Below are 71,527 nucleotides of genomic sequence, written 5' to 3'. Positions count from 1 at the left end.
GTTAAATAGACAATTTTAATGCCCTTTGGAAGAGACGTGGCGGTCACAGTAGCTTAACAAGACGGTTTTAATGCCCTTTGGAAGAGACGTGGAGGTCAGAGTGGTTTAACAAGACTGTTTTAATGCCACTTGGAAGAGACGTGGAGGTCACAGTAGCTTAACAAGATGGTTTTAATGCCCCTTGGAAGAGACGTGGAGGTCAGAGTGGCTTAACTCGACGGTTATAATGCCCCTTGGAAGAGACGTGGAGGCCATAGTAGCTTAACAATATGATTTTAATGCCCCTTGGAAGAGACGTGGAGTTCAGAGTGGTTTAAGAAGATGGTTTTAATGCCCCTTGGAAGAGACGTGGAGGTCAGAGTGGTTTAACAAGACGGTTTTAATGCCCCTTGGAAGAAACGTGGAGGTCACAGTAGCTTAACAAGAAGGTTTTAATGCCCCTTAGAAGAGACGTGGAGTTCAATGTGGTTTAACAAGACAGTTTCAATGCCCCATGGAAGAGACCTGGAGGTCACAGAAGTTTAACAAGACGGTTTTAATGCCCTTTGGAAGAGACGTGGAGGTCAGAGTGGTTTAACAAGACGGTTTTAACGCCCCTTGGAGGAGACGTGGAGGTCAGAGTGGTTTAACAAGACGGTTTTAATGCCCCTTGGAGGAGACGTGGAGGTCACAGTAGCTTAACAAGATGGTTTTTATACCCCTTGGAAGAGACGTGGAGATCACAGTAGCTTAACAAGACGGTTTTAATGCCCCTTGGAAGAGACGTGGAGGTCACAGTAGCTTAACAAGATGGTTGTAATGCCCCTTGGAAGAGACGTGGAGTTCAGAGTGGGTTAAATAGACAATTTTCATGCCCCTTGGAAGAGATGTGGCGGTCACATAAGCTTAACGAGACTGTTTTAATGTCCTTTGGAAGAGACGTGGAGGTCAGAGTGGTTTAACAAGACTGTTTTAATGCCACTTGGAAGAGACGTGGAGGTCACAGTAGCTTAACAAGATGGTTTTAATGCCCCTTGGAAGAGACGTGGAGGTCAGAGTGGTTTAACTTGACGGTTATAATGCCCCTTGGAAGAGATATGGAGGTCACAGTAGATAGAGAGACGGTTTTAATGCCCCTTGAAAGAGACGTGGAGGTCACAGTAGCTTAACAAGCCGGTTTTAGTGCCCCTTGGAAGACACGTGGAGTTCAGAGTGGTTTAACAAGACTGTTTTAATGCCCGTTGGAAGAGACGTGGAGATCACAGTAGCTTAACAAAACGGTTTTAATGCCCCATGGAAGAGATGGGGAGTTCAGAGTGGGTTAAATAGATAATTTTAATGCCACTTGGAAGAGACGTGGCGGTCACAGTAGCTTAACAAGACGATTTTAATGCCCTTTGGAAGAGACGTGCAGGTCAGAGTGGTTTAACAAGACTGTTTTAATGCCACTTGGAAGAGACGTGGAGGTCACAGTAGCTTAACAAGATGGTTTTAATGCCTCTTGGAAGAGACGTAGAGGTCAGAGTGGTTTAACTCGACGGTTATAATGCCCCTTGGAAGAGACGTGGAGGTCATAGTAGCTTAACAATATGATTTTAATGCCTCTTGGAAGAGACGTGGAGTTCAGAGTGGTTTAAGAAGATGGTTTTAATGCCCCTTGGAAGAAACGTGGAGGTCACAGTAGCTTAACAAGCCGGTTTTAATGCCCCTTGGAAGAGACGTGGAGTTCAGAGTGGTTTAACAAGACTGTTTTAATGCCCGTTGGAAGAGACGTGGAGGTCACAGTAGTTTAACAAAACGGTTTTAATGCCCCATGGAAGAGATGGGGAGTTCAGAGTGGGTTAAATAGATAATTTTAATGCCCCTTGGAAGAGACGTGGCGGTCACAGTAGCTTAACAAGACGATTTTAATGCCCTTTGGAAGAGACGTGCAGGTCAGAGTGGTTTAACAAGACTGTTTTAATGCCACTTGGAAGAGACGTGGAGGTCACAGTAGGTTAACAAGATGGTTTTAATGCCTCTTGTAAGAGACGTGGAGGTCAGAGTGGTTTAACTCGACGGTTATAATGCCCCTTGGAAGAGACGTGGAGGTCATAGTAGCTTAACAATATGATTTTAATGCCTCTTGGAAGAGACGTGGAGTTCAGAGTGGTTTAAGAAGATGGTTTTAATGCCCCTTGGAAGAGACGTGGAGGTCAGAGTGGTTTAACAAGACGGTTTTAATACCCCTTGGAAGAAACGTGGAGGTCATAGTAGCTTAACAAGAAGGTTTTAATGCCCCTTAGAAGAGACGTGGAGTTCAAAGTGGTTTAACAAGACAGTTTCAATGCCCCTTCGAAGAGACCTGGAGGTCACAGTAGCTTAACAAGATGGTTTTAATGCCCCTTGGAAGAGACGTGGAGGTCACAGTAGCTTAACAAGACAGTTTTAATGCCCCTTGGAAGAGACGTGGAGGTCACAGTAGCTTAAAAATATGGTTTTAATGCCCCTTGGCAGAGAAGTGGAGGTCAGAGTGGTTTAACAAGACTGTTTTAACGCCCCTTGGAGGAGACTTGGAGGTCAGAGTAGCTTAACAAAATGGTTTTAATGCCCCTTGGAAGAGATGTGGATTTCAGACTGGTTTAACAAGACGGTTTTAATGCCCCTTGGAAGAGACGTGGAGGTCACAGTAGCTTAACGAGATGGTTGTAATGCCCCTTGTAAGAGACATGGAGTTCAGAGTGGGTTAAATAGACAATTTTAATGCCCCTTGGAAGAGACGTGGCGGTCACAGTAGCTTAACAAGACAGTTTTAATGCCCTTTGGAAGAGACGTGGAGTTCAGAGTTGTTAAACCCCTTCCCGACCCGTGTCACACCGTTTGTGACATGGAAAACAGTTAGTTCCCGACCCATGTCACAGCGTCTGTGACATGGAGGGAAAGAGCCCCTGCAGCGCCTGCGAGCGGGGTCGCTCAGGTGTCACAGTTGCTACTGCAACTGGACATCCTGAAGTCGACCCCCCGGGGGGTGGATTAACCCCCCCGTGCCTGGGACCTCTCCGATTGGCTGTTTCATTTTCACTTTTAATGAAACTGCCAATCGGTATGAATTAAATATTTCACCTATGAAAATTGGTGTAATATTTAAATCTGGGCATGGCCTGATGCTTACAGCATCAGCCATTGGCTGGGGGGAGTGTCACCTCTGCCCCCCCCCTCCCCCCAGATCTGATTGGGGGGCTAGCGTCACATGGATACTAGCCCCAATCAGATGTGGAGGGAGTTTTTAATGATGGCCGCAACTGCCCGTCCATGGATCGGGTGCCGGCCGTTGTGGACCCTCTGCTACTGCCCCCTGTGGACCCTCTGCTGCTGCCCCCCCGTGGACCCTCTGCAGCTGCCCCCCCGTGGATCGCCTGCTGCCGCCGCTGATCGCCTGCTGCCGCCGCTGATCTGCATCAGGTAGTATTGCCCCCGCTCCCCCCGACCCCCCCTCCACTCCACCCTGCCCCCCCCCTCCACCCCCGACCCCCCCTCCACTTTCATACCTGCACCCCGACCTCCGCTCCCTCTGCTCCCTCTCCCACGTCTTCATCCACCGGCTGCTGCTCTCCTTCTGACAGCCGGTGGACTGTGATCACAGCAGCAGCAGGCTCAGTGTAAATGCCCTGCTCCTGTGATCAAACCCACCATCCCCCAGTCCCAGTGATATCACCCCCCACCTCCCAATAATCACCCCTCCCCCCAGTGTTCACCCCCCCTGTCCCCAGTGTTCACCCCCCTTGTCCCCAGTGTTCACCCCCCCCAGTGTTCACCCCCCCTGTCCCCAGTGTTCACCCCCCCTGTCCCCAATGTTCACCCCCACCTGTCTCCAGTGTTCACTCCCCATCCCCAGTGTGCACCCCCCCATCCCAGTGATCATCCCCCCCCCGCAAACCCAGTGATCACCCCCCTGCTGCTGGCTCCTGCTCCCCTTTCTGCCCCAGTAATCACCCCCCTTGCTGCTGCCGGCTCCTGCCCCAGTGATCACCCCCCTTGCTGCTGCCGGCTCCTGCCCCAGTGATCACCCCCTTGCTGCTGCCGGCTCCTGCCCTAGTGATCACCCCCCTTGCTGCAGCTGCTGGCTCCTCCATCTCTTCAGCCCCCCCCTACGCCTGACAGCCCCATACGCCTGACAGCCCCGTACGCCTGACAGCCCCCTACGCCTGACAGCCCCCTACGCCTGACAGCCCCCACACGTGACTGCAGAAGGTTACACCAAGCACACACACACGTACACTCACACTATAATAAAGTTTTGATTTTTTTTTTTTTTTTTTACACACGCACACAGCACACAAAATGTCCCGCCCGTCCCACTCATCCCAGTCTAGGGCGTACTCAGCTTAGGAGGCTATGTCAGGTTGGTGTGTGTGTTGTAGTGTGTGTGTGTGTGTGTGGTGTATACACTACAATATACCACACCGCACACCAACCTGACATACACTACACAATAGTGTCCACTAACAAATTGGAACCATGTTGCGTTTGGAGAGTCCCTGTGTGCCCAAACATTGGAGCTCCCCTACAAGTGACCCCATTTTGGAAACTAGACCCCCCAAGGCACCTATCTAGATGCATAGTGAGCACTTGAAACCCCCAGGTGCTTCACAAATTGATTCATAAAAATGAAAAAGTGGAAAAAAAAACACTTTTTTATATTTACGGATTAATTTGTGAAGGACCTGGGGGTTCCAAGTGCTCACTATGCATCTAGATAGGTGCCTTGGGGGGTCTAGTTTCCAAAATGGGGTCACTTGTGGGGGAGCTCCAATGTTTGGCCACACAGCGGCTCTCCAAACGCAACATGGTGTCTTCTAACAATTTGAGCCGACAATTTGTTAGCGGACACCATGTTGCTTTTGGAGAGCCGCTGTGTGCCCAAACATTGGAGCTCCCCCACAAGTGACCCCATTTTGGAAACTAGACCCCCCAAGGCACCTATCTAGATGCATAGTGAGCACTTGGAACCCCCAGGTGCTTCACAAATTGATTCATAAAAATGAAAAAGTGGAAAAAAAACACTTTTTTATTTTTACGGATTAATTTGTGAAGGACCTGGGGGTTCCAAGTGCTCACTATGCATCTAGATAGGTGCCTTGGGGGGTCTAGTTTCCAAAATGGGGTCACTTGTGGGGGAGCTCTAATGTTTGGCCACACAGCGGCTCTCCAAATGCAACATGGTGTCTTCTAACAATTTGAGCCGACAATTTGTTAGCGGACACCATGTTGCGTTTGGAGAGCCGCTGTGTGCCCAAACATTGGAGCTCCCCCACAAGTGACCCCATTTTGGAAACTAGACCCCCCCAAGGCACCTATCTAGATGCATAGTGAGCACTTGGAACCCCCAGGTGCTTCACAAATTGATTCATAAAAATGAAAAAGTGGAAAAAAAAACACTTTTTTATTTTTATGGATTAATTTGTGAAGGACCTGGGGGTTCCAAGTGCTCACTATGCATCTAGATAGGTGCCTTGGGGGGGTCTAGTTTCCAAAATAGGGTCACTTGTGGGGGAGCTCCAATGTTTGGCCACACAGCGGCTCTCCAAACGCGACATGGTGTCCGCTAACAAATTGAATGGAAAATCGGCTCAAATTGTTAGCGGACACCATGTTGCGTTTGGAGAGCCCCTAATGTGTCTAAACAGTGGAGCTCCCCCACAAGTGACCCCATTTTGGAAACTAGACCCCCCAAGGCACCTATCTAGATGCATAGTGAGCACTTGGAACCCCCAGGTGCTTCACAAAATGATCTGTGAAAACAAAAAAGTACTTTTTTTTTCACAAAAATTTTCTTTTAGCCTAAATTTTTTAATTTTCACATAGGTAACAGGATAAAATGCATCCTAAAATGTATTGGTCAATTTCTCCTGAGTACACTGATACCTCATATGTGGTAATAAACCACTGTTTGGGCACATGGCAGGGATCAGAAGAGAAGGAGCGCAATTTGACTTTTGGAGCTAATTTTCCATTCAAAAAGTAAAATGGCGCTCCTTCCCTTCTGAGCCCTGCCGTGTGCCCAAACAGTGGTTTATGACCACATATGAGGTATCAGTGTACTAAGAAGAAATTGACCAACAAATTTTAGGATGCATTTTATCCTGTTACCCATGTGAAAATTAAAAAATTTAGGCTAAAAGAAAATTTTTGTTGGAAGAAAAAAATGAACATTTTTATTTTTCTATGTGGCTTTAGTTCCTGTGATGCACCTGAAGGGTTAATAATCTTCTTGAATGTAGTTTTGAGTAGCTTGAGGGGTGCAGTTTTTGGAATGGTGTCACTTTTGGGTGTTTTCTGTCATAAAGACCCCTCAAAGGGACTTCAAATGTGATGTGGTCACTAAAAAAATGGTTTTGTAAATTTTGCTGGAAAAAAGATAAATTGCTGATGAACTTTGAACCCTTCAAACTTCCTACCAACATTTTTTTTTTTTCCAAAATTGTGCTGATGTAAAGTAGACATGTGGGAAATGTTATTTATTAACTATTTTATGTCACATCACTCTCTGGTTTAGTAGAAAAAAAATTCAAAATTTGAAAATTGCAAAATTTTCAAATTTTTTACCATATTTTTGATTTTTTCACAAATAAACGCAAATATTATCGACCTAAATTTAATACTAACATGAAGCCCAATATGTCACGAAAAAACAATCTCAGAATCGCTAGGATCCGTTGAAGTGTTCCAGAGTTTTTACTTCGTAAAGGGACACTGGTCAGAATTTACAAAAATGCCAAGGTCTTTAGGGTCAAAATAGGCTGGGTCCTGAACTGGTTAAATAGACTGTTTTAATGCTCCTTCGAAGAGATGTGGAGGTCAGAGTAGCTTAACAAAACGGTTTTAATGCCCCTTGGAAGAGATGTAGAGTTCAGAGTGGTTTAACAAGATGGTTTTAATGCCCCTTGGAAGAGACGTGGAGGTCACAGTAGATAAAAAAGACAGTTTTAATGCCCCTTGGAAGAGACGTGGAGGTCACAGTAGCTTAACAAGACGGTTTTAATGCCCCTTGGAAGAGACGTGGAGGTCAGAGTAGATTAGAAAGATGGTTTTAATGCCCCTTGGAAGAGACGTGGAGGTCACAGTAGCTTAACAAGACGGTTTTCATGCCCATTGGAAAAGACGTGGAGGTCACAGTAGCTTAACAAGACGGTTTTAATGCGCCTTGGAAGAGACGTGGAGGTCAGAGTGGTTTAACAAGATGGTTTTAATGCCCCTTGGAAGAGACGTGGAGGTCACAGTAGCTTAACAAGATAGTTTAAAGCCCCTTGGAAGAGAAGTGGAGGTCAGAGTGGTTTAACAAGACGGTTTTAACGCCCCTTGGAGGAAACTTGGAGGTCAAAGTGGTTTAACAAGACGGTTTTAATGCCCCTTGGAGGAGACGTGGAGGTCACAGTAGCTTAACAAGACGGCTTTAATGCCCCTTGGAAGAGACGTGGAGGTCACAGTAGCTTAACAAGAAGGTTTCAATGCCCCTTGGAAGAGACGTGGAGTTCAGATTGGTTTAAAAAGACGGTTTTAATGTCCCTTGGCAGAGACGTGGAGGTCAGATTGGTTTAACAAGACTGATTTAATACCCCTTGGAAGAGACGTGGAGGTCAGAGTAGGTTAACAAACAGTTTTAATGCCCCTTGGAAGACATGTGGAGTTCAGAGTGGTTTAACAAGATGGTTTTAATGCCGCTTGGAAGAGACGTGGAGGTCACAGTAGCTTAAAAAGACGATTTTAATGCCCCTTGGAAGAGACGTGGAGGTCACAGTAGCTTAACAAGACTGTTTCAATGCCCCTTGGAAAAGACATGGAGGTCACAGTAGCTTAACAAGACGGTTTTAATGCCCCTTGGAAGAGACATAGAGTTCAGAGTGGTTTAACAAGACGGTTTTAATGCCCCTTGGAAGAGACGTGGAGGTCACAGTAGCTTAACAAAACGGTTTTAAATCCCCATGGAAGAGATGTTTAGTTCAGAGTGGGTTAAATAGACGGTTTTAGTGCCCCTTGGAAGAGATGTGGAGGACACAGTAGCTTTACAAGACGGTTTTAATGCCCCTTGGAAGAGACGTGGAGGTCAGAGTGGTTTAACAAGACAGTTTTAATGCCCCTTGGAAGAGACGTGGAGGTCACAGTAGCTTAACAAGACGGTTTAAATGCCCCTTGGAAGAGACGTGTATGTCACAGTAGCTTAACAAGATGATTTTAATGCCCCTTGGAAGAGACGTGGGGGTCAGAGTAGCTTAGAAACACGGTTTTAATGCCACTTGGAAGAGACGTGGAGGTAACAGTAACTTAACAAGTCTGTTTTAATGACCCTTGGAAGAGACGTGAAGGTCAAAGTAGCTTAACAAGACTGTTTTAATGCCCCTTGGAAGAGACGTGGAGGTCACAGTAGCTTAACAAAACGGTTTTAATGCCCCATGGAAGAGATGTGGAGTTCAGAGTGGGTTAAATAGACAATTTTAATGCCCCTTGGAAGAGACATGGAGATCACAGTAGCTTAACAAGACGGTTTTAATGCCCCTTGGAAGAGACGTGTATGTCACAGTAGCTTAACAAGATGATTTTAATGCCCCTTGGAAGAGACGTGGAGGTCACAGTAGCTTAACAAGACTGTTTTAATGTCCCTTGGAAGAGACGTGTAGATCAGAGTGGTTTTACAAGACGGATTTAATGCCCCTTGGAAGAGATGTGGATTTCAGAGTGCTTAACAAGATGGTTTTAATGCCCCTTGGAAGAGGCCTGGGGATCAAAATAGCTTAACAAGACTCTTTTACTTCCCCTTGGAAGAGACGTGGAGGTCACAAAAGCTTAATCAGATGGTTTAATGCCCCGTGGAAGAGACGTGGAGGTCACAGTAGCTTAATAAGACGGTTTTAATGCCCCTTGGAAGAGACGTAGAGGTCAGAGTAGCTTAACAAAACGGTTTTAATGACCCTTGGAAGAGATGTGGAGTTCAGTGTGGTTTAACAAGACGGTTTTAATGCCCCTTGGAAGAGACCTGGAGGACACAGTAGCTTAGAGAGACGGTTTTAATGCCCCTTGGAAGAGACGTGGAGGTCACAGTAGCTTAACAAGCCGGTTTTAATGCCCCTTGGAAGAGACGTTGAGTTCAGAGTGGTTTAACAAGACTGTTTTAATGCCCCTTGGAAGAGACGTGGAGGTCACAGTAGCTTAACAAGACGGTTTTCATGCCCCTTGGAAAAGACGTGGAAGTCACAGTAGCTTAACAAGACGGTTTTAATGCCCCTTGGAAGAGACGTGGAGGTCAGAGTAGATTAGAAAGACGGTTTTAATGCCCCTTGGAAGAGACGTGGAGGTCACAGTAGCTTAACAAGACGGTTTTCATGCCCATTGGAAAAGACGTGGAGGTCACAGTAGCTTAACAAGACGGTTTTAATGCGCCTTGGAAGAGACGTGGAGGTCAGAGTGGTTTAACAAGATGGTTTTAATGCCCCTTGGAAGAGACGTGGAGGTCACAGTAGCTTAACAAGATAGTTTAAAGCCCCTTGGAAGAGAAGTGGAGGTCAGAGTGGTTTAACAAGACGGTTTTAACGCCCCTTGGAGGAGACTTGGAGGTCAAAGTGGTTTAACAAGACGGTTTTAATGCCCCTTGAAGGAGACGTGGAGGTCACAGTAGCTTAACAAGACGGCTTTAATGCCCCTTGGAAGAGACGTGGAGGTCACAGTAGCTTAACAAGAAGGTTTCAATGCCCCTTGGAAGAGACGTGGAGTTCAGATTGGTTTAAAAAGACGGTTTTAATGTCCCTTGGAAGAGACGTGGAGGTCAGATTGGTTTAACAAGACTGATTTAATACCCCTTGGAAGAGACGTGGAGGTCAGAGTAGCTTAACAAACAGTTTTAATGCCCCTTGGAAGAGATGTGGAATTCAGAGTGGTTTAACAAGATGGTTTTAATGCCGCTTGGAAGAGACGTGGAGGTCACAGTAGCTTAAAAAGACGATTTTAATGCCCCTTGGAAGAGACGTGGAGGTCACAGTAGCTTAACAAGACTGTTTCAATGCCCCTTGGAAAAGACATGGAGGTCACAGTACCTTAACAAGACGGTTTTAATGCCCCTTGGAAGAGACGTGGAGTTCAGAGTGGTTTAACAAGACGGTTTTAATGCCCCTTGGAATAGACGTGGAGGTCACAGTAGCTTAACAAAACGGTTTTAAATCCGCATGGAAGAGATGTTTAGTTCAGAATGGGTTAAATAGACGGTTTTAGTGCCCCTTGGAAGAGATGTGGAGGACACAGTAGCTTTACAAGACGGTTTTAATGCCCCTTGGAAGAGACGTGGAGGTCAGAGTGGTTTAACAAGACAGTTTTAATGCCCCTTGGAAGAGACGTGGAGGTCACAGTAGCTTAACAAGACGGTTTTAATGCCCCTTGGAAGAGACGTGGTGGTCAGAGTAGCTTAGAAAGACGGTTTTAATGCCACTTGGAAGAGACGTGGAGGTAACAGTAACTTAACAAGTCTGTTTTAATGACCCTTGGAAGAGACGAGAAGGTCAAAGTAGCTTAACAAGACTGTTTTAATGCCCCTTGGAAGAGACGTGGAGGTCACAGTAGCTTAACAAAACGGTTTTAATGCCCCATGGAAGAGATGTGGAGTTCAGAGTGGGTTAAATAGACAATTTTAATGCCCCTTCGAAGAGACATGGAGATCACAGTAGCTTAACAAGACGGTTTTAATGCCCCTTGGAAGAGACGTGTATGTCACAGTAGCTTAACAAGATGATTTTAATGCCCCTTGGAAGAGACGTGGAGGTCACAGTAGCTTAACAAGACTGTTTTAATGTCCCTTGGAAGAGACGTGTAGATCTGAGTGGTTTTACAAGACGGATTTAATGCCCCTTGGAAGAGATGTGGATTTCAGAGTGCTTAACAAGATGGTTTTAATGCCCCTTGGAAGAGGCCTGGGGATCAAAGTAGCTTAACAAGACTCTTTTACTTCCCCTTGGAAGAGACGTGGAGGTCACAAAAGCTTAATCAGATGGTTTAATGCCCCGTGGAAGAGACGTGGAGGTCACAGTAGCTTAATAAGACGGTTTTAATGCCCCTTGGAAGAGACGTAGAGGTCAGAGTAGCTTAACAAAACGGTTTTAATGACCCTTGGAAGAGATGTGGAGTTCAGTGTGGTTTAACAAGACGGTTTTAATGCCCCTTGGAAGAGACCTGGAGGACACAGTAGCTTAGAGAGACGGTTTTAATGCCCCTTGGAAGAGACGTGGAGGTCACAGTAGCTTAACAAGCCGGTTTTAATGCCCCTTGGAAGAGACGTGGAGTTCAGAGTGGTTTAACAAGACTGTTTTAATGCCCCTTGGAAGAGACGTGGAGGTCACAGTAGCTTAACAAGACGGTTTTCATGCCCCTTGGAAAAGACGTGGAAGTCACAGTAGCTTAACAAGACGGTTTTAATGCCCCTTGGAAGAGACGTGGAGGTCAGAAAGGTTTAACAAGATGGTTTTAATGCCCCTTGGAAGAGACGTGGAGGTCACAGTAGCTTAACAAGATGGTTTTACTGCCCCTTGGAAGAGACGTGGAGGTCAGAGTGGTTTAACTCGACGGTTATTATGCCCCTTGTAAGAGACATGGAGGTCACAGTAGCTTAGAGAGACGGTTTTAATGCCCCTTGTAAGAGACGTGGAGATCAAAGTAGCTTAACAAGCCGGTTTTAATGCCCCTTGGAAGAGACGTGGAGGTCACAGTAGCTTAACAAAACGGTTTTAATGCCCCATGGAAGAGATGTGGAGTTCAGAGTGGGTTAAATAGACAATTTTAATGCCCCTTGGAAGAGACGTGGCGGTCACAGTAGCTTAACAAGACGGTTTTAATGCCCTTTGGAAGAGACGTGGAGGTCAGAGTGGATTAACAAGACTGTTTTAATGCCACTTGGAAGAGACGTCGAGGTCACAGTAGCTTAACAAGATGGTTTTAATGCCCCTTGGAAGAGACGTGGAGGTCAGAGTGGTTTAACTCAACGGTTATAATGCCCCTTGGAAGAGACGTGGAGGTCATAGTAGCTTAACAATATGATTTTAATGCCCCTTGGAAGTGACGTGGAGTTCAGAGTGGTTTAAGAAGATGGTTTTAATGCCCCTTGGAAGAAACGTGGAGGTCACAGTAGCTTAACAAGAAGGTTTTAATGCCCCTTAGAAGAGACGTGGAGTTCAAAGTGGTTTAACAAGAAAGTTTCAATGCCGCTTGGAAGAGACGTGGAGGTCAGAGTGGTTTAACAAGACGGTTTTAACGCCCCTTGGAGGAGACGTGGAGGTCAGAGTGGTTTAACAAGACTGCTTTAACGCCCCTTGGAGGAGACGTGGAGGACACAGTAGCTTAACAAGATGGTTTTTATACCACTTGGAAGAGACGTGGAGATCACAGTAGCTTAACAAGACGGTTTTAATGCCCCTTGGAAGAGACGTGGAGGTCACAGTAGCTTAACAAGATGGTAGTAATGCCCCTTGGAAGAGACGTGGAGTTCAGAGTGGGTTAAATAGACAATTTTCATGCCCCTTGGAAGAGATGTGGCGGTCACATAAGCTTAACGAGACGGTTTTAATGCCCTTTGGAAGAGACGTGGAGGTCAGAGTGGTTTAACAAGACTGTTTTAATGCCACTTGGAAGAGACGTGGAGGTCACAGTAGCTTAACAAGATGGTTTTAATGCCCCTTGGAAGAGACGTGGAGGTCACAGTAGCTTAACAAGATGGTAGTAATGCCCCTTGGAAGAGACGTGGAGTTCAGAGTGGGTTAAATAGACAATTTTCATGCCCCTTGGAAGAGATGTGGCGGTCACATAAGCTTAACGAGACGGTTTTAATGCCCTTTGGAAGAGACGTGGAGGTCAGAGTGGTTTACCAAGACTGTTTTAATGCCACTTGGAAGAGACGTGGAGGTCACAGTAGCTTAACAAGATGGTTTTAATGCCCCTTGGAAGAGACCTGGAGGTCAGAGTGGTTTAACTCGACGGTTATAATGCCCCTTGGAAGAGACATGGAGGTCACAGTAGCTTAGAGAGACGGTTTTAATGCCCCTTGGAAGAGACGTGGAGGTCACAGTAGCTTAACAAGCCAGTTTTAATGTCCCTTGGAAGAGACGTGGAGTTCAGAGTGGTTTAACAAGACTGTTTAATGCCCATTGGAAGACACGTGGATGTCACAGTAGCTTAACAAAACGGTTTTAATGCCCCATGGAAGAGATGGGGAGTTCAGAGTGGGTTAAATAGATAATTTTAATGCCCCTTGGAAGAGACCTGGCGGTCACAGTAGCTTAACAAGACGATTTTAATTCCCTTTGGAAGAGACGTGCAGGTCAGAGTGGTTTAACAAGACTGTTTTAATGCCACTTGGAAGAGACGTGGAGGTCACAGTAGCTTAACAAGATGGTTTTAATGCCCCTTGGAAGAGACGGGGAGGTCAGACTGGTTTAACTCGACGGTTATAATGCCCCTTGGAAGAGACGTGGAGGTCATAGTAGCTTAACAATATGATTTTAATGCCCCTTGGAAGAGACATGGAGGACAGAGTGGTTTAACAAGACGGTTTTAATGCCCCTTGGAAGAAACGTGGAGGTCACAGTAGCTTAACAAGAAGGTTTTAATGCCCCTTAGAAGAGACGTGGAGTTCAAAGTGGTTTAACAAGACAGTTTCAATGCCCCTTGGAAGAGACCTGGAGGTCACAGTAGCTTAACAAGACGGTTTTAATGCCCCTTGGAAGAGACATGGAGGTCACAGAAGCTTAACAAGACGGTTTTAATGCCCCTTGGAAGAGACGTGGAGGTCACAGTAGCTTAAAAAGATGGTTTTAACGCCCCTTGGCAGAGAAGTGGAGGTCAGAGTGGTTTAACAAGACTGTTTTAACGCCCCTTGGAGGAGACGTGGAGGTCAGAGTAGCATAACAAAATGGTTTTAATGCCCCTTGGAAGAGATGTGGATTTCAGACTGGTTTAACAAGGCAGTTTTAATGCCCCTTGGAAGAGACGTGGAGGTCACAGTAGCTTAACAAGATGGTTGTAATGCACCTTGTAAGAGACGTGGAGTTCAGAGTGGGTTAAATAGACAATTTTAATGCCCCTTGGAAGAGACGTGGCGGTCACAGTAGCTTAACAAGACGGTTTTAATGCCCTTTGGAAGAGACGTGGAGTTCAGAGTGGTTTAACTAGACTGTTTTATTGCTCCTTCGAGGAGATGTGGAGGTCAGAGTAGCTTAACAAAATGGTTTTAATGCCCCTTGGAAGAGATGTAAAGTTCAGAGTGGTTTAACAAGACGGTTTTAATGCCCCTTGGAAGAGACGTGGAGGTCACAGTAGCTTAATAAGACAGTTTTAATGCCCCTTGGAAGAGACATGGAGGTCACAGTAGCTTAACAAGACGGTTTTAATGCCCCTTGGAAGAGACGTGGGGGTCATAGTAGATTAGAAAGACGGTTTTAATGCCCCTTGGAAGAGAAGTGGAGGTCACAGTAGCTTAACAAGACGGTTTTCATGCCCCTTGGAAAAGACGTGGAGGTCACAGTAGCTTAACAAGACGGTTTTAATGCCCCTTGGAAGAGACGTGGAGGTCAGAGTGGTTTAACAAGATGGTTTTAATGCCCCTTGGAAGAGACTTGGAGGTCACAGTAGCTTAACAAGATGGTTTTACTGCCCCTTGGAAGAGACGTGGAGGTCAGAGTGGTTTAACTCGACGGTTATAATGCCCCTTGTAAGAGACATGGAGGTCACAGTAGCTTAGAGAGACGGTTTTAATGCCCCTTGTAAGAGACGTGGAGATCAAAGTAGCTTAACAAGCCGGTTTTAATGCCCCTTGGAAGAGACCTGGAGGTCACAGTAGCTTAACAAAACGGTTTTAATGCCCCATGGAAGAGATGTGGAGTTCAGAGTGGGTTAAATAGACAATTTTAATGCCCCTTGGAAGAGACGTGGCGGTCACAGTAGCTTAACAAGACGGTTTTAATGCCCTTTGGAAGAGACGTGGAGGTCAGAGTGGATTAACAAGACAGTTTTAATGCCACTTGGAAGAGACGTCGAGGTCACAGTAGCTTAACAAGATGGTTTTAATGCCCCTTGGAAGAGACGTGGAGGTCAGAGTGGTTTAACTCGACGGTTATAATGCCCTTTGGAAGAGACGTGGAGGTCATAGTAGCTTAACAATATGATTTTAATGCCCCTTGGAAGAGACGTGGAGTTCAGAGTGGTTTAAGAAGATGGTTTTAATGCCCCTTGGAAGAAACGTGGAGGTCACAGTAGCTTAACAAGAAGGTTTTAATGCCCCTTAGAAGAGACGTGGAGTTCAAAGTGGTTTAACAAGACAGTTTCAATGCCCCTTGGAAGAGACGTGGAGGTCAGAGTGGTTTAACAAGACGGTTTTAACGCCCCTTGGAGGAGACGTGGAGGTCAGAGTGGTTTAACAAGACTGTTTTAATGCCCCTTGGAGGAGACGTGGAGGTCACAGTAGCTTAACAAGATGGTTTTTATACCCCTTGGAAGAGACGTTGAGATCACAGTAGCTTAACAAGACGGTTTTAATGCCCCTTGGAAGAGACGTGGATGTCACAGTAGCTTAACAAGATGGTTGTAATGCCCCTTGGAAGAGACGTGGAGTTCAGAGTGGGTTAAATAGACAATTTTCATGCCCCTTGGAAGAGATGTGGCGGTCACATAAGCTTAACGAGACGGTTTTAATGCCCTTTGGAAGAGACGTGGAGGTCAGAGTCGTTTAACAAGACTGTTTTAATGCCACTTGGAAGAGACGTGGAGGTCACAGTAGCTTAACAAGATGGTTTTAATGCCCCTTGGAAGAGACCTGGAGGTCAGAGTGGTTTAACTCGACGGTTATAATGCCCCTTGGAAGAGACATGGAGGTCACAGTAGCTTAGAGAGATGGTTTTAATGCCCCTTGGAAGAGACGTGGAGGTCACAGTAGCTTAACAAGCCAGTTTTAATGCCCCTTGGAAGAGACGTGGAGTTCAGAGTGGTTTAACAAGACTGTTTTAATGCCCGTTGGAAGAGACGTGGATGTCACAGTAGCTTAACAAAACGGTTTTAATGCCCCATGGAAGAGATAGGGAGTTCAGAGTGGGTTAAATTGATAATTTTAATGCCCCTTGGAAGAGACGTGGTGGTCACAGTAGCTTAACAAGACGATTTTAATGCCCTTTGGAAGAGACGTGCAGGTCAGAGTGGTTTAACAAGACTGTTTTAATGCCACTTGGAAGAGAGGTGGAGGTCACAGTAGCTTAACAAGATGGTTTTAATGCCCCTTGGAAGAGACGGGGAGTTCAGAGTGGTTTAACTCGACGGTTATAATGCCCCTTGGAAGAGACGTGGAGGTCATAGTAGCTTAACAATATGATTTTAATGCCCCTTGGAAGAGACATGGAGGTCAGAGTGGTTTAACAAGACGGTTTTAATGCCCCTTGGAATAAACGTGGAGGTCACAGTAGCTTAACAAGAAGGTTTTAATGCCCCTTAGAAGAGACGTGAAGTTCAAAGTGGTTTAACAAGACAGTTTCAATGCCCCTTGGAAGAGACCTGGAGGTCACAGTAGCTTAACAAGACGGTTTTAATGCCCCTTGGAAGAGACGTGGAGGTCACAGTAGCTTAACAAGACGGTTTTAATGCCCCTTGGAAGAGACGTGGAGGTCACAGTAGCTTAAAAAGATGGTTTTAACGCCCCTTGGCAGAGAAGTGGAGGTCAGAGTGGTTTAACAAGACTGTTTTAACGCCCCTTGGAGGAGACGAGGAGGTCAGAGTAGCTTAACAAAATGGTTTTAATGCCCCTTGGAAGAGATGTGGATTTCAGACTGGTTTAACAAGACGGTTTTAATGCCCCTTGGAAGAGACGTGGAGGTCACAGTAGCTTAACAAGATGGTTGTAATGCCCCTTGTAAGAGACGTGGAGTTCAGAGTGGGTTAAATAGACAATTATAATGCCCCTTGGAAGAGACGTGGCGGTCACAGTAGCTTAACAAGACGGTTTTAATGCCCTTTGGAAGAGACATGGAGTTCAGAGCGGTTTAACTAGACTGTTTTAATGCCCCATGGACGAGACGTGGAGGTCACAGTAGCTTAACAAGACGGTTTTAATGCCCCTTGGAAGAGAAGTGGGGGTCATAGTAGATTAGAAAGACGGTTTTAATGCCCCTTGGAAGAGACGTGGAGGTCACAGTAGCTTAACAAGACGGTTTTCATGCCCCTTGGAAAAGACGTGGAGGTCACAGTAGCTTAACAAGACGGTTTTAATGCCCCTTGGAAAAGACGTGGAGGTCAGAGTGGTTTAACAAGATGGTTTTAATGCCCCTTGGAAGAGACGTGGAGTTCAGAGTGGTTTAACAAGATGTTTTTAATGCCGCTTGGAAGAGACGTGGAGGTCACAGTAGCTTAAAAAGACGATTTTAATGCCCCTTGGAAGAGACGTGGAGTTCAGAGTGGTTTGACAAGACGGTTTTAGTGCCCCTTGGAAGAGACGTGGAGGTCACAGTAGCTTAACAAAACGGTTTTAAATCCCCATGGAAGAGATGTTTAGTTCAGAGTGGGTTAAATAGACGGTTTTAATGCCCCTTGGAAGAGATGTGGAGGACACAGTAGCTTTACAAGACGGTTTTAATGCCCCTTGGAAGAGACGTGGAGTTCAGAGTGGTTTAAAAAGATGGTTTTAATGCAGTTTGGAAGAGACGTGGAGGTCAGAGTGGTTTAACTCGACGGTTATAATGCCCCTTGAAAGAGACGTGGAGGTCATAGTAGCTTAACAATATGATTTTAATGCCTCTTGGAAGAGACATGGAGGACAGAGTGGTTTAACAAGACGGTTTTAATGCCCCTTGGAAGAAACGTGGAGGTCACAGTAGCTTAACAAGAAGGTTTTAATGCCCCTTAGAAGAGACGTGGAGTTCAAAGTGGTTTAACAAGACAGTTTCAATGCCCCTTGGAAGAGACCTGGAGGTCACAGTAGCTTAACAAGACGGTTTTAATGCCCCTTGGAAGAGACATGGAGGTCACAGAAGCTTAACAAGACGGTTTTAATGCCCCTTGGAAGAGACGTGGAGGTCACAGTAGCTTAAAAAGATGGTTTTAACGCCCCTTGGCAGAGAAGTGGAGGTCAGAGTGGTTTAACAAGACTGTTTTAACGCCCCTTGGAGGAGACGTGGAGGTCAGAGTAGCATAACAAAATGGTTTTAATGCCCCTTGGAAGAGATGTGGATTTCAGACTGGTTTAACAAGGCAGTTTTAATGCCCCTTGGAAGAGACGTGGAGGTCACAGTAGCTTAACAAGATGGTTGTAATGCACCTTGTAAGAGACGTGGAGTTCAGAGTGGGTTAAATAGACAATTTTAATGCCCCTTGGAAGAGACGTGGCGGTCACAGTAGCTTAACAAGACGGTTTTAATGCCCTTTGGAAGAGACGTGGAGTTCAGAGTGGTTTAACTAGACTGTTTTATTGCTCCTTCGAGGAGATGTGGAGGTCAGAGTAGCTTAACAAAATGGTTTTAATGCCCCTTGGAAGAGATGTAAAGTTCAGAGTGGTTTAACAAGACGGTTTTAATGCCCCTTGGAAGAGACGTGGAGGTCACAGTAGCTTAATAAGACAGTTTTAATGCCCCTTGGAAGAGACATGGAGGTCACAGTAGCTTAACAAGACGGTTTTAATGCCCCTTGGAAGAGACGTGGGGGTCATAGTAGATTAGAAAGACGGTTTTAATGCCCCTTGGAAGAGAAGTGGAGGTCACAGTAGCTTAACAAGACGGTTTTCATGCCCCTTGGAAAAGACGTGGAGGTCACAGTAGCTTAACAAGACGGTTTTAATGCCCCTTGGAAGAGACGTGGAGGTCAGAGTGGTTTAACAAGATGGTTTTAATGCCCCTTGGAAGAGACTTGGAGGTCACAGTAGCTTAACAAGATGGTTTTACTGCCCCTTGGAAGAGACGTGGAGGTCAGAGTGGTTTAACTCGACGGTTATAATGCCCCTTGTAAGAGACATGGAGGTCACAGTAGCTTAGAGAGACGGTTTTAATGCCCCTTGTAAGAGACGTGGAGATCAAAGTAGCTTAACAAGCCGGTTTTAATGCCCCTTGGAAGAGACCTGGAGGTCACAGTAGCTTAACAAAACGGTTTTAATGCCCCATGGAAGAGATGTGGAGTTCAGAGTGGGTTAAATAGACAATTTTAATGCCCCTTGGAAGAGACGTGGCGGTCACAGTAGCTTAACAAGACGGTTTTAATGCCCTTTGGAAGAGACGTGGAGGTCAGAGTGGATTAACAAGACAGTTTTAATGCCACTTGGAAGAGACGTCGAGGTCACAGTAGCTTAACAAGATGGTTTTAATGCCCCTTGGAAGAGACGTGGAGGTCAGAGTGGTTTAACTCGACGGTTATAATGCCCTTTGGAAGAGACGTGGAGGTCATAGTAGCTTAACAATATGATTTTAATGCCCCTTGGAAGAGACGTGGAGTTCAGAGTGGTTTAAGAAGATGGTTTTAATGCCCCTTGGAAGAAACGTGGAGGTCACAGTAGCTTAACAAGAAGGTTTTAATGCCCCTTAGAAGAGACGTGGAGTTCAAAGTGGTTTAACAAGACAGTTTCAATGCCCCTTGGAAGAGACGTGGAGGTCAGAGTGGTTTAACAAGACGGTTTTAACGCCCCTTGGAGGAGACGTGGAGGTCAGAGTGGTTTAACAAGACTGTTTTAATGCCCCTTGGAGGAGACGTGGAGGTCACACTAGCTTAACAAGATGGTTTTTATACCCCTTGGAAGAGACGTTGAGATCACAGTAGCTTAACAAGACGGTTTTAATGCCCCTTGGAAGAGACGTGGATGTCACAGTAGCTTAACAAGATGGTTGTAATGCCCCTTGGAAGAGACGTGGAGTTCAGAGTGGGTTAAATAGACAATTTTCATGCCCCTTGGAAGAGATGTGGCGGTCACATAAGCTTAACGAGACGGTTTTAATGCCCTTTGGAAGAGACGTGGAGGTCAGAGTCGTTTAACAAGACTGTTTTAATGCCACTTGGAAGAGACGTGGAGGTCACAGTAGCTTAACAAGATGGTTTTAATGCCCCTTGGAAGAGACCTGGAGGTCAGAGTGGTTTAACTCGACGGTTATAATGCCCCTTGGAAGAGACATGGAGGTCACAGTAGCTTAGAGAGATGGTTTTAATGCCCCTTGGAAGAGACGTGGAGGTCACAGTAGCTTAACAAGCCAGTTTTAATGCCCCTTGGAAGAGACGTGGAGTTCAGAGTGGTTTAACAAGACTGTTTTAATGCCCGTTGGAAGAGACGTGGATGTCACAGTAGCTTAACAAAACGGTTTTAATGCCCCATGGAAGAGATAGGGAGTTCAGAGTGGGTTAAATTGATAATTTTAATGCCCCTTGGAAGAGACGTGGCGGTCACAGTAGCTTAACAAGACGATTTTAATGCCCTTTGGAAGAGACGTGCAGGTCAGAGTGGTTTAACAAGACTGTTTTAATGCCACTTGGAAGAGAGGTGGAGGTCACAGTAGCTTAACAAGATGGTTTTAATGCCCCTTGGAAGAGACGGGGAGTTCAGAGTGGTTTAACTCGACGGTTATAATGCCCCTTGGAAGAGACGTGGAGGTCATAGTAGCTTAACAATATGATTTTAATGCCCCTTGGAAGAGACATGGAGGTCAGAGTGGTTTAACAAGACGGTTTTAATGCCCCTTGGAATAAACGTGGAGGTCACAGTAGCTTAACAAGAAGGTTTTAATGCCCCTTAGAAGAGACGTGAAGTTCAAAGTGGTTTAACAAGACAGTTTCAATGCCCCTTGGAAGAGACCTGGAGGTCACAGTAGCTTAACAAGACGGTTTTAATGCCCCTTAGAAGAGACGTGGAGGTCACAGTAGCTTAACAAGACGGTTTTAATGCCCCTTGGAAGAGACGTGGAGGTCACAGTAGCTTAAAAAGATGGTTTTAACGCCCCTTGGCAGAGAAGTGGAGGTCAGAGTGGTTTAACAAGACTGTTTTAACGCCCCTTGGAGGAGACGAGGAGGTCAGAGTAGCTTAACAAAATGGTTTTAATGCCCCTTGGAAGAGATGTGGATTTCAGACTGGTTTAACAAGACGGTTTTAATGCCCCTTGGAAGAGACGTGGAGGTCACAGTAGCTTAACAAGATGGTTGTAATGCCCCTTGTAAGAGACGTGGAGTTCAGAGTGGGTTAAATAGACAATTATAATGCCCCTTGGAAGAGACGTGGCGGTCACAGTAGCTTAACAAGACGGTTTTAATGCCCTTTGGAAGAGACATGGAGTTCAGAGCGGTTTAACTAGACTGTTTTAATGCCCCATGGACGAGACGTGGAGGTCACAGTAGCTTAACAAGACGGTTTTAATGCCCCTTGGAAGAGAAGTGGGGGTCATAGTAGATTAGAAAGACGGTTTTAATGCCCCTTGGAAGAGACGTGGAGGTCACAGTAGCTTAACAAGACGGTTTTCATGCCCCTTGGAAAAGACGTGGAGGTCACAGTAGCTTAACAAGACGGTTTTAATGCCCCTTGGAAAAGACGTGGAGGTCAGAGTGGTTTAACAAGATGGTTTTAATGCCCCTTGGAAGAGACGTGGAGTTCAGAGTGGTTTAACAAGATGTTTTTAATGCCGCTTGGAAGAGACGTGGAGGTCACAGTAGCTTAAAAAGACGATTTTAATGCCCCTTGGAAGAGACGTGGAGTTCAGAGTGGTTTGACAAGACGGTTTTAGTGCCCCTTGGAAGAGACGTGGAGGTCACAGTAGCTTAACAAAACGGTTTTAAATCCCCATGGAAGAGATGTTTAGTTCAGAGTGGGTTAAATAGACGGTTTTAATGCCCCTTGGAAGAGATGTGGAGGACACAGTAGCTTTACAAGACGGTTTTAATGCCCCTTGGAAGAGACGTGGAGTTCAGAGTGGTTTAAAAAGATGGTTTTAATGCAGTTTGGAAGAGACGTGGAGGTCAGAGTGGTTTAACTCGACGGTTATAATGCCCCTTGGAAGAGACGTGGAGGTCATAGTAGCTTAACAATATGATTTTAATGCCTCTTGGAAGAGACGTGGAGTTCAGAGTGGTTTAACAAGAAGGTTTTAATGCCCCTTGGAAGAGGCCTGGAGATCAAACTAGCTTAACAAGACTGTTTTACTGCCCCTTGGAAGAGACGTGGAGGTCGCAAAAGCTTAACAAGATGCTTTAAATGCCCCTTGGAAGAGACGTGGAGGTCACAGTAGCTTAATAAGACGGTTTTAATGCCCCTTGGAAGAGACGTAGAGGTCAGAGTAGCTTAACAAAATGGTTTTAATGCCCCTTGGAAGAGATGTGGCGTTCAGAGTGGTTTAACAAGACGGTTTTAATGCCCCTTGGAAGAGACATGGAGGTCACATTAGCTTAGAGAGACGGTTTTAATGCCCCTTGAAAGAGACGTGGAGGTCACAGTAGCTTAAAAAGCCGGTTTTAATGCCCCTTGGAAGAGACGTGGAGTTCAGAGTTGTTTAACAAGACTGTTTTAATGCCCCTTGGAAGAGACGTGGAGGTCACAGTAGCTTAACAAAACGGTTTTAATGACCCATGGAAGAGATGTGGAGTTCAGAGTGGGTTAAATAGATAATTTTAATGCCCCTTGGAAGAGACGTGGCGGTCACAGTAGCTTAACAAGACGGTTTTAATGCCCATTGGAAGAGACGTGGAGGTCAGAGTGGTTTAACAAGACTGTTTTAATGCCACTTGGAAGAGACGTAGAGGTCACAGTAGCTTAACAAGATTGTTTCAATGCCCTTTGGAAGAGACGTGGAGGTCACAGTAGCTTAACAAGACGGTTTTAATGCCCCTTGGAAGAGACGTGGAGTTCAGAGTGGTTTAACAATATGATTTTAATGCCCCTTGGAAGAGACGTGGAGGTCACAGTAGCTTAACAAAACGGTTTTAAAGCCCCATGGAAGAGATGTTTAGTTCAGAGTGGGTTAAATAGATGGTTTTAATGCCCCTTGGAAGAGATGTGGGGCTCAGAGCAGCTTAGAAAGACTGTTTTAATGCCCCTTGGAAGAGACGTGGAGGTCACAGTAGCTTAACAAGTATGTTTTAATGACCCTTGGAAGAGACGTGAAGGTCACAGTAGCTTAACAAGACGGTTTAAATGCCCCTTGGAAGAGACTTGGAGTTCAGAGTGGATTAACAAGACTGTTTTAATGCCCTTTGGAAGAGATGTGAAGGTCACAGTAGCTTAACAAAACGGTTTTAATGCACCATGGAAGAGATGTGGAGTTCAGAGTGGGTTAAATAGACAATTTTAATGCCCCTTGGAAGAGACATGGAGATCACAGTAGCTTAACAAGACGGTTTTAATGCCCCTTGGAAGAGACGTAGAGGTCAGAGTAGCTTAACAAAATGGTTTTAATGCCACTTGGAAGAGACGTGGTGTTCAGAGTGGTTTAACAAGACTGTTTTAATGCCCCTTGGAAGAGACGTGGAGGTCACAGTAGCTTAACAAAACGGTTTTAATGCCCCATGGAAGAAATGTGGAGTTCAGAGTGGGTTAAATAGACAATTTTAATGCCCCTTGGAAGAGACGTGGCGGTCACAGTAGCTTAACAAGACGGTGTTAATGCCCTTTGAAAGAGACGTGGAGGTCAGAATGGTTTAACAAGACTGTTTTAATGCCACTTGGAAGAGACGTGGAGGTCACAGTAGCTTAACAAGATGGTTTTAATGCCCCTTGGAACAGACGTGGAGGTCAGAGTGGTTTAACTCGACGGTTATAATGCCCCTTGGAAGAAACGTGGAGGTCATAGTAGCTTAACAATATGATTTTAATGCCCCTTGGAAGAAACGTGGAGTTCAGAGTGGTTTAAGAAGATGGTTTTAATGCCCCTTGGAAGAAACGTGGAGGTCATAGTAGCTTAACAAGACGGTTTTAATGCCCCTTGGAAGAGACGTGGAGGTCACAGTAGCTTAACAAGACGGTTTTAATGCCCTTTGGAAGAGATGTGGAGGTCACAGTAGCTTAACAAGATGGTTTTAATGCCCTTTGGAAGAGATGTGGAGGTCACAGTAGCTTAACAAGATGGTTTTAACGCCCCTTGGAAGAGAAGTGGAGGTCAGAGTGGTTTAACAAGACAGTTTTAACGCCCCTTGGAGGAGATGTGGAGGTCAGAGTGGTTAAACAAGACGGTTTTATTGCCCCTTGGAGGAGGCGTGGAGGTCACAGTAGCTTAACAAGATGGTTTTTATACCTCTTGGAAGAGACGTGGAGATCACAGTAGCTTAACAAGACGGTTTTAATGCCCCTTGGAAGAGACGTGGAGGTCACAGTAGTTTAACAAGACAGTTTTAATGCCCCTTGGAAGAGTCGTGGAGGTCACAGTATCTTAACAAGACAGTTTTAATGCCCCTTGGAAGAGACGTGGAGGTCACAGTAGCTTAACAAGATGGTTTTAATGCCCCTTGGAAGAGACGTGGAGGTCACAGGAGCTTAACAAGATGGTTTTAATGCCCCGTGGAAGAGACGTGGAGCTCAGAGTGGTTTAAGAACATGATTTAATGCCCCTTGGAAGAGACGTGGAGGTCAGAGTGGTTTAACAAGACGCTTTTACTGCCCCTTGAAAGAAACGTGGAGGTCACAGTAGCTTAACAAGAAGGTTTTAATGCCTCTTAGAAGAGACGTGGAGTTCAAAGTGGTTTAACAAGACACTTTCAATGCCCCTTGGAAGAGACCTGGAGGTCACAGTAGCTTAACAAGACGGTTTTAATGCCCCTTGGAAGAGACGTGGAGGTCACAGTAGCTTAACAAGACGGTTTTAATGCCCCTTGGAAGAGACGTGGAGGTCACAGTAGCTTAACAAGATGGTTTTAACGCCCCTTGGAAGAGAAGTGGAGGTCAGAGTGGTTTAACAAGACGGTTTTAACGCCCCTTGGAGGAGACGTGGAGGTCAAAGTGGTTTAACAAGACGGTTTTAACGCCCCTTGGAGGAGACGTGGAGGTCACTGTAGCTTAACAAAATGGTTTTTATACCTCTTGGAAGAAACGTGGAGATCACAGTAGCTTAACAAGACGGTTTTAATGCCCCTTGGAAGAGTCGTGGAGGTCACAGTAGCTTAACAAGACGGTTTTAATGCCCCATGGAAGAGACGTGGAGGTCATAGTAGCTAAACAAGATGGTTTAAATGCCCCTTGTAAAAGACGTGGAGGTCACAGGAGCTTAACAAGATGTTTTTAATGCCGCGTGGAAGAGATGTGTAGTTCAGAGTGGTTTGACAAGACTGTTTTAATGCTCCTTGGAAGAGACGTGGAGGTCAGAGTAGCTTATCAAAATGGTTTTAATGCCCTTTGGAAGAGATGTGGATTTCAGACTGGTTTAACAAGACGGTTTTAATGACCCTTGGAAGAGACGTGGAGGTCACAGTAGCTTAACAAGATGGTTGTAATGCCCCTTGTAAGAGACGTGGAGTTCACAGTGGGTTAAATAGTCAATTTTAATGCCCCTTGGAAGAACCGTGGTGGTCACAGTAGCTTAACAAGATGGTTTTAATGCCCTTTGGAAGAGACGTGGAGTTCAGAGTGGTTTAAGTAGACTGTTTTAATGCTCCTTCGAAGAGATGTGGAGGTCAGAGTAGCTTAACAAAACGGTTTTAATGCCCCTTGGAAGAGATGTAGAGTTCACTGTGGTTTAACAAGATGGTTTTAATGCCCCTTGGAAGAGACGTGGAGGTCAGAGTAGCTTAACAAGACGGTTTTAATGCCCCTTGGAAGAGACGTGGGGGTCAGAGTAGATTAGAAAGACGGTTTTAATGCCCCTTGGAAGAGACGTGGAGGTCACAGTAGCTTAACAAGACGGTTTTTATGCCCCTTGGAAAAGACGTGGAGGTCACAGTAGCTTAACAAGACGGTTTTAATGCCCCTTGGAAGAGACGTGGAGGTCAGAGTGATTTAACAAGATGGTTTTAATGCCCCTTGGAAGAGACGTGGAGGTCACAGTAGCTTAACAAGATGGTTTAAAGCCCCTTGGAAGAGACGTGGAGGTCAGAGTGGTTTAACAAGACGGTTTTAACGCCCCTTGGAGGAGACTTGGAGGTCAAAGTGGTTTAACAAGACGGTTTTAACGCCCCTTGGAGGAGACGTGGAGGTCACAGTAGCTTAACAAGACGGTTATAATGCCCATTGGAAGAAAAGTGGAGGTCACAGTAGCTTAATAAGACGGTTTTAATGCCCCTTGGAAGAGACGTGGAGGTCACAGTAGCTTAACAAGATGGTTTTAACGCCCCTTGGAAGAGAAGTGGAGGTCAGAGTGGTTTAACAAGACAGTTTTAATGCCCCTTGGAGTAGACGTGGAGGTCCCAGTAGCTTAACAAGATGGTTTTTATACCTCTTGGAAGAGACGTGGAGATCACAGTAGCTTAACAAGACGGTTTTAATGCCCCTTGGAAGAGACGTGGAGGTCACAGGAGCTTAACAAAATGGTTTTAATGCCCCGTGGAAGAGACGTGGAGCTCAGAGTGGTTTAAGAACATGGTTTTAATGCCCCTTGGAAGAGACGAGGAGGTCAGAGTGGTTTAACAAGACGGTTTTACTGCCCCTTGGAAGAAACGTGGAGGTCACAGTAGCTTAACAAGAAGGGTTTAATGCCCCTTAGAAGAGACGTGGAGTTCAAAGTGTTTTAACAAGACAGTTTCAATGCCCCTTGGAAGAGACCTGGAGGTCACAGTAGCTTAACAAGACGGTTTTAATGCTCCTTGGAAGAGACGTGGAGGTCACATTAGCTTAACAAGACGGTTTTAATGCCCCTTGGAAGAGACATGGAGGTAACAGTAGCTTAACAAGACGGTTTTAATGCCCCTTGGAAAAGACGTGGAGGTCACAGTAGTTTAACAAGACAGTTTTAACGCCCCTTGGAAGAGTCGTGGAGGTCACAGTAGCTTAACAAGATGGTTTTAATGCCCCTTGAAAGAGACGTGGAGGTCACAGTAGCTAAACAAGATGGTTTTAATGCCCCTTGCAAGAGATGTGGAGGTCACAGGAGCTTAAAAAGATGGTTTTAATGCCCCGTGTGTTATGTTCTGCTGCCAAAGCTAAGGAAAGAGAGGAGATCTTTCCCTACTATGAGACTCAGCTGAATCCCTACGATGTAACAGGGAACCTGATCCTGCGATCAGACCTGCTAAAGTCCTAATCTAGTCTGTACGAAGACCTATAGATGTGGGGAGGGAATCCCTACAAGTACTAAGGACTGGGAGGAATATGGGACACCTCCTAACAGAAATAGTAGCAGACAGACGAACAAACAAAATAGATAGAACATAGAGGTCCGTAGACCAAGCAAACTAACAGAGTTAGATACAGAGCACAAGCTAGCTAGAAAGTAGATATACAATGAAGTCCAGCAAAGCCAGAAGGGCGGAGCAGGACTAAATAGGCCAACAAGGTCATGTGACCAGCAAAGGAAAAAAAACCTAACAGCAAGGTTCTAACAGTACCCCCCCTTCTAAGAGGATCCTCCGGATCCCCTAGGACCAGGCTTATCAGGAAATCTCCTGTGAAACGCTCTGATAAGTCTGGACGCGGAAACATCATCTGACCTCACCCAAGAGTTATCCTCGGGTCCGAAACCTTTCCAGGCCACAAGATACTGCAAACTACCTCTATACCGTCTAGAGTCAAGGATGCGAGAAATTTCATATTCCCCGTCCTCCACCACCGGAGGAACAGAGGCAGAGGCGTCACCATCCGACACAACAGCTTTTTTTAACAGAGAGACATGAAAGACCGGATTAATTCTCCAGGAGGTAGGAACCTCCAACCTAACAGCAGATTGGTTGACAACCTGAAGCACCTTAAAGGGCCCTACAAACTTGGGACCCAATTTCTTAGAAGGAATCCTCAACCGCAGATTCCTAGAGGACAACCAAACCATGTCACCAACAGCGAACAAAACCTCCTGTCGTTTCCTATCAAAGTAGTCTTTAGATTTTCTGTTGGCCTCCTGAAGATTACCACGCACATCCGTCCAAACTCTTTCCAAATCACCGGAAAAATTCTCCTCCTCAGGCACGGCAGATCCCAACTTGGAGAACGACCCAAACGACGGATGTCTCCCAGAACAACAAAAAAAAGGCGAACAACCAGCAGAAGAAGATGTATGATTGTTCAGAGCAAATTCGGCAAGTGGCAGAAACTCAGACCACCCCTCTTGATTGTCTGCCACAAAACAATGCAAGAACTGCTCAACATCCTGGTTTTTCCTTTCTGTCTGGCCATTAGATTCAGGATGATATCAGGACGAAAACGACAAATGAATTCCCAACCTGTCACAAAAGGCACGCCAAAAACGAGCCACGAACTGAGGACCCCTATCAGAAACAATGTCAGTAGGAACGCCATGAAGTCTGACAATTTCCTTGACAAAGGCCTTAGCGAGAGTTTTAGCGCAGGGCAGTTTGACGAAGGGAACCAAGTGACACATCTTGCTAAAACGGTCCACGACCACCCAGATGACAGTAAAACCCTCAGAGGGGGGAAGGTCAGTTATAAAGTCCATAGCCAAATGTGTCCAAGGAGCACTGGGGACCTCCAAAGGACAAAGCAACCCCGCAGCAGGAGTATGTGAGGACTTAGATCTAGCACATATAGTACATTGGCGCACCCACTTAATGACTTCCTTCTGCCATCCAGGCCACCAAATACTGCGACCCACCAGTCTCTTGGTCTCAGAGATTCCCGGATGACCTGCCAACCGAGATTCGTGACACTCAACAAACAAATCTCTCCTAAAGGTCTCAGGCACAAACAACCTCCCATGAGGAGTGTTAGATGGGGCATTCTCCTGAGCTTTAAGAATCTCATCTTCCAAAACGGAGTCTAAAGCAGCTATCACAACACCTTCTTGTAAAATGTTTTCCTCTTTCTCAGCACCGACTATGGGAGAAAAACTGCGAGACAAGGCATCCGCCTTAACATTCTTAGTACCAGGGATGTAAGTAACGGAGAAATTAAACCGCGAGAAAAACAGTGCCCACCTAGCCTGACGGGCATTCAGGCGCTTGGCAGCATCAAGATATATCAGATTTTTATGATCCGTAAGAACCTGAACGGGAAATTCCGCACCTTCCAAGAAGTGGCGCCAGTGTTCAAATGCGAGTTTAATAGCCAATAATTCCCGATTACAAATATCGTAATTCAATTCAGTCTCCGAAAATTTTTTTGAAAAAAAGGCACAGGGATGTAATCCATCCCCGTTATCCTGAGACAATACTGCGCCAACCCCCACAGAGGAAGCATCAACCTCAACCAAAAACGGCCTAGTAACATCAGGCTGCATAAGGATGGGAGCAGAGGTGAACCTCTCCTTGAGATACACAAAAGCTTCAATGGCCTCAGAAGACCACTGAACCGCATCAGCACCTTTCCTGGTGAGATCAGTCAGAGGTTTGACAATACTAGAAAAATTTTTTATGAACTTTCTATAGTAATTGGCGAAACCCAAAAACCTCTGTATCGATTTCAAACCAATAGGCCTAGGCCATTCCTGCACAGCCTGAACCTTAACCGGATCCATCTCAAAACCTTTGCTGGAGATAATGTAGCCCAGAAAACTAATTCTCTGTACAGCGAACTCACATTTCTCCAGCTTAGCAAAAAGCGAATTGTCCATTAATAACTGTAATACCTCACGCACGCTCCGCCAATGAGACTCCAGATCTGGCGAATAAATCAAAATGTCATCCAAATACACAACCACATTTTTACCGATCAAAGGTCTAAGGATGTCATTAATCAGATTCTGAAAAAATGCAGGAGCATTAGTAAGACCAAAAGGCATAACCAGATTCTCAAAATGACCCACAGGAGTGTTAAAAGCAGTCTTCCATTCATCACCCTCCTTCATGCGCAACAGATTGTATGCCCCCTTAAGGTCAATTTTAGAGAACCACTTGGCCCCCAATAACTGGTTAAACAGATCAGGAATCAATGGCAGTGGGTAAGGATTGCGTACCGTAATTTTGTTAATCTCACGAAAATCCAGACAAGGACGTAAACCGCCGTCCTTTTTTTTTACAAAAAAAAATCCAACCGCCACAGGAGACTTAGAGGGCCTAATGTGACCGGCGGCCAAGCTTGTCTGTATGTATTCCTCCAAAGCCTTCCTCTCAGGAATAGTAAGGTTAAATAAACGACTCTTAGGAAGAGTCGCTCCAGGGACAAATTCAATAGAACAATCATAGTCTCTATGGGGAGGCAAAACCTGCGAATCCTTCTCAGAAAAAACTCTCCAAAAATCCTGAATAGGAACAGGCAATTCTCCCCTATCCAAAGCTGCAATACGCCCGTTACAACACTTGTCATAACATTTATGGCTCCAGGATTTAATTTCACTGGTAGACCAATCCAGTACAGGATTGTGACATTTTAACCAGGGCAAACCCAATATTACTGGAGAAGGCAAGTTATTCAACACTACCAAATCCAATTTCTCATGGTGAACACCATTAATAGTGAGAGGAAATTCACTGACCTTGAGAGTAATATTCTTCAAAGGGGAGCCATCCACAGAAACCACAGCAATGGGGGATGACAAAGGTTCAGGTTTTAAATTGAGTTTTTCCACGAATCCCCCATCAATTACATTCAGTGTAGACCTGCAATCAACAAACACCCGAAATTCCATTAATTTTTCCTGAGCAATCGTGGAAGCAGCTAAAAATATACCCTTGGAATTTAAACAGGCAATACGGGCGTGACTGACCATTTTTTTTTCTTTCTTCATACGAAGCTCACAGCCTTTAATCAAATGACCAGATTTTCCGCAATAGAAACACAAGCCTTGCGAAAAACGACGGTCTTTTTCTTGAGAGCGAGGTGCCACCGATCCAATCTCCATCGGTTCACCACTGTTAGTACACACATTATCATAACCAGAAACTGACATAGCAGAGGATTTGCTCTCATTAACCCTAGCACGCAGTCTTCTATCCACCCGTATAGCTAATTGCATAGCCTGTTGCAAATCTTCAGGTGTAGGATAAGCAATTAGCAGGTCTTTAACCCTTTCACTGAGCCCAGCAAGAAATAGACATTTCAGAGCAGAATCGTTCCACCCTGTTTGAGTGGACCAACGACGAAAATGTGTACAATATTTTTCCACATTACCCGATCCTTGTTTTAGACGTCTCAACTCAGTCTCAGCTGATGCGACACGGTCAGGATCATCATATAATAGTCCCAAAGCAGAAAAAAAACTATCCACTGATCTGAAGCATGAATCACTAGGTTGCAAAGAAAAGGCCCACTCCTGAGGCTCTTTGCGCAAAAGTGACATTATGAACCCTACGCGCTGGGATTCATCCCCAGAGGACTTAGGTCTCAAACGAAAATACAATAAGCAAGCATTTTTAAATGAAAAAAATTCTCGGTGTTCACCAAAAAATAAATCCGGCAAACATACCTTAGGCTCCAAGAAATGTGCTCCAGGACAGTTACTCACGTGCTGACGGAGCTCGGCCACCTCCAGAGAGAGTCCCTTCAGGCGATGAGCCAAATCCTGAACCGACACCATGATGGAACAGAAAAATCTTTCCTTAGAGAATTTGCTGGCTGGACTTACTGTTATGTTCTGCTACCAAAGCTAAGGAAAGAGAGGAGATCTGTCCCTACTATGAGACTCAGCTGAATCCCTACGATGTAACAGGGAACCTGATCCTGCGATCAGACCTGCTAAAGTCCTAATCTAGTCTGTACGAAGACCTATAGATGTGGGGAGGGAATCCCTACAAGTACTAAGGACTGGGAGGAATATGGGACACCTCCGAACAGAAATAGTAGCAGACAGACGAACAAACAAAATAGATAGAACATAGAGGTCCGTAGACCAAGCAAACTAACAGAGTTAGATACAGAGCACAGGCTAGCTAGAAAGTAGATATACAATGAAGTCCAGCAAAGCCAGAAGGGCGGAGCAGGACTAAATAGGCCAACAAGGTCATGTGACCAGCAAAGGAAAAAAAACCTAACAGCAAGGTTCTAACACCGTGGAAGAGATGTGTAGTTCAGAGTGGTTTGACAAGACTGTTTTAATGCTCCTTGGAAGAGACGTGGAGGTCAGAGTAGCTTAACAAAATGGTTTTAATACCCCTTGGAAGAGATGTGGATTTCAGACTGGTTTAACAAGTCGGTTTTAATGCCCCTTGGAAGAGAAGTGGAGGTCACAGTAGCTTAACAAGATGGTTGTAATTCCCCTTGGAAGAGACGTGGAGTTCAGAGTGAGTTAAATAGACAATTTTAATGCCCCTTGGAAGAGACGTGGCGGTCACAGTAGCTTAACAAGACGGTTTTAATGCCCTATGGAAGAGACGTGGAGTTCAGAGTGGTTTAACAAGACTGTTTTAATGCTCCATCGAAGAGACGTGGAGGTCAGAGTAGCTTAACAAAATGGTTTTAATGCCCCTTGGAAGAGATGTAGAGTTCAGAGTGGTTTAACAAGATGGTTTTAATGCCCCTTGGAAGAGAAGTGAAGGTCACAGCAGCTTAACAACACGGTTTTAATGCCCCTTGGAAGAGACGTGGAGTTCAGAGTGGTTTAACAAGACTGTTTTACTGCCCCTTGGACGAGACGTGGAGGTCACAGTAGCTTAACAAAATGGTTTTAATGCCCCATAGAAGAGATGTGGAGTTCAGAGTGGGTTAAATAGACAATTTTAATGCCCCTTGGAAGAGACGTGGCGGTCACAGTAGCTTAACAAGACGGTTTTAATGCCCTATGGAAGAGACGTGGAGTTCAGAGTGGTTTAACAAGACTGTTTTAATGCTCCATCGAAGAGACGTGGAGGTCAGAGTAGCTTAACAAAATGGTTTTAATGCCCCTTGGAAGAGATGTAGAGTTCAGAGTGGTTTAACAAGATGGTTTTAATGCCCCTTGGAAGAGAAGTGAAGGTCACAGCAGCTTAACAACACGGTTTTAATGCCCCTTGGAACAGACGTGGAGTTCAGAGTGGTTTAACAAGACTGTTTTACTGCCCCTTGGACGAGACGTGGAGGTCACAGTAGCTTAACAAAATGGTTTTAATGCCCCATAGAAGAGATGTGGAGTTCAGAGTGGGTTAAATAGACAATTTTAATGCCCCTTGGAAGAGACGTGGCAGTCATAGTAGCTTAACAAGACGGTTTTAATGCCCTTTGGAAGAGACGTGGAGGTCAAAGTGGTTTAACAAGACTGTTTTAATGCCACTTGGAAGAGACGTGGAGGTCACAGTAGCTTAACAAGATGCTTTTAATGCCCCTTGGAAGAGACGTGGAGGTCAGAGTGGTTTAACTCGACTGTTATAATGCCCCTTGGAAGAGATGTGGAGGTCATAGTAGCTTAACAAGATGATTTTAATGCCCCTTGGAAGAGACGTGGAGTTCAGAGTGGTTTAAGAAGACGGTTTTAATGCCCCTTGGACGAGACGTGGAGGTCACAGTAGCTTAACAAAATGGTTTTAATGCCCCATGGAAGAGATGTGGTGTTCAGAGTGTGTTAAATAGACAATTTTAATGCCCCTTGGAAGAGACGTGGCAGTCACAGTAGCTTAACAAGACGGTTTTAATGCCCTTTGGAAGAGACGTGGAGGTCAAAGTGGTTTAACAAGACTGTTTTAATGCCACTTGGAAGAGACGTGGAGGTCACAGTAGCTTAACAAGATGCTTTTAATGCCCCTTGGAAGAGACGTGGAGGTCAGAGTGGTTTAACTCGACGGTTATAATGCCCCTTGGAAGAGATGTGGAGGGCATAGTAGCTTAACAAGATGATTTTAATGCCCTTTGGAAGAGACGTGGAGTTCAGAGTAGTTTAAGAAGACTGTTTTAATGCCCCTTGGAAGAGACGTGGAGGTCAGAGTGTTTTAACAAGACGGTTATAATGCCCCTTGGAAGAAACGTGGAGGTCACAGTAGCTTAACAAGAAGGTTTTAATGCAACTTAGAAGAGACGTGGAGTTCAAAGTGGTTTAACAAGACAGTTTCAATGCCCCTTGGAAGAGACCTGGAGGTCACAGTAGCTTAATAAGACAGTCTTAATGCCCCTTGGAAGAGACGTGGAGGACACAGTAGCTTAACAAGACAGTTTTAAAGACCCTTGGAAGAGAAGTGGAGGTCAGAGTGGTTTAACAAGACGGTTTTAATGCCCCTTGGAATAGACGTGGAGGTCACAGTAGCTTAACAAGATGGTATTAACGCCACTTGGAAGAGAAGTGGAGGTCAGAGTGGTTTAACCAGACGGTTTTAACGCCCCTTGGAGGAGACGTGGAGGTCACAGTAGCTTAACAAGATGGTTTTTATGCCCCTTGGAAGAGACGTGGAGAACACAGTAGCTTAACAAGACGGTTTTAATGCCCCGTGGAAGAGATGTGCAGTTCAGAGTGGTTTAACAATACTGTTTTAATGCTCCTTGGAAGAGACGTGTAGGTCAGAGTATCTTAACAAAACGGTTTTAATGCCCCTTGGAAGAGATGTGGATTTCAGACTGGTTTAACAAGACGGTTTTAATGCCACTTGGAAGAGACGTGCAGGTCAAAGTAGCTTAGAGAGACAGTTTTAATGCCCCTTGGAAGAGACGTGGAGGTCACAGTAGCTTAACAAGATGGTTGTAATGCCCCTTGGAAGAGACTTGGAGTTCAGAGTGGTTTAACAAGATGGTTTTAATGCCCCTTGGAAGAGACGTGGAGGTCATAGTAGCTTAACAAGATGATTTTAATACCCCATGGAAGAGATGTGGAGTTCAGAGTGGGTTAAATAGACAATTTTAATGCCCCTTGGAAGAGACGTGGCTGTCACAGCAGCTTAACAAGATGGTTTTAATGCCCTTTGGAAGAGACGTGGAGGTCAGAGTGGTTTAACAAGACGGATTTAATTCCCCTTGGAAGAGACATGGAGGTCACAGTAGCTTAACAAGATGGTTTTAATGCCCCTTGGAAGAGACGTGGAGGTCAGAGTGGTTTAACAAGACGGTTTTAATGCCCCTTGGAAGAGACGTGGAGGGCACAGTAGCTTAACAAGACGGTTTTAATGCCCCTTGGAAGAGACGTGGAGGTCACAGTAGCTTAACAAAACGGTTTTAATGCCCAATGGAAGAGATGTGGAGTTCAGATTGGGTTAAATAGTCAATTTTAATGCATCTTGGAAGAGACGTGGCGGTCACAGTAGCTTAACAAGATGGTTTTAACGCCCCTTGGAGGAGACGTGGAGGTTAGAGTGGTTTAACAAGACGGTTTTAACGCCCCTTGGAGGAGACGTGGAGGTCACAGTAGCTTAACAAGATGGTTTTTATGCCCCTTGGAAGAGACGTGGAGATCACAGTAGCTTAACAAGACGGTTTTAATGCCCCTTGGAAGAGACGTGGAGGTCAGAGTGTTTTAAAAAGACGGTTATAATGCCCCTTGGAAGAGACGTGGAGGTCACAGTAGCTTAACAAGACGGTTTTAATGCCCCTTGGAAGAGACGTGGAGGTCACAGTAGCTTAACAAGATGGTTTTAACGCCCCTTGGAGGAGACGTGGAGGTCAGAGTGGTTTAACAAGACGGTTTTAACGCCCCGTGGAGGAGACGTGGAGTTCACAGTAGCTTAACAAGATGGTTTTTATACACCTTGGAAGAGACGTGGAGATCACAGCAGCTTAACAAGACGGTTTTAATGCCCCTTGAAAGAGACGTGGAGGTCACAGTAGATTAACAAGATGGTTGTAATGCCCCTTGGAAGAGACGTGGAGTTCAGAGTGGGTTAAATAGACAATTTTAATGCCCCTTGGAAGAGACGTGGCTGTCACAGCAGCTTAACAAGACGGTTTTAATGCCCTGTGGAAGAGACGTGGAGGTCAGAAGGGTTTAACAAGACTGTTTTAATGCCACTTGGAAGAGAGGTGGAGGTCACAGTAGCTTAACAAGATGGTTTTAATGTCCCTTGGAAGAGACGTGGAGGTCAGAGTGGTTTAACTAGACGGTTATAATGCCCCTTGGAAGAGACGTGGAGGTCATAGTAGCTTAACAAGATGATTTTCATGCCCATTGGAAGAGACGTGGAGTTGAGAGTGATTTAAGAAGACGGTTTTAATGCACCTTGGAAGAGAGGTGGAGGTCAGAGTTGTTTAACAAGACGGTTTTAATGCCCCTTGGACGAGACGTGGAGGTCACAGTAGCTTAACAAGAATGTTTTAATGCCCCTTGGAAGAGACGTGGAGTTCAAAGTGGTTTAACTAGACGGTTTTAATGCCCCTTGGAAGAGACCTAGAGGTCACAGTAGCTTAACAAGATGGTTTTAATGCCCCTTGGAAGAGACGTGGAGGTCACAGTAGCTTAACAAGATGGTTTTAATGCCCCTTGGAGGAGACTTGGAGGTCAAAGTGGTTTAACACGACGGTTATAATGCCCCTTGGAAGAGACGTGGAGGTCAGAGTGGTTTAACAAGATGGTTTTAATGCCCCTTGGAAGAAACGTGGAGATCACAGTAGCTTAACAAGAAGGTTTTAATGCCCCTTAGAAGAGACGTGGAGTTCAAAGTAGTTTAACAAGACAGTTTCAATGCCCCTAGGAAGAGAACTGGAGGTCAAATTAGCTTAACAAGACGGTTTTAATGCCCCTTGGAAGAGACGTGGAGGTCACCGTAGCTTAACAAGATGGTTTTAATGCCCCATGGAAGAGACGTGGAGGTCGCAGTAGCTTAACAAGATGGTTTTAACGCCCCTTGGAGGAGAAGTGGAGGTCAGAGTTGTTTAAGAATACGGATTTAACGCCCCTTGGAGGAGACATGGAGGTCAGAGTGGTTTAACAAGACGGTTTTAACGCCCCTTGGAGGAGACATGGAGGTCACAGTAGCTTAACAAGATGGATTTTATGCCCCTTGGAAGAGATGTGGAGTTCAGAGTGGTTTAGCAAGACGGTTTTAATGCCACTTGGAAGAGAAGTGGAGGTCACAGTAGCTTAAAAAGACGTTTTTAATGCCCCTTGGAAGAGATGTGGAGGACACATTAGCTTTACAAGACGGTTTTAATGCCCTTTGGAAGAGACGTGGAGGTCAGAGTGGTTTAACAAGACACTTTTAATGCCCCTTGGAAGAGACGTGGAGGTCACAGTAGCTTAACAAGACGGTTTTAATGCCACTTGGAAGAGACGTGGGGGTCAGAGTAGCTTAGTAAGACGGTTTTCATGCCCCTTGGAAGAGACTTCGGGTACAGAGTGGTTTAACAAGACTGTTTTAATGCCCCTTGGAAGAGACGTGGAGGTCACAGTAGCTTAACAAAGCGGTTTTAATGCCCCATGGAAGAGATGTGGAGTTCAGAGTGGGTTAAATAGACAATTTTAATGCCCCTTGGAAGAGATGTGGAGATCACAGTAGCTTAACAAGACGGTTTTAATGCCCCTTGGAAGAGACGTGTATGTCACAGTAGCTTAACAAGATGGTTTTAATGCCCCTTGGAAGAGACGTGGAGGTCACAGTAGCTTAACAAGACTGTTTTAATGTCCCTTGGAAGAGACGTGGAGATCAGAGTGGTTTTACAAGACGGATTTAATGCCCCTTGGAAGAGATGTGGATTTCAGAGTGGTTTAACAAGATGGTTTTAAAGCCCCTTGGAAGAGGCCTGGAGATCAAAGTAGCTTAACAAGACTGTTTTACTGCCTCTTGGAAGAGATGTGGAGGTCACAAAAGCTTAATCAGACGGTTTAATGCCCCTTGGAAGAGACGTGGAGGTCACAGTAGCTTAACAAGATTGTTTAAATGCCCCTTGGAAGAGACGTGGAGGTCACAGTAGCTTAATAAGACGGTTTTAATGCCCCTTGGAAGAGACGTAGAGGTCAGAGTAGCTTAACAAAATGGTTTTAATGCCCCTTGGAAGAGATGTGGAGCTCAAAGTGGTTTAACAAGACGGTTTTAATGCCCCTTGGAAGAGACATGGAGGTCACAGTAGCTTAGAGAGACGGTTTTAATGCCCCTTGGAAGGGACGTGGAGGTCACAGTAGCTTAACAAGCCGGTTTTAATGCCCCTTGGAAGAGACGTGGAGTTCAGAATGGTTTAACAAGACTGTTTTAATGCCCCTTGGAAGAAACGTGGAGGTCACAGTAGCTTAACAAAACGGTTTAAATGCCCCAAGGAAGAGATGTGGAGTTCAGAGTGGGTTAAATAGACAATTTTAATGGCCCTTGGAAGAGACGTGGCGGTCACAGTAGCTTAACAAGAAGGTTTTAATGCCCTTTGGAAGAGACATGGAGGTCAGACTGGTTTAACAAGACTGTTTTAATGCCACTTGGAAGAGACGTGGAGGTCACAGTAGCTTAACAAGATGGATTTAATGCCCCTTGGAAGAGACGTGGAGTTCACAGTAGCTTAATAAGAAGGTTTTAATGCCCCTTGGAAGAGACGTGGAGTTCAAAGTGGTTTAACAAGAAGGTTTTAATGCCCCTTTGAAAGAGACCTAGAGGTCACAGTAGCTTATCAAGACGGTTTTAATGCCCCTTGGAAGAGACGTGGAGGTCACAGTAGCTTAACAAGACGGTTTTAATGCCCCTTGGAAGAGACGTGGAGGTCAAAGTGGTTTAACAAGATGGTTTTAATGCCCCTTGGAAGAGACGTGGAGGTCACAGTAGCTTAACAAGATGGTTTAAAGCCCCTTGGAAGAGAAGTGGAGGTCAGAGTGGTTTAACAAGACGGTTTTAACGCCCCTTGGAGTAGACTTGGAGGTCAAAGTGGTTTAACAAGACGGTTTTAATGCCCCTTGGAGGAGATGTGGAGGTCACAGTAGCTTAACAAGATGGTTTTAATGCCCCTTGGAAGAGACGTGGAGATCACAGGAGCTTAACAAGACGGTTTTAATGCGCCTTGGAAGAGACTTGGAGGTCACAATAGCTTAACAAGACAGTTTTAATGCCCCTTGGAAGAGACGTGGAGGTCACTGTAGCTTAACAAGATGGTTTTAATGCCCCTTGGAAGAGACGTGGAGGTCACAGTAGCTTATCAAGATGGCTTTAATGCCCCTTGGAAGAAACGTGGAGGTCACAGGAGCTTAACAAGATGGTTTTAATGCCCCGTGAAACAGACGTGGAGTTCAGAGTGGTTTTAACTAGACTGTTTTAATGCTTCTTCGAACAGACGTGGAGGTCAGAGTAGCTTAACAAAACGGTTTTAATGCCCCTTGGAAGAGATGTAGAGTTCAGAGTGGTTTAACAAGATGGTTTTAATGCCCCTTGGAAGAGACGTGGAGGTCACAGTAGCTTAAAAAGACGGTTTTAATGCCCCTTGGAAGAGACCTGGAGGTCACAGTAGCTTAACAAGACTGTTTTAATGCCCCTTGGAAGAGACGTGGAGGTCACAGTAGCTTAGAGAGAAGGTTTTAATGCCCCTTGGAAGAGACCTGGAGGTCACAGTAGCTTAACAAGACAGTTTTAATGCCCCTTGGAAGAGACCTGGAGGTCACAGTAGCTTAACAAGACGGTTTTAATGCCACTTGGAAGAGATGTGGAGTTCAGAGTGGTTTAACAAGACGGTTTTAATGCCCCTTGGAAGAGACGTGGAGGGCACAGTAACATAACTAAACGATTTTAATGCCCCATGGAAGAGATGTGGAGTTCAGATTGGGATAAATAGACGGTTTTAATACCCCTTGGAAAAGATGTGAAGTTCAGAGTGGTTTAACAAGACGGTTTTAATGCCCCTTGGAAGAGACATGGAGGTCACAGTAGCTTAACAAGACGGTTTTAATGCCCCTTGGAACATACGTGGAGGTCACAGTAGCTTAACAAGATAGTTTTAATGCCCCTTGGAAGAGACGTGGAGGTCAGAGTGGTTTAACAAGACGGTTTTAATGCCCCTTTGAAGAGACGTGGAGGTCACAGTAGCTTTACAAGATAGTTTTAATGCACCTTGGAAGAGATGTGGAGTTCAGAGTGGGTTAACAAGACGGTTTTAATGCCCCTTGGAGAAGACGTGGAGGGCACAGTAGCTTAGCAAAACGGTTTTAATGCCCAATGGAAGAGATGTCGTGTTCAGAGTGGGTTAAATAGACAATTTTAATGCCCCTTGGAAGAGACGTGGTGGTCACAGTAGCTTAACAAGACGGTTTTAATGCCCTTTGGAAGAGACGTGGAGGTCAGAGTGGTTTGACAAGACTGTTTTAATGCCACTTGGAAGAGACGTGGAGGTCAGAGTGGTTTAATTCGACGGTTATAATGCCCCTTGGAAGAGACTTGGAGGTCATAGTAGCTTAACAAGATGATTTTAATGCCCCTTGGAAGAGACGTGGAGTTTAGAGTGGTTTAAGAAAATGGTTTTAATGCCCCTTGGAAGAGATGTGGAGGTCAGAGTGGTTTAACTCGACGGTTATACTGCCCTTTGGAAGAGACTTGGAGGTCATAGTAGCTTAACAAGATGATTTTAATGCCCCTTGGAAGAGACGTAGAGTTCAGAGTGGTTTAAGAAAATGGTTTTAATGCCCCTTGGAAGAGACGTGGAGGTCAGAGTGGTTTAACAAGACGGTTTTAATGCCCCTTGGAAGAAACGTGGAGGTCACAGTATCTTAACAAGAAGGTTTTAATGCCCCCTTGGAAGAGACGTGGAGTTCAAAGTGGTTTAACAAGACAGTTTCAATGTCCCGTGGAAGAGACCTGGAGGTCACAGTAGCTTAACAAGACAGTTTTAATGCACCTTGGAAGAGACGTGGAGGTCACAGTAACTTAACAAGACGGTTTTAATGCCGTTGGAAGAGACGTGGAGGTCACAGTAGCTTAACAAGACGATTTAATGCCCCTTGGAAGAGACGTGGAGGTTAGAGTGGTTTAACAAGATGGTTTTAATGTCCCTTGGAAGAAACGTGGAGTTCAGATTGGTTTAACAAGACGGTTTTAATGTCCCTTGGAAGAGACATGGAGATCACAGTAGCTTAACAAGACGGTTTTAATGCCCCTTGGAAGAGACGTGTATGTCACAGTAGCTTAACAAGATGGTTTTAATGCCCCTTGGAAGAGACGAGGAGGTCACAGTAGCTTAACAAGATCGTTTTAATGTCCCTTGGATGAGACGTGGAGATCAGAGTGGTTTTACAAGACGGATTTAATGCCCCTTGGAAGAGATGTGGATTTCAGAGTGGTTTAACAAGATGGTTTTAAAGCCCCTTGGAAGAGGCCTGGAGATCAAAGTAGCTTAACAAGACTGTTTTACTGCCTCTTGGAAGAGATGTGGAGGTCACAAAAGCTTAATCAGACGGTTTAATGCCCCTTGGAAGAGACGTGGAGGTCACAGTAGCTTAACAAGATTGTTTAAATGCCCCTTGGAAGAGACGTGGAGGTCACAGTAGCTTAATAAGACGGTTTTAATGCCCCTTGGAAGAGACGTAGAGGTCAGAGTAGCTTAACAAAATGGTTTTAATGCCCCTTGGAAGAGATGTGGAGCTCAAAGTGGTTTAACAAGACGGTTTTAATGCCCCTTGGAAGAGACATGGAGGTCACAGTAGCTTAGAGAGACGGTTTTAATGCCCCTTGGAAGGGACGTGGAGGTCACAGTAGCTTAACAAGCCGGTTTTAATGCCCCTTGGAAGAGACGTGGAGTTCAGAATGGTTTAACAAGACTGTTTTAATGCCCCTTGGAAGAAACGTGGAGGTCACAGTAGCTTAACAAAACGGTTTAAATGCCCCAAGGAAGAGATGTGGAGTTCAGAGTGGGTTAAATAGACAATTTTAATGGCCCTTGGAAGAGACGTGGCGGTCACAGTAGCTTAACAAGAAGGTTTTAATGCCCTTTGGAAGAGACATGGAGGTCAGACTGGTTTAACAAGACTGTTTTAATGCCACTTGGAAGAGACGTGGAGGTCACAGTAGCTTAACAAGATGGATTTAATGCCCCTTGGAAGAGACGTGGAGTTCACAGTAGCTTAATAAGAAGGTTTTAATGCCCCTTGGAAGAGACGTGGAGTTCAAAGTGGTTTAACAAGAAGGTTTTAATGCCCCTTTGAAAGAGACCTAGAGGTCACAGTAGCTTATCAAGACGGTTTTAATGCCCCTTGGAAGAGACGTGGAGGTCACAAAAGCTTAATCAGACGGTTTAATGCCCCTTGGAAGAGACGTGGAGGTCACAGTAGCTTAACAAGATTGTTTAAATGCCCCTTGGAAGAGACGTGGAGGTCACAGTAGCTTAATAAGACGGTTTTAATGCCCCTTGGAAGAGACGTAGAGGTCAGAGTAGCTTAACAAAATGGTTTTAATGCCCCTTGGAAGAGATGTGGAGCTCAAAGTGGTTTAACAAGACGGTTTTAATGCCCCTTGGAAGAGACATGGAGGTCACAGTAGCTTAGAGAGACGGTTTTAATGCCCCTTGGAAGGGACGTGGAGGTCACAGTAGCTTAACAAGCCGGTTTTAATGCCCCTTGGAAGAGACGTGGAGTTCAGAATGGTTTAACAAGACTGTTTTAATGCCCCTTGGAAGAAACGTGGAGGTCACAGTAGCTTAACAAAACGGTTTAAATGCCCCAAGGAAGAGATGTGGAGTTCAGAGTGGGTTAAATAGACAATTTTAATGGCCCTTGGAAGAGACGTGGCGGTCACAGTAGCTTAACAAGAAGGTTTTAATGCCCTTTGGAAGAGACATGGAGGTCAGACTGGTTTAACAAGACTGTTTTAATGCCACTTGGAAGAGACGTGGAGGTCACAGTAGCTTAACAAGATGGATTTAATGCCCCTTGGAAGAGACGTGGAGTTCACAGTAGCTTAATAAGAAGGTTTTAATGCCCCTTGGAAGAGACGTGGAGTTCAAAGTGGTTTAACAAGAAGGTTTTAATGCCCCTTTGAAAGAGACCTAGAGGTCACAGTAGCTTATCAAGACGGTTTTAATGCCCCTTGGAAGAGACGTGGAGGTCACAGTAGCTTAACAAGACGGTTTTAATGCCCCTTGGAAGAGACGTGGAGGTCAAAGTGGTTTAACAAGATGGTTTTAATGCCCCTTGGAAGAGACGTGGAGGTCACAGTAGCTTAACAAGATGGTTTAAAGCCCCTTGGAAGAGAAGTGGAGGTCAGAGTGGTTTAACAAGACGGTTTTAACGCCCCTTGGAGTAGACTTGGAGGTCAAAGTGGTTTAACAAGACGGTTTTAATGCCCCTTGGAGGAGATGTGGAGGTCACAGTAGCTTAACAAGATGGTTTTAATGCCCATGGGAAGAGACGTGGAGATCACAGGAGCTTAACAAGACGGTTTTAATGCGCCTTGGAAGAGACTTGAAGGTCACAATAGCTTAACAAGACAGTTTTAATGCCCCTTGGAAGAGACGTGGAGGTCACTGTAGCTTAACAAGATGGTTTTAATACCCCTTGGAAGAGACGTGGAGGTCACAGTAGCTTATCAAGATGGCTTTAATGCCCCTTGGAAGAAACGTGGAGGTCACAGGAGCTTAACAAGATGGTTTTAATGCCCCGTGAAACAGACGTGGAGTTCAGAGTGGTTTTAACTAGACTGTTTTAATGCTTCTTCGAACAGACGTGGAGGTCAGAGTAGCTTAACAAAACGGTTTTAATGCCCCTTGGAAGAGATGTAGAGTTCAGAGTGGTTTAACAAGATGGTTTTAATGCCCCTTGGAAGAGACGTGGAGGTCACAGTAGCTTAAAAAGACGGTTTTAATGCCCCTTGGAAGAGACCTGGAGGTCACAGTAGCTTAACAAGACTGTTTTAATGCCCCTTGGAAGAGACGTGGAGGTCACAGTAGCTTAGAGAGAAGGTTTTAATGCCCCTTGGAAGAGACCTGGAGGTCACAGTAGCTTAACAAGACAGTTTTAATGCCCCTTGGAAGAGACCTGGAGGTCACAGTAGCTTAACAAGACGGTTTTAATGCCACTTGGAAGAGATGTGGAGTTCAGAGTGGTTTAACAAGACGGTTTTAATGCCCCTTGGAAGAGACGTGGAGGGCACAGTAACATAACTAAACGATTTTAATGCCCCATGGAAGAGATGTGGAGTTCAGATTGGGATAAATAGACGGTTTTAATACCCCTTGGAAAAGATGTGAAGTTCAGAGTGGTTTAACAAGACGGTTTTAATGCCCCTTGGAAGAGACATGGAGGTCACAGTAGCTTAACAAGACGGTTTTAATGCCCCTTGGAACATACGTGGAGGTCACAGTAGCTTAACAAGATAGTTTTAATGCCCCTTGGAAGAGACGTGGAGGTCAGAGTGGTTTAACAAGACGGTTTTAATGCCCCTTTGAAGAGACGTGGAGGTCACAGTAGCTTTACAAGATAGTTTTAATGCACCTTGGAAGAGATGTGGAGTTCAGAGTGGGTTAACAAGACGGTTTTAATGCCCCTTGGAGAAGACGTGGAGGGCACAGTAGCTTAGCAAAACGGTTTTAATGCCCCATGGAAGAGATGTCGTGTTCAGAGTGGGTTAAATAGACAATTTTAATGCCCCTTGGAAGAGACGTGGTGGTCACAGTAGCTTAACAAGACGGTTTTAATGCCCTTTGGAAGAGACGTGGAGGTCAGAGTGGTTTGACAAGACTGTTTTAATGCCACTTGGAAGAGACGTGGAGGTCAGAGTGGTTTAATTCGACGGTTATAATGCCCCTTGGAAGAGACTTGGAGGTCATAGTAGCTTAACAAGATGATTTTAATGCCCCTTGGAAGAGACGTGGAGTTTAGAGTGGTTTAAGAAAATGGTTTTAATGCCCCTTGGAAGAGATGTGGAGGTCAGAGTGGTTTAACTCGACGGTTATACTGCCCTTTGGAAGAGACTTGGAGGTCATAGTAGCTTAACAAGATGATTTTAATGCCCCTTGGAAGAGACGTAGAGTTCAGAGTGGTTTAAGAAAATGGTTTTAATGCCCCTTGGAAGAGACGTGGAGGTCAGAGTGGTTTAACAAGACGGTTTTAATGCCCCTTGGAAGAAACGTGGAGGTCACAGTATCTTAACAAGAAGGTTTTAATGCCCCCTTGGAAGAGACGTGGAGTTCAAAGTGGTTTAACAAGACAGTTTCAATGTCCCGTGGAAGAGACCTGGAGGTCACAGTAGCTTAACAAGACAGTTTTAATGCACCTTGGAAGAGACGTGGAGGTCACAGTAACTTAACAAGACAGTTTTAATGCCGTTGGAAGAGACGTGGAGGTCACAGTAGCTTAACAAGACGATTTAATGCCCCTTGGAAGAGACGTGGAGGTTAGAGTGGTTTAACAAGATGGTTTTAATGTCCCTTGGAAGAAACGTGGAGTTCAGATTGGTTTAACAAGACGGTTTTAATGTCCCTTGGAAGAGACATGGAGATCACAGTAGCTTAACAAGACGGTTTTAATGCCCCTTGGAAGAGACGTGTATGTCACAGTAGCTTAACAAGATGGTTTTAATGCCCCTTGGAAGAGACGAGGAGGTCACAGTAGCTTAACAAGATCGTTTTAATGTCCCTTGGATGAGACGTGGAGATCAGAGTGGTTTTACAAGACGGATTTAATGCCCCTTGGAAGAGATGTGGATTTCAGAGTGGTTTAACAAGATGGTTTTAAAGCCCCTTGGAAGAGGCCTGGAGATCAAAGTAGCTTAACAAGACTGTTTTACTGCCTCTTGGAAGAGATGTGGAGGTCACAAAAGCTTAATCAGACGGTTTAATGCCCCTTGGAAGAGACGTGGAGGTCACAGTAGCTTAACAAGATTGTTTAAATGCCCCTTGGAAGAGACGTGGAGGTCACAGTAGCTTAATAAGACGGTTTTAATGCCCCTTGGAAGAGACGTAGAGGTCAGAGTAGCTTAACAAAATGGTTTTAATGCCCCTTGGAAGAGATGTGGAGCTCAAAGTGGTTTAACAAGACGGTTTTAATGCCCCTTGGAAGAGACATGGAGGTCACAGTAGCTTAGAGAGACGGTTTTAATGCCCCTTGGAAGGGACGTGGAGGTCACAGTAGCTTAACAAGCCGGTTTTAATGCCCCTTGGAAGAGACGTGGAGTTCAGAATGGTTTAACAAGACTGTTTTAATGCCCCTTGGAAGAAACGTGGAGGTCACAGTAGCTTAACAAAACGGTTTAAATGCCCCAAGGAAGAGATGTGGAGTTCAGAGTGGGTTAAATAGACAATTTTAATGGCCCTTGGAAGAGACGTGGCGGTCACAGTAGCTTAACAAGAAGGTTTTAATGCCCTTTGGAAGAGACATGGAGGTCAGACTGGTTTAACAAGACTGTTTTAATGCCACTTGGAAGAGACGTGGAGGTCACAGTAGCTTAACAAGATGGATTTAATGCCCCTTGGAAGAGACGTGGAGTTCACAGTAGCTTAATAAGAAGGTTTTAATGCCCCTTGGAAGAGACGTGGAGTTCAAAGTGGTTTAACAAGAAGGTTTTAATGCCCCTTTGAAAGAGACCTAGAGGTCACAGTAGCTTATCAAGACGGTTTTAATGCCCCTTGGAAGAGACGTGGAGGTCACAGTAGCTTAACAAGACGGTTTTAATGCCCCTTGGAAGAGACGTGGAGGTCAAAGTGGTTTAACAAGATGGTTTTAATGCCCCTTGGAAGAGACGTGGAGGTCACAGTAGCTTAACAAGATGGTTTAAAGCCCCTTGGAAGAGAAGTGGAGGTCAGAGTGGTTTAACAAGACGGTTTTAACGCCCCTTGGAGTAGACTTGGAGGTCAAAGTGGTTTAACAAGACGGTTTTAATGCCCCTTGGAGGAGATGTGGAGGTCACAGTAGCTTAACAAGATGGTTTTAATGCCCCTTGGAAGAGACGTGGAGATCACAGGAGCTTAACAAGACGGTTTTAATGCGCCTTGGAAGAGACTTGGAGGTCACAATAGCTTAACAAGACAGTTTTAATGCCCCTTGGAAGAGACGTGGAGGTCACTGTAGCTTAACAAGATGGTTTTAATGCCCCTTGGAAGAGACGTGGAGGTCACAGTAGCTTATCAAGATGGCTTTAATGCCCCTTGGAAGAAACGTGGAGGTCACAGGAGCTTAACAAGATGGTTTTAATGCCCCGTGAAACAGACGTGGAGTTCAGAGTGGTTTTAACTAGACTGTTTTAATGCTTCTTCGAACAGACGTGGAGGTCAGAGTAGCTTAACAAAACGGTTTTAATGCCCCTTGGAAGAGATGTAGAGTTCAGAGTGGTTTAACAAGATGGTTTTAATGCCCCTTGGAAGAGACGTGGAGGTCACAGTAGCTTAAAAAGACGGTTTTAATGCCCCTTGGAAGAGACCTGGAGGTCACAGTAGCTTAACAAGACTGTTTTAATGCCCCTTGGAAGAGACGTGGAGGTCACAGTAGCTTAGAGAGAAGGTTTTAATGCCCCTTGGAAGAGACCTGGAGGTCACAGTAGCTTAACAAGACAGTTTTAATGCCCCTTGGAAGAGACCTGGAGGTCACAGTAGCTTAACAAGACGGTTTTAATGCCACTTGGAAGAGATGTGGAGTTCAGAGTGGTTTAACAAGACGGTTTTAATGCCCCTTGGAAGAGACGTGGAGGGCACAGTAACATAACTAAACGATTTTAATGCCCCATGGAAGAGATGTGGAGTTCAGATTGGGATAAATAGACGGTTTTAATACCCCTTGGAAAAGATGTGAAGTTCAGAGTGGTTTAACAAGACGGTTTTAATGCCCCTTGGAAGAGACATGGAGGTCACAGTAGCTTAACAAGACGGTTTTAATGCCCCTTGGAACATACGTGGAGGTCACAGTAGCTTAACAAGATAGTTTTAATGCCCCTTGGAAGAGACGTGGAGGTCAGAGTGGTTTAACAAGACGGTTTTAATGCCCCTTTGAAGAGACGTGGAGGTCACAGTAGCTTTACAAGATAGTTTTAATGCACCTTGGAAGAGATGTGGAGTTCAGAGTGGGTTAACAAGACGGTTTTAATGCCCCTTGGAGAAGACGTGGAGGGCACAGTAGCTTAGCAAAACGGTTTTAATGCCCAATGGAAGAGATGTCGTGTTCAGAGTGGGTTAAATAGACAATTTTAATGCCCCTTGGAAGAGACGTGGTGGTCACAGTAGCTTAACAAGACGGTTTTAATGCCCTTTGGAAGAGACGTGGAGGTCAGAGTGGTTTGACAAGACTGTTTTAATGCCACTTGGAAGAGACGTGGAGGTCAGAGTGGTTTAATTCGACGGTTATAATGCCCCTTGGAAGAGACTTGGAGGTCATAGTAGCTTAACAAGATGATTTTAATGCCCCTTGGAAGAGACGTGGAGTTTAGAGTGGTTTAAGAAAATGGTTTTAATGCCCCTTGGAAGAGATGTGGAGGTCAGAGTGGTTTAACTCGACGGTTATACTGCCCTTTGGAAGAGACTTGGAGGTCATAGTAGCTTAACAAGATGATTTTAATGCCCCTTGGAAGAGACGTAGAGTTCAGAGTGGTTTAAGAAAATGGTTTTAATGCCCCTTGGAAGAGACGTGGAGGTCAGAGTGGTTTAACAAGACGGTTTTAATGCCCCTTGGAAGAAACGTGGAGGTCACAGTATCTTAACAAGAAGGTTTTAATGCCCCCTTGGAAGAGACGTGGAGTTCAAAGTGGTTTAACAAGACAGTTTCAATGTCCCGTGGAAGAGACCTGGAGGTCACAGTAGCTTAACAAGACAGTTTTAATGCACCTTGGAAGAGACGTGGAGGTCACAGTAACTTAACAAGACGGTTTTAATGCCGTTGGAAGAGACGTGGAGGTCACAGTAGCTTAACAAGACGATTTAATGCCCCTTGGAAGAGACGTGGAGGTTAGAGTGGTTTAACAAGATGGTTTTAATGTCCCTTGGAAGAAACGTGGAGTTCAGATTGGTTTAACAAGACGGTTTTAATGTCCCTTGGAAGAGACATGGAGATCACAGTAGCTTAACAAGACGGTTTTAATGCCCCTTGGAAGAGACGTGTATGTCACAGTAGCTTAACAAGATGGTTTTAATGCCCCTTGGAAGAGACGAGGAGGTCACAGTAGCTTAACAAGATCGTTTTAATGTCCCTTGGATGAGACGTGGAGATCAGAGTGGTTTTACAAGACGGATTTAATGCCCCTTGGAAGAGATGTGGATTTCAGAGTGGTTTAACAAGATGGTTTTAAAGCCCCTTGGAAGAGGCCTGGAGATCAAAGTAGCTTAACAAGACTGTTTTACTGCCTCTTGGAAGAGATGTGGAGGTCACAAAAGCTTAATCAGACGGTTTAATGCCCCTTGGAAGAGACGTGGAGGTCACAGTAGCTTAACAAGATTGTTTAAATGCCCCTTGGAAGAGACGTGGAGGTCACAGTAGCTTAATAAGACGGTTTTAATGCCCCTTGGAAGAGACGTAGAGGTCAGAGTAGCTTAACAAAATGGTTTTAATGCCCCTTGGAAGAGATGTGGAGCTCAAAGTGGTTTAACAAGACGGTTTTAATGCCCCTTGGAAGAGACATGGAGGTCACAGTAGCTTAGAGAGACGGTTTTAATGCCCCTTGGAAGGGACGTGGAGGTCACAGTAGCTTAACAAGCCGGTTTTAATGCCCCTTGGAAGAGACGTGGAGTTCAGAATGGTTTAACAAGACTGTTTTAATGCCCCTTGGAAGAAACGTGGAGGTCACAGTAGCTTAACAAAACGGTTTAAATGCCCCAAGGAAGAGATGTGGAGTTCAGAGTGGGTTAAATAGACAATTTTAATGGCCCTTGGAAGAGACGTGGCGGTCACAGTAGCTTAACAAGAAGGTTTTAATGCCCTTTGGAAGAGACATGGAGGTCAGACTGGTTTAACAAGACTGTTTTAATGCCACTTGGAAGAGACGTGGAGGTCACAGTAGCTTAACAAGATGGATTTAATGCCCCTTGGAAGAGACGTGGAGTTCACAGTAGCTTAATAAGAAGGTTTTAATGCCCCTTGGAAGAGACGTGGAGTTCAAAGTGGTTTAACAAGAAGGTTTTAATGCCCCTTTGAAAGAGACCTAGAGGTCACAGTAGCTTATCAAGACGGTTTTAATGCCCCTTGGAAGAGACGTGGAGGTCACAAAAGCTTAATCAGACGGTTTAATGCCCCTTGGAAGAGACGTGGAGGTCACAGTAGCTTAACAAGATTGTTTAAATGCCCCTTGGAAGAGACGTGGAGGTCACAGTAGCTTAATAAGACGGTTTTAATGCCCCTTGGAAGAGACGTAGAGGTCAGAGTAGCTTAACAAAATGGTTTTAATGCCCCTTGGAAGAGATGTGGAGCTCAAAGTGGTTTAACAAGACGGTTTTAATGCCCCTTGGAAGAGACATGGAGGTCACAGTAGCTTAGAGAGACGGTTTTAATGCCCCTTGGAAGGGACGTGGAGGTCACAGTAGCTTAACAAGCCGGTTTTAATGCCCCTTGGAAGAGACGTGGAGTTCAGAATGGTTTAACAAGACTGTTTTAATGCCCCTTGGAAGAAACGTGGAGGTCACAGTAGCTTAACAAAACGGTTTAAATGCCCCAAGGAAGAGATGTGGAGTTCAGAGTGGGTTAAATAGACAATTTTAATGGCCCTTGGAAGAGACGTGGCGGTCACAGTAGCTTAACAAGAAGGTTTTAATGCCCTTTGGAAGAGACATGGAGGTCAGACTGGTTTAACAAGACTGTTTTAATGCCACTTGGAAGAGACGTGGAGGTCACAGTAGCTTAACAAGATGGATTTAATGCCCCTTGGAAGAGACGTGGAGTTCACAGTAGCTTAATAAGAAGGTTTTAATGCCCCTTGGAAGAGACGTGGAGTTCAAAGTGGTTTAACAAGAAGGTTTTAATGCCCCTTTGAAAGAGACCTAGAGGTCACAGTAGCTTATCAAGACGGTTTTAATGCCCCTTGGAAGAGACGTGGAGGTCACAGTAGCTTAACAAGACGGTTTTAATGCCCCTTGGAAGAGACGTGGAGGTCAAAGTGGTTTAACAAGATGGTTTTAATGCCCCTTGGAAGAGACGTGGAGGTCACAGTAGCTTAACAAGATGGTTTAAAGCCCCTTGGAAGAGAAGTGGAGGTCAGAGTGGTTTAACAAGACGGTTTTAACGCCCCTTGGAGTAGACTTGGAGGTCAAAGTGGTTTAACAAGACGGTTTTAATGCCCCTTGGAGGAGATGTGGAGGTCACAGTAGCTTAACAAGATGGTTTTAATGCCCATGGGAAGAGACGTGGAGATCACAGGAGCTTAACAAGACGGTTTTAATGCGCCTTGGAAGAGACTTGAAGGTCACAATAGCTTAACAAGACAGTTTTAATGCCCCTTGGAAGAGACGTGGAGGTCACTGTAGCTTAACAAGATGGTTTTAATGCCCCTTGGAAGAGACGTGGAGGTCACAGTAGCTTATCAAGATGGCTTTAATGCCCCTTGGAAGAAACGTGGAGGTCACAGGAGCTTAACAAGATGGTTTTAATGCCCCGTGAAACAGACGTGGAGTTCAGAGTGGTTTTAACTAGACTGTTTTAATGCTTCTTCGAACAGACGTGGAGGTCAGAGTAGCTTAACAAAACGGTTTTAATGCCCCTTGGAAGAGATGTAGAGTTCAGAGTGGTTTAACAAGATGGTTTTAATGCCCCTTGGAAGAGACGTGGAGGTCACAGTAGCTTAAAAAGACGGTTTTAATGCCCCTTGGAAGAGACCTGGAGGTCACAGTAGCTTAACAAGACTGTTTTAATGCCCCTTGGAAGAGACGTGGAGGTCACAGTAGCTTAGAGAGAAGGTTTTAATGCCCCTTGGAAGAGACCTGGAGGTCACAGTAGCTTAACAAGACAGTTTTAATGCCCCTTGGAAGAGACCTGGAGGTCACAGTAGCTTAACAAGACGGTTTTAATGCCACTTGGAAGAGATGTGGAGTTCAGAGTGGTTTAACAAGACGGTTTTAATGCCCCTTGGAAGAGACGTGGAGGGCACAGTAACATAACTAAACGATTTTAATGCCCCATGGAAGAGATGTGGAGTTCAGATTGGGATAAATAGACGGTTTTAATACCCCTTGGAAAAGATGTGAAGTTCAGAGTGGTTTAACAAGACGGTTTTAATGCCCCTTGGAAGAGACATGGAGGTCACAGTAGCTTAACAAGACGGTTTTAATGCCCCTTGGAACATACGTGGAGGTCACAGTAGCTTAACAAGATAGTTTTAATGCCCCTTGGAAGAGACGTGGAGGTCAGAGTGGTTTAACAAGACGGTTTTAATGCCCCTTTGAAGAGACGTGGAGGTCACAGTAGCTTTACAAGATAGTTTTAATGCACCTTGGAAGAGATGTGGAGTTCAGAGTGGGTTAACAAGACGGTTTTAATGCCCCTTGGAGAAGACGTGGAGGGCACAGTAGCTTAGCAAAACGGTTTTAATGCCCCATGGAAGAGATGTCGTGTTCAGAGTGGGTTAAATAGACAATTTTAATGCCCCTTGGAAGAGACGTGGTGGTCACAGTAGCTTAACAAGACGGTTTTAATGCCCTTTGGAAGAGACGTGGAGGTCAGAGTGGTTTGACAAGACTGTTTTAATGCCACTTGGAAGAGACGTGGAGGTCAGAGTGGTTTAATTCGACGGTTATAATGCCCCTTGGAAGAGACTTGGAGGTCATAGTAGCTTAACAAGATGATTTTAATGCCCCTTGGAAGAGACGTGGAGTTTAGAGTGGTTTAAGAAAATGGTTTTAATGCCCCTTGGAAGAGATGTGGAGGTCAGAGTGGTTTAACTCGACGGTTATACTGCCCTTTGGAAGAGACTTGGAGGTCATAGTAGCTTAACAAGATGATTTTAATGCCCCTTGGAAGAGACGTAGAGTTCAGAGTGGTTTAAGAAAATGGTTTTAATGCCCCTTGGAAGAGACGTGGAGGTCAGAGTGGTTTAACAAGACGGTTTTAATGCCCCTTGGAAGAAACGTGGAGGTCACAGTATCTTAACAAGAAGGTTTTAATGCCCCCTTGGAAGAGACGTGGAGTTCAAAGTGGTTTAACAAGACAGTTTCAATGTCCCGTGGAAGAGACCTGGAGGTCACAGTAGCTTAACAAGACAGTTTTAATGCACCTTGGAAGAGACGTGGAGGTCACAGTAACTTAACAAGACAGTTTTAATGCCGTTGGAAGAGACGTGGAGGTCACAGTAGCTTAACAAGACGATTTAATGCCCCTTGGAAGAGACGTGGAGGTTAGAGTGGTTTAACAAGATGGTTTTAATGTCCCTTGGAAGAAACGTGGAGTTCAGATTGGTTTAACAAGACGGTTTTAATGTCCCTTGGAAGAGACATGGAGATCACAGTAGCTTAACAAGACGGTTTTAATGCCCCTTGGAAGAGACGTGTATGTCACAGTAGCTTAACAAGATGGTTTTAATGCCCCTTGGAAGAGACGAGGAGGTCACAGTAGCTTAACAAGATCGTTTTAATGTCCCTTGGATGAGACGTGGAGATCAGAGTGGTTTTACAAGACGGATTTAATGCCCCTTGGAAGAGATGTGGATTTCAGAGTGGTTTAACAAGATGGTTTTAAAGCCCCTTGGAAGAGGCCTGGAGATCAAAGTAGCTTAACAAGACTGTTTTACTGCCTCTTGGAAGAGATGTGGAGGTCACAAAAGCTTAATCAGACGGTTTAATGCCCCTTGGAAGAGACGTGGAGGTCACAGTAGCTTAACAAGATTGTTTAAATGCCCCTTGGAAGAGACGTGGAGGTCACAGTAGCTTAATAAGACGGTTTTAATGCCCCTTGGAAGAGACGTAGAGGTCAGAGTAGCTTAACAAAATGGTTTTAATGCCCCTTGGAAGAGATGTGGAGCTCAAAGTGGTTTAACAAGACGGTTTTAATGCCCCTTGGAAGAGACATGGAGGTCACAGTAGCTTAGAGAGACGGTTTTAATGCCCCTTGGAAGGGACGTGGAGGTCACAGTAGCTTAACAAGCCGGTTTTAATGCCCCTTGGAAGAGACGTGGAGTTCAGAATGGTTTAACAAGACTGTTTTAATGCCCCTTGGAAGAAACGTGGAGGTCACAGTAGCTTAACAAAACGGTTTAAATGCCCCAAGGAAGAGATGTGGAGTTCAGAGTGGGTTAAATAGACAATTTTAATGGCCCTTGGAAGAGACGTGGCGGTCACAGTAGCTTAACAAGAAGGTTTTAATGCCCTTTGGAAGAGACATGGAGGTCAGACTGGTTTAACAAGACTGTTTTAATGCCACTTGGAAGAGACGTGGAGGTCACAGTAGCTTAACAAGATGGATTTAATGCCCCTTGGAAGAGACGTGGAGTTCACAGTAGCTTAATAAGAAGGTTTTAATGCCCCTTGGAAGAGACGTGGAGTTCAAAGTGGTTTAACAAGAAGGTTTTAATGCCCCTTTGAAAGAGACCTAGAGGTCACAGTAGCTTATCAAGACGGTTTTAATGCCCCTTGGAAGAGACGTGGAGGTCACAGTAGCTTAACAAGACGGTTTTAATGCCCCTTGGAAGAGACGTGGAGGTCAAAGTGGTTTAACAAGATGGTTTTAATGCCCCTTGGAAGAGACGTGGAGGTCACAGTAGCTTAACAAGATGGTTTAAAGCCCCTTGGAAGAGAAGTGGAGGTCAGAGTGGTTTAACAAGACGGTTTTAACGCCCCTTGGAGTAGACTTGGAGGTCAAAGTGGTTTAACAAGACGGTTTTAATGCCCCTTGGAGGAGATGTGGAGGTCACAGTAGCTTAACAAGATGGTTTTATTGCCCCTTGGAAGAGACGTGGAGATCACAGGAGCTTAACAAGACGGTTTTAATGCGCCTTGGAAGAGACTTGGAGGTCACAATAGCTTAACAAGACAGTTTTAATGCCCCTTGGAAGAGACGTGGAGGTCACTGTAGCTTAACAAGATGGTTTTAATGCCCCTTGGAAGAGACGTGGAGGTCACAGTAGCTTATCAAGATGGCTTTAATGCCCCTTGGAAGAAACGTGGAGGTCACAGGAGCTTAACAAGATGGTTTTAATGCCCCGTGAAACAGACGTGGAGTTCAGAGTGGTTTTAACTAGACTGTTTTAATGCTTCTTCGAACAGACGTGGAGGTCAGAGTAGCTTAACAAAACGGTTTTAATGCCCCTTGGAAGAGATGTAGAGTTCAGAGTGGTTTAACAAGATGGTTTTAATGCCCCTTGGAAGAGACGTGGAGGTCACAGTAGCTTAAAAAGACGGTTTTAATGCCCCTTGGAAGAGACCTGGAGGTCACAGTAGCTTAACAAGACTGTTTTAATGCCCCTTGGAAGAGACGTGGAGGTCACAGTAGCTTAGAGAGAAGGTTTTAATGCCCCTTGGAAGAGACCTGGAGGTCACAGTAGCTTAACAAGACAGTTTTAATGCCCCTTGGAAGAGACCTGGAGGTCACAGTAGCTTAACAAGACGGTTTTAATGCCCCTTGGAAGAGATGTGGAGTTCAGAGTGGTTTAACAAGACGGTTTTAATGCCCCTTGGAAGAGACGTGGAGGGCACAGTAACATAACTAAACGATTTTAATGCCCCATGGAAGAGATGTGGAGTTCAGATTGGGATAAATAGACGGTTTTAATACCCCTTGGAAAAGATGTGAAGTTCAGAGTGGTTTAACAAGACGGTTTTAATGCCCCTTGGAAGAGACATGGAGGTCACAGTAGCTTAACAAGACGGTTTTAATGCCCCTTGGAACATACGTGGAGGTCACAGTAGCTTAACAAGATAGTTTTAATGCCCCTTGGAAGAGACGTGGAGGTCAGAGTGGTTTAACAAGACGGTTTTAATGCCCCTTTGAAGAGACGTGGAGGTCACAGTAGCTTTACAAGATAGTTTTAATGCACCTTGGAAGAGATGTGGAGTTCAGAGTGGGTTAACAAGACGGTTTTAATGCCCCTTGGAGAAGACGTGGAGGGCACAGTAGCTTAGCAAAACGGTTTTAATGCCCCATGGAAGAGATGTCGTGTTCAGAGTGGGTTAAATAGACAATTTTAATGCCCCTTGGAAGAGACGTGGTGGTCACAGTAGCTTAACAAGACGGTTTTAATGCCCTTTGGAAGAGACGTGGAGGTCAGAGTGGTTTGACAAGACTGTTTTAATGCCACTTGGAAGAGACGTGGAGGTCAGAGTGGTTTAATTCGACGGTTATAATGCCCCTTGGAAGAGACTTGGAGGTCATAGTAGCTTAACAAGATGATTTTAATGCCCCTTGGAAGAGACATGGAGTTTAGAGTGGTTTAAGAAAATGGTTTTAATGCCCCTTGGAAGAGATGTGGAGGTCAGAGTGGTTTAACTCGACGGTTATACTGCCCTTTGGAAGAGACTTGGAGGTCATAGTAGCTTAACAAGATGATTTTAATGCCCCTTGGAAGAGACGTAGAGTTCAGAGTGGTTTAAGAAAATGGTTTTAATGCCCCTTGGAAGAGACGTGGAGGTCAGAGTGGTTTAACAAGACGGTTTTAATGCCCCTTGGAAGAAACGTGGAGGTCACAGTATCTTAACAAGAAGGTTTTAATGCCCCCTTGGAAGAGACGTGGAGTTCAAAGTGGTTTAACAAGACAGTTTCAATGTCCCGTGGAAGAGACCTGGAGGTCACAGTAGCTTAACAAGACAGTTTTAATGCACCTTGGAAGAGACGTGGAGGTCACAGTAACTTAACAAGACGGTTTTAATGCCGTTGGAAGAGACGTGGAGGTCACAGTAGCTTAACAAGACGATTTAATGCCCCTTGGAAGAGACGTGGAGGTTAGAGTGGTTTAACAAGATGGTTTTAATGTCCCTTGGAAGAAACGTGGAGTTCAGATTGGTTTAACAAGACGGTTTTAATGTCCCTTGGAAGAGACATGGAGATCACAGTAGCTTAACAAGACGGTTTTAATGCCCCTTGGAAGAGACGTGTATGTCACAGTAGCTTAACAAGATGGTTTTAATGCCCCTTGGAACAGACGAGGAGGTCACAGTAGCTTAACAAGATCGTTTTAATGTCCCTTGGATGAGACGTGGAGATCAGAGTGGTTTTACAAGACGGATTTAATGCCCCTTGGAAGAGATGTGGATTTCAGAGTGGTTTAACAAGATGGTTTTAATGCCCCTTGGAAGAGACCTGGAGGTCAAAGTAGCTTAAAAAGACTGTTTTACTGCCCCTTGGAAGAGACGTTTAGGTCAAAAAAGCTTAATCAGACGGTTTAATGCCCCTTGGAAGAGACGTGGAGGTCACAGTAGATTAACAGGATGGTTTTAATGCCCCTTGGAAGAGACGTGGAGGTCACAGTAGCTTAACAAGACGGTTTTAATGCCCCTCGAAAGAGACGTAGAGGTCAGAGTAGCTTAACAAAACGGTTTTAATGCCCTTTGGAAGAGATGTGGAGTTCAGAGTGGTTTAACAAGACGGTTTTAACGCCCCCTGGAAGAAACATGGAGGTCACAGTAGCTTAGAGAGACGGTTTTAATGCCCCTTGGAAGAGAAGTGGAGGTCACAGTAGCTTAACAAGACGGTTTTAATGCCCCTTGGAAGAGACGTGGAGTTCGGAGTGGTTTAACAAGACTGTTTTAATGCCCCTTGGAAGAGACCTGGAGGTCAAAGTAGCTTAAAAAGACTGTTTTACTGCCCCTTGGAAGAGACTTTTAGGTCAAAAAAGCTTAATCAGACGGTTTAATGCCCCTTGGAAGAGACGTGGAGGTCACAGTAGATTAACAGGATGGTTTTAATGCCCCTTGGAAGAGACGTGGAGGTCACAGTAGCTTAACAAGACGGTTTTAATACCCCTCGAAAGAGACGTAGAGGTCAGAGTAGCTTAACAAAACGGTTTTAATGCCCTTTGGAAGAGATGTGGAGTTCAGAGTGGTTTAACAAGACGGTTTTAACGCCCCCTGGAAGAAACATGGAGGTCACAGTAGCTTAGAGAGACGGTTTTAATGCCCCTTGGAAGAGAAGTGGAGGTCACAGTAGCTTAACAAGACGGTTTTAATGCCCCTTGGAAGAGACGTGGAGTTCGGAGTGGTTTAACAAGACTGTTTTAATGCCCCTTGAAAGAGACGTGGAGGTCACAGTAGCTTAACAAAATGGTTTTAATGCCCCATGGAAGAGATGTGGAGTTCAGAGTGCGTTAGATAGACAATTTTAAGGCCCCTTGGAAGAGACGTGGCGGTCACAGTAGCTTAACAAGACGGTTTTAATGCCCTTTGGAAGAGACGTGGAGGTCAGAGTGGTTTAACAAGACTGTTTTAATGCCACTTGGAAGAGACGTGGAGGTCACAGTAGCTTAAAAAAATGGTTTTAATGCCCCTTGGAAGAGACGTGGAGGTCAGAGTGGTTTAACTCGACGGTTATAATGCCCCTTGGAAGAGATGTGGAGGTCATAGTAGCTTAACAAGATGATTTTAATGCTCCTTGGAAGAGACGTGGAGTTCAGAGTAGTTTAAGAAGACGGTTTTAACGCCCCTTGGAGGAGACGTGGAGGTCAGAGTGGTTTAACAAGACGGTTATAATTCCCCTTGGAAGAAACGTGGAGGTCACAGTAGCTTAACAAGAAGATTTTTATGCCCCTTAGAAGAGACGTGGAGTTCAAAGTGGTTTAACAAGACAGTTTCAATGCCCCTTGGAAGAGACCTGGAGGTCACAGTAGCTTAACAAGACGGTTTTGATGCCCCTTGGAATAGACGTGGAGGTCACAGTGTCTTAACAAGACGGTTTTAGTGCCCCTTGGAAGAGACGTGGAGGTCAGAGTGGTTTAACAATACGGTTTTAATGCCCCTTGGAGGAGACATGGAGGTCACAGTAGCTTATCAAGATGGTTTTAACGCCTCTTGGAAGAGAAGTGGAGGTCAGAGTGGTTTAACAAGACTGTTTTAACGCCCCTTGGAGGAGACGTGGAGGTCAGAGTGGTTTAACAAGACGGTTTTAACGCACCTTGGAGGAGACGTGGAGGTCACAGTAGCTTAACAAGATGGTTTTTATGCCCCTTGGAAGAGACGTGGAGATCACAGTAGCTTAACAAGACTGTTTTAATGTCCCTTGGATGAGACGTGGAGATCACAAAAGCTTATTCAGACAGTTTAATGCCCCTTGGAAGGGACGTGGAGGTCACAGTAGCTTAACAAGATGGTTTAAATGCCCCTTGGAAGAGACGTGGAGGTCACAGTAGCTTAATAAGAGTGTTTTAATGCCCCTTGGAAGAGACATAGAGGTCAGAGTAACTTAACAAAACGGTTTTAATGCCCCTTGGATGAGATGTGGAGTTCAGAGTGGTTTAACAAGACGATTTTAATGCGCCTTGGAAGAGACATGGAGGTCACAGAAGCTTAGAGAGACGGTTATAATGCCCCTTGGAAGAGACATTGAGGTCACAGTAGCTTAACAAGCCGGTTTTAATGCCCCTTGGAAGAGACGTGGAGTTCAGAGTGGTTTAACAAGACTGTTTTAATGCCCCTTGGAAGAGACGTGGAGGTCAGAGTATCTTAACAAAACGGTTTAAATGCCCCATGGAAGAGATGTGGAGTTCAGATTGGGTTAAATAGACAATTTTAATGCCCCTTGGAAGAGACGTGGCGGTCACAGTAGCTTAACAAGACGGTTTTAATGCCCTGTGGAAGAGACGTGGAAGTCAGAGTGGTTTAACAAGACTGTTTTAATGCCACTTGGAAGAGACATGGAGGTCACATTAGCTTAACAAGATGGTTTTAATGACCCTTGGAACAGACGTGGAGGTCAGAGTGGTTTAACTCGACGGTTTTAATGCCCCTTGGAAGAAACGTGGAGGTCATAGTAGCTTAACAATATGATTTTAATGCCCCTTGGAAGAGACGTGGAGTACAGAGTGGTTTAACAAGACGGTTTTAATGCCCCTTGGAAGAAACGTGGAGGTCACAGTAGCTTAACAAGATGGTTTTAATGCCCCTTGGAAGAGATGTGGAGTTCACAGTAGCTTAATAAGAAGGTTTTAATGCCCCTTGGAAGAGACGTGGAGTTCAAAGTGGTTTAACAAGACGGTTTTAATGCCCCTTGGAAGAGACCTAGAGGTAACAGTAGCTTATCAAGACGGTTTTAATGCCCCTTGGAAGAGACGTGGAGGTCACAGTAGCTTAACAAACGGTTTTAATGCCCCTTGGAAGAGACGTGGAGGTTAAAGTGGTTTTACAAGATGGTTTTAATGCCCCTTGGAAGAGACGTGGAGGTCACAGTAGCTTAACAAGATGGTTTAAAGCCCCTTGGAAGAGAAGTGGAGGTCAGAGTGGTTTAACAAGACGGTTTTAACGCCCCTTGGAGGAGACTTGGAGGTCAAAGTGTTTAACAAGACGGTTTTAACGCCCCTTGGAGGAGATGTGGAGGTCACAGTAGCTTAACAAGATGGTTTTAATGCCCCTTGGAAGAGACGTGGACATCACAGTAGCTTAACAAGACGGTTTTAATGCGCCTTGGAAGAGACTTGGAGGTCACAATAGCTTAACAAGACAGTTTTAATGCCCCTTGGAATAGACGTGGAGGTCACTGTAGCTTAACAAGATGGTTTTAATGCCCTTGGAAGAGACGTGGAGGTCACAGTAGCTCATCAAGATGGTTTTAATGCCCCTTGGAAGAAACGTGGAGGTCACAGGAGCTTAACAAGATGGTTTTAATGCCCCGTGAAACAGACGTGGAGTTCAGAGTGGTTTAACTAGACTGTTTTAATGCTCCTTCGAAGAGACGTGGAGGTCAGAGTAGCTTAGCAAAACGGTTTTAATGCCCCTTGGAAGAGATGTAGAGTTCAGAGTGGTTTAACAAGATGGTTTTAATGCCCCTTGGAAGAGACATGGAGGTCACAGTAGCTTAAAAAGACGGTTTTAATGCCGTTGGAAGAGACCTGGAGGTCACAGTAGCTTAACAAGACTGTTTTAATGCCCCTTGGAAGAGACGTGGAGGTCACAGTAGCTTAGAGAGACGGTTTTAATGCCACTTGGAAGAGACCTGGAGGTCACAGTAGCTTAAAAAGACAGTTTTAATGCCCCTTGGAAGAGACGTGGAGGTCACAGTAGCTTAACAAGACGGTTTTAATGCCCCTTGGAAGAGATGTGGAGTTCAGAGTGGTTTAACAAGACGGTTTTAATGCCCCTTGGAAGAGACGTGGAGGGCACAGTAGCATAACTAAACAATTTTAATGCCCCATGGAAGAGATGTGGAGTTCAGATTGGGATAAATAGACGGTTTTAATACACCTTGGAAAAGATGTGAAGTTCAGAGTGGTTTAACAAGACGCTTTTAATGCTCCTTGGAAAAGACATGGAGATCACAGTAGCTTAACAAGACGGTTTTAATGCCCCTTTTAAGATACATGGAGGTCACAGTAGCTTAACAATATAGTTTTAATGCCCCTTGGAAGAGACGTGGAGGTCAGAGTGGTTTAACAAGACGGTTTTAATGCCCCTTTGAAGAGACGTGGAGGTCACAGTAGCTTTACAAGATAGTTTTAATGCACCTTGGAAGAGATGTGGAGTTCAGAGTGGGTTAACAAGACGGTTTTAATGCCCCTTGGAGAAGACGTGGAGGGCACAGTAGCTAAACAAAACGGTTTTAATGACCCATGGAAGAGATGTCGTGTTCAGAGTGGGTTAAATAGACAATTTTAATGCCCCTTGGAAGAGACGTGGCGGTCACAGTAGCTTAACAAGACGGTTTTAATGCCCTTTGGAAGAGACGTGGAGGTCAGAGTGGTTTGACAAGACTGTTTTAATGCCACTTGGAAGAGACGTGGAGGTCAGAGTGGTTTAACTCGACGGTTATAATGCACCTTGGAAGAGACTTGGAGGTCATAGTAGCTTAACAAGATGGTTTTAATGCCCCTTGGAAGAGACGTGGAGGTCAGTGTGGTTTAACTCGACGTTTATACTGCCCTTTGGAAGAGACTTGGAGGTCATAGTAACTTAACAAGATGATTCTAATTCCCCTTGGAAGAGACGTGGAGTTCAGAGTGGTTTAAGAAAATGGTTTTAATGCCCCTTGGAAGAGACGTGGAGGTGAGAGTGGTTTAACAAGACGGTTTTAATGCCCCTTGGAAGAAACGTGTAGGTCACAGTAGCTTAACAAGAAGGTTTTAATGACCGCTTGGAAGAGACGTGGAGTTCAAAGTGGTTTAATAAGACAGTTTCAATGTCCCTTGGAAGAGACCTGGAGGTCACAGTAGCTTAACAAGACGGTTTTAATGCCCCTTGGAAGAGACGTGGAGGTCACAGTAACTTAACAAGATGGTTTTAATGCCGTTGGAAGAGACGTGGAGGTCACAGTAGCTTAACAAGACGATTTAATGCCCCTTGGAAGAGACGTGGAGGTTAGAGTGGTTTAACAAGACGGTTTTAATGTCCCTTGGAAGAGACATGGAGATCACAGTAGCTTAACAAGATGGTTTTAATGCCCTTTGGAAGAGACGTGTATGTCACAGTAGCTTAACAAGATGGTTTTAATGCCCCTTAGAAGAGACGAGGAGGTCACAGTAGCTTAACAAGATCGTTTTAATGTCCCTTGGATGAGACGTGGAGATCAGAGTGGTTTTACAAGACGGATTTAATGCCCCTTGGAAGAGATGTGGATTTCAGAGTGGTTTAACAAGATGGTTTTAATTCCCCTTGGAAGAGACCTGGAGATCAAAGTAGCTTAACAAGACTGTTTTACTGCCCCTTGGAAGAGACGTGGAGGTCAAAAAAGCTTAATCAGACGGTTTAATGCCCCTTGGAAGAGACGTGGAGGTCACAGTAGCTTAACAAGATGGTTTTAATGCCCCTTGGAAGAGACGTGGAGGTCACAGTAGCTTAACAAGATGGTTTTAATGCCCCTCGGAAGAGAAGTAAAGGTCAGAGTAGCTTAACAAAATGGTTTTAATGCCCTTTGGAAGAGATGTGGAGTTCAGAGTGGTTTAACAAGACGGTTTTAACGCCCCCTGGAAGAAACATGGAGGTCACAGTAGCTTAGAGAGACGGTTTTAATGCCCCTTGGAAGAGAAGTGGAGGTCACAGTAGCTTAACAAGACGGTTTTAATGCCCTTTGGAAGAGACGTGGAGGTCAGAGTGGTTTAAGAAGACGGTTTTAATGCCCCTTGGAAGAGACGTGGAGGTGAGAGTGGTTTAGCAAGACGGTTATAATGCCCCTTGGAAGAAACGTGGAGGTCACAGTAGCTTAACAAAATGGTTTTAATGCCCCATGGAAGAGATGTGGAGTTCAGAGTGGGTTAGATAGACAATTTTAAGGCCCCTTGAAAGAGACGTGGCGGTCACAGTAGCTTAACAAGACGGTTTTAATGCCCTTTGGAAGAGACATGGAGGTCAGAGTGGTTTAACAAGACTGTTTTAATGCCACTTGGAAGAGACGTGGAGGTCACAGAAGCTTAACAAGATGGTTTTAATGCCCCTTGGAAGAGACGTGGAGGTCAGAGTGGTTTAACTCGACGGTTATAATGCCCCTTGGAAGAGATGTGAAGGTCATAGTAGCTTAACAAGATGATTTTAATGCTCCTTGGAAGAGACGTGGAGATCAGAGTGGTTTAAGAAGACGGTTTTAATGCCCCTTGGAAGAGACGTGGAGGTCAGATTGGTTTAGCAAGACGGTTATAATGCCCCTTGGAAGAAACGTGGAGGTCACAGTAGCTTAACAAGAAGGTTTTAATGCCCCTTAGAAGAGACATGGAGTTCAAAGTGGTTTAACAAGACAGTTTCAATGCCCCTTGGAAGAGACTTGGAGGTCACAGTAGCTTAACAAGACGGTTTTAATGCCCCTTGGAATAGACGTGGAGGTCACAGTGTCTTAACAAGACAGTTTTAATGCCCCTTGGAAGAGACGTGGAGGTCAGAGTGGTTTAACAATACGGTTTTAATGCCCCTTGGAAGAGACATGGAGGTCACAGTAGCTTAACAAGATGGTTTTAACGCCACTTGGAAGAGAAGTGGAGGTCAGAGTGGTTTAACAAGACTGTTTTAACGCCCCTTGGAGGAGACGTGGAGGTCAGAGTGGTTTAACAAGACGGTTTTAACGCCCCTTGGAGGAGACGTGGAGGTCACAGTAGCTTAACAAGATGGTTTTTATGCCCCTTGGAAGAGATGTGGAGATCACAGTAGCTTAACAAGACTGTTTTAATGTCCCTTGGAAGAGACGTGGAGACCACAAAAGCTTATTCAGACGGTTTAATGCCCCTTGGAAGGGACGTGGAGGTCACAGTAGCTTAACAAGATGGTTTAAATGCCCCTTGGAAGAGACGTGGAGGTCACAGTAGCTTAATAAGATGCTTTTAATGCCCCTTGGAAGAGACGTAGAGGTCAGAGTAGCTTAACAAAACGGTTTTAATGCCCCTTGGATGAGATGTGGAGTTCAGAGTGGTTTAACAAGACGGTTTTAATGCCCCTTGGAAGAGACATGGAGGTCACAGTAGCTTAGAGAGACGGTTTTAATGACCCCTTGGAAGAGACGTGGAGGTCACAGTAGTTTAACAAGCCGGTTTTAATGCCCCTTGGAAGAGACGTGGAGTTCAGAGTGGTTTAACAAGACTGTTTTAATGCCCCTTGGAAGAGACGTGGAGGTCAGAGTAGCTTAACAAAACGGTTTTAATGCCCCATGGAAGAGATGTGGAGTTCAGATTGGGTTAAATAGACAATTTTAATGCCCCTTGGAAGAGACGTGGCGGTCACAGTAGCTTAACAAGACGGTTTTAATGCCCTGTGGAAGAGACGTGGAGGTCAGAGTGGTTTAACAAGACTGTTTTAATGCCACTTGGAAGAGACATGGAGGTCACATTAGCTTAACAAGATGGTTTTAATGCCCCTTGGAACAGACGTGGAGGTCAGAGTGGTTTAACTCGACGGTTATAATGCCCCTTGGAAGAAACGTGGAGGTCATAGTAGCTTAACAATATGATTTTAATGCCCCTTGGAAGAGACGTGGAGTACAGAGTGGTTTAAGAAGATGGTTTTAATGTCCCTTGGAAGAGACGTTGAGGTCAGAGTGGTTTAACAAGACGGTTTTAATGCCCCTTGGAAGAAACGTGGAGGTCACAGTAGCTTAACAAGACGGTTTTAATGCCCTTTGGAAGAGACGTGGAGGTCAGACTGGTTTAACAAGACTGTTTTAATGCCACTTGGAAGAGACGTGGAGGTCACAGTAGCTTAACAAGATGGTTTTAATGCCCCTTGGAAGAGATGTGGAGTTCACAGTAGCTTAATAAGAAGGTTTTAATGCCCCTTGGAAGAGACGTGGAGTTCAAAGTGGTTTAACAAGACGGTTTTAATGCCCCTTGGAAGAGACCTAGAGGTAACAGTAGCTTATCAAGATGGTTTTAATGCCCCATGGAAGAGACGTGGAGGTCACAGTAGCTTAACAAACGGTTTTAATGCCCCTTGGAAGAGACGTGGAGGTTAAAGTGGTTTTACAAGATGGTTTTAATGCCCCTTGGAAGAGACGTGGAGGTCACAGTAGCTTAACAAGATGGTTTAAAGCCCCTTGGAAGAGAAGTGGAGGTCAGAGTGGTTTAACAAGACGGTTTTAACGCCCCTTGGAGGAGACTTGGAGGTCAAAGTGTTTAACAAGACGGTTTTAACGCCCCTTGGAGGAGATGTGGAGGTCACAGTAGCTTAACAAGATGGTTTTAATGCCCCTTGGAAGAGACGTGGACATCACAGTAGCTTAACAAGACGGTTTTAATGCGCCTTGGAAGAGACTTGGAGGTCACAATAGCTTAACAAGACAGTTTTAATGCCCCTTGGAATAGACGTGGAGGTCACTGTAGCTTAACAAGATGGTTTTAATGCCCTTGGAAGAGACGTGGAGTTCACAGTAGCTCATCAAGATGGTTTTAATGCCCCTTGGAAGAAACGTGGAGGTCACAGGAGCTTAACAAGATGGTTTTAATGCCCCGTGAAACAGACGTGGAGTTCAGAGTGGTTTAACTAGACTGTTTTAATGCTCCTTCGAAGAGACGTGGAGGTCAGAGTAGGTTAACAAAACGGTTTTAATGCCCCTTGGAAGAGATGTAGAGTTCAGAGTGGTTTAACAAGATGGTTTTAATGCCCCTTGGAAGAGACATGGAGGTCACAGTAGCTTAAAAAGACGGTTTTAATGCCGTTGGAAGAGACCTGGAGGTCACAGTAGCTTAACAAGACTGTTTTAATGCCCCTTGGAAGAGACGTGGAGGTCACAGTAGCTTAGAGAGACGGTTTTAATGCCACTTGGAAGAGACCTGGAGGTCACAGTAGCTTAAAAAGACAGTTTTAATGCCCCTTGGAAGAGACGTGGAGGTCACAGTAGCTTAACAAGACGGTTTTAATGCCCCTTGGAAGAGATGTGGAGTTCAGAGTGGTTTAACAAGACGGTTTTAATGCCCCTTGGAAGAGACGTGGAGGGCACAGTAGCATAACTAAACAATTTTAATGCCCCATGGAAGAGATGTGGAGTTCAGATTGGGATAAATAGACGGTTTTAATACCCCTTGGAAAAGATGTGAAGTTCAGAGTGGTTTAACAAGACGCTTTTAATGCTCCTTGGAAAAGACATGGAGGTCACAGTAGCTTAACAAGACGGTTTTAATGCCCCTTTTAAGATACATGGAGGTCACAGTAGCTTAACAATATAGTTTTAATGCCCCTTGGAAGAGACGTGGAGGTCAGAGTGGTTTAACAAGACGGTTTTAATGCCCCTTTGAAGAGACGTGGAGGTCACAGTAGCTTTACAAGATAGTTTTAATGCACCTTGGAAGAGATGTGGAGTTCAGAGTGGGTTAACAAGACGGTTTTAATGCCCCTTGGAGAAGACGTGGAGGGCACAGTAGCTAAACAAAACGGTTTTAATGACCCATGGAAGAGATGTCGTGTTCAGAGTGGGTTAAATAGACAATTTTAATGCCCCTTGGAAGAGACGTGGCGGTCACAGTAGCTTAACAAGACGGTTTTAATGCCCTTTGGAAGAGACGTGGAGGTCAGAGTGGTTTGACAAGACTGTTTTAATGCCACTTGGAAGAGACGTGGAGGTCAGAGTGGTTTAACTCGACGGTTATAATGCACCTTGGAAGAGACTTGGAGGTCATAGTAGCTTAACAAGATGGTTTTAATGCCCCTTGGAAGAGACGTGGAGGTCAGTGTGGTTTAACTCGACGTTTATACTGCCCTTTGGAAGAGACTTGGAGGTCATAGTAACTTAACAAGATGATTCTAATTCCCCTTGGAAGAGACGTGGAGTTCAGAGTGGTTTAAGAAAATGGTTTTAATGCCCCTTGGAAGAGACGTGGAGGTCAGAGTGGTTTAACAAGACGGTTTTAATGCCCCTTGGAAGAAACGTGTAGGTCACAGTAGCTTAACAAGAAGGTTTTAATGACCGCTTGGAAGAGACGTGGAGTTCAAAGTGGTTTAATAAGACAGTTTCAATGTCCCTTGGAAGAGACCTGGAGGTCACAGTAGCTTAACAAGACGGTTTTAATGCCCCTTGGAAGAGACGTGGAGGTCACAGTAACTTAACAAGATGGTTTTAATGCCGTTGGAAGAGACGTGGAGGTCACAGTAGCTTAACAAGACGATTTAATGCCCCTTGGAAGAGACGTGGAGGTTAGAGTGGTTTAACAAGACGGTTTTAATGTCCCTTGGAAGAGACATGGAGATCACAGTAGCTTAACAAGATGGTTTTAATGCCCTTTGGAAGAGACGTGTATGTCACAGTAGCTTAACAAGATGGTTTTAATGCCCCTTAGAAGAGACGAGGAGGTCACAGTAGCTTAACAAGATCGTTTTAATGTCCCTTGGATGAGACGTGGAGATCAGAGTGGTTTTACAAGACGGATTTAATGCCCCTTGGAAGAGATGTGGATTTCAGAGTGGTTTAACAAGATGGTTTTAATTCCCCTTGGAAGAGACCTGGAGATCAAAGTAGCTTAACAAGACTGTTTTACTGCCCCTTGGAAGAGACGTGGAGGTCAAAAAAGCTTAATCAGACGGTTTAATGCCCCTTGGAAGAGACGTGGAGGTCACAGTAGCTTAACAAGATGGTTTTAATGCCCCTTGGAAGAGACGTGGAGGTCACAGTAGCTTAACAAGATGGTTTTAATGCCCCTCGGAAGAGAAGTAAAGGTCAGAGTAGCTTAACAAAACGGTTTTAATGCCCTTTGGAAGAGATGTGGAGTTCAGAGTGGTTTAACAAGACGGTTTTAACGCCCCCTGGAAGAAACATATAGGTCACAGTAGCTTAGAGAGACGGTTTTAATGCCCCTTGGAAGAGAAGTGGAGGTCACAGTAGCTTAACAAGACGGTTTTAATGCCCTTTGGAAGAGACGTGGAGGTCAGAGTGGTTTAAAAAGACGGTTTTAATGCCCCTTGGAAGAGACGTGGAGGTGAGAGTGGTTTAGCAAGACGGTTATATGCCCCTTGGAAGAAACGTGGAAGTCACAGTAGCTTAACAAAGTGGTTTTAATGCCCCATGGAAGAGATGTGGAGTTCAGAGTGGGTTAGATAGACAATTTTAAGGCCCCTTGAAAGAGACGTGGCGGTCACAGTAGCTTAACAAGACGGTTTTAATGCCCTTTGGAAGAGACATGGAGGTCAGAGTGGTTTAACAAGACTGTTTTAATGCCACTTGGAAGAGACGTGGAGGTCACAGTAGCTTAACAAGATGGTTTTAATGCCCCTTGGAAGAGACGTGGAGGTCAGAGTGGTTTAACTCGACGGTTATAATGCCCCTTGGAAGAGATGTGAAGGTCATAGTAGCTTAACAAGATGATTTTAATGCTCCTTGGAAGAGACGTGGAGATCAGAGTGGTTTAAGAAGACGGTTTTAATGCCCCTTGGAAGAGACGTGGAGGTCAGATTGGTTTAGCAAGACGGTTATAATGCCCCTTGGAAGAAACGTGGAGGTCACAGTAGCTTAACAAGAAGGTTTTAATGCCCCTTAGAAGAGACATGGAGTTCAAAGTGGTTTAACAAGACAGTTTCAATGCCCCTTGGAAGAGACTTGGAGGTCACAGTAGCTTAACAAGACGGTTTTAATGCCCCTTGGAATAGACGTGGAGGTCACAGTGTCTTAACAAGACGGTTTTAATGCCCCTTGGAAGAGACGTGGAGGTCAGAGTGGTTTAACAATACGGTTTTAATGCCCCTTGGAAGAGACATGGAGGTCACAGTAGCTTAACAAGATGGTTTTAACGCCACTTGGAAGAGAAGTGGAGGTCAGAGTGGTTTAACAAGACTGTTTTAACGCCCCTTGGAGGAGACGTGGAGGTCAGAGTGGTTTAACAAGACGGTTTTAACGCCCCTTGGAGGAGACATGGAGGTCACAGTAGCTTAACAAGATGGTTTTTATGCCCCTTGGAAGAGATGTGGAGATCACAGTAGCTTAACAAGACTGTTTTAATGTCCCTTGGAAGAGACGTGGAGACCACAAAAGCTTATTCAGACGGTTTAATGCCCCTTGGAAGGGACGTGGAGGTCACAGTAGCTTAACAAGATGGTTTAAATGCCCCTTGGAAGAGACGTGGAGGTCACAGTAGCTTAATAAGATGCTTTTAATGCCCCTTGGAAGAGACGTAGAGGTCAGAGTAGCTTAACAAAACGGTTTTAATGCCCCTTGGATGAGATGTGGAGTTCAGAGTGGTTTAACAAGACGGTTTTAATGCCCCTTGGAAGAGACATGGAGGTCACAGTAGCTTAGAGAGACGGTTTTAATGACCCCTTGGAAGAGACGTGGAGGTCACAGTAGTTTAACAAGCCGGTTTTAATGCCCCTTGGAAGAGACGTGGAGTTCAGAGTGGTTTAACAAGACTGTTTTAATGCCCCTTGGAAGAGACGTGGAGGTCAGAGTAGCTTAACAAAACGGTTTTAATGCCCCATGGAAGAGATGTGGAGTTCAGATTGGGTTAAATAGACAATTTTAATGCCCCTTGGAAGAGACGTGGCGGTCACAGTAGCTTAACAAGACGGTTTTAATGCCCTGTGGAAGAGACGTGGAGGTCAGAGTGGTTTAACAAGACTGTTTTAATGCCACTTGGAAGAGACATGGAGGTCACAGTAGCTTAACAAGATGGTTTTAATGCCCCTTGGAACAGACGTGGAGGTCAGAGTGGTTTAACTCGACGGTTATAATGCCCCTTGGAAGAAACGTGGAGGTCATAGTAGCTTAATAATATGATTTTAATGCCCCTTGGAAGAGACGTGGAGTTCAGAGTGGTTTAAGAAGATGGTTTTAATGCCCCTTGGAAGAGACATTGAGGTCAGAGTGCTTTAACAAGACGGTTTTAATGCCCCTTGGAAGAAACGTGGAGGTCACAGTAGCTTAACAAGACGGTTTTAATGCCCCTTGGAAGAGACCTGGAGGTCACAGTAACTTAACAAGACAGTTTTAATGCCCCTTGGAAGAGACGTGGAGGTCAGAGTGGTTTAACAATACGGTTTTAATGCCCCTTGGAAGAGACATGGAGGTCACAGTAGCTTAACAAGATGGTTTTAACGCCACTTGGAAGAGAAGTGGAGGTCAGAGTGGTTTAACAAGACTGTTTTAACGCCCCTTGGAGGAGACGTGGAGGTCAGAGTGGTTTAACAAGACGGTTTTAACGCCCCTTAGAGGAGACGTGGCGGTCAGAGTGGTCTAACAAGACAGTTTTAATGCCCCTTGGAATAGACATGGAGGTCACAGTGTCTTAACAAGACGGTTTTAATGCCCCTTGGAAGAGACGTGGAGGTCAGAGTGGTTTAACAATACGGTTTTAATGCCCCTTGGAAGAGACATGGAGGTCACAGTAGCTTAACAAGATGGTTTTAACGCCACTTGGAAGAGAAGTGGAGGTCAGAGTGGTTTAACAAGACTGTTTTAACGCCCCTTGGAGGAGACGTGGAGGTCAGAGTGGTTTAACAAGACGGTTTTAACGCCCCTTAGAGGAGACGTGGAGGTCAGAGTGGTCTAACAAGACGGTTTTAATGCCCCTTGGAGGAGACGTGGAGGTCACAGTAGCTTAACAAGATGGTTTTTATACCTCTTGGAAGAGATGTGGAGATCACAGTAGCTTAACAAGACGGTTTTAATGCCCCTTGGAAGAGACGTGGAGGTCACAGCAGTTTAACAAGACAGTTTTAATGCCCCTTGGAAGAGTCGTGGAGGTCACAGTAGCTTAACGAGATGGTTTTAATGCCCCTTGGAAGAGACGTGGAGGTCACAGGAGCTTAACAAGATGGTTTTAATGCCCCGTGGAAGAGACGTGAAGCTCAGAGTGGTTTAAGAAGATGTTTTTAATGCCCCTTGGAAGAGACGAGGAGGTCAGAGTGGTTTAACAAGACGGTTTTACTGCCCCTTGGAAGAAACGTGGAGGTCACAGTAGCTTAACAAGAAGGTTTTAATGCCCCTTAGAAGAGACGTGGAGTTCAAAGTGGTTTAACAAGACAGTTTCAATGCCCCTTGGAAGAGACCTGGAGGTCACAGTAGCTTAACAAGACGGTTTTAATGCCCCTTGGAAGAGACGTGGAGGTCACAGTAGCTTAACAAGACGGTTTTAATGCCCCTTGGAAGAGACATGGAGGTCACAGTAGCTTAACAAGACGGTTTTAATGCCCCTTGAAAAGACGTGGAGGTCACAGTAGTTTAACAAGACAGTTTTAATGCCCCTTGGAAGAGTCGTGGAGGTCACAGTAGCTTAACAAGATGGTTTTAATGCCCCTTGAAAGAGACTTGGAGGTCACAGTAGCTAAGCAAGATGGTTTTAATGCCCCTTGTAAGAGACGTGGAGGTCACAGGAGTTTAACAAGATG

This window comes from Phyllobates terribilis, unplaced genomic scaffold (assembly GCF_046119375.1).
Source record: "Phyllobates terribilis strain yellow unplaced genomic scaffold, ASM4611937v1 Scaffold_1__5_contigs__length_1240528914, whole genome shotgun sequence".
Taxonomy (NCBI): Eukaryota; Metazoa; Chordata; class Amphibia; order Anura; family Dendrobatidae; genus Phyllobates; species Phyllobates terribilis.
The sequence above is the reverse complement of the archived record's forward strand: the minus strand, read 5'-3'. Positions refer to the sequence as shown.